This window comes from Zea mays, chromosome 10, assembly GCF_902167145.1.
Source record: "Zea mays cultivar B73 chromosome 10, Zm-B73-REFERENCE-NAM-5.0, whole genome shotgun sequence".
NCBI lineage: Eukaryota > Viridiplantae > Streptophyta > Magnoliopsida > Poales > Poaceae > Zea > Zea mays.
The window spans coordinates 4586933-4657428 of record NC_050105.1 but is presented as its reverse complement, the minus strand read 5'-3'; the positions used below and the strand labels follow the sequence as shown (position 1 = coordinate 4657428).

Here is a 70496-nt window from a genome sequence, read left to right as displayed (position 1 = left end):
GTCGTCGGAGTCTGCGCGTATCTCGCGGAGGATGCGCTCGACGTCCTCGACGGGTCTGGCGCTGCCCGTGGCCGTGGCCGTGGCCGAGTCCGCGCGGTTGTCGGGGCTGCCGGCGATGTAGACGAGGCGGCGGTTGACGCCGACGGTGCCGCGGAGGACGAGGAGCGTGACGAAGGCGCAGAGGAGGGTGATCTTGACGTTGCTGATGATCCGCCTCGTCAGCTTGCTGCTGCTGCTGCCCCGCGGGTGCAGCCGCCACCCGCCGGCCGCCGGCGTACGCATCTGATCGTTGAGTCGCCGGTGTGGAGAAGGGTTTTGGGGGCGTCACGCGTACGTGGAGCCGAGCAGGCAAGAACTACAACGGGGGAGCGGGAAGTTCGAGGGAGACTAGGATTATGAAATTGCTGGATTGTCAGGCGAGTATTGTATTGGACTGGAGCAGAGTATTGTATTTGCTCACCGGTTATCTCCTCGGCTCGTTGACTAATCAGACACTTTGCCTGCCGGGCTCGTTTCCCATTGTGTGTATACAAGGCTGCAAATTATTCGAGATATCTAAAACAAGTATGGAATGACACGGGAATTACATTTTCATTTTTAAACTATGAATTCTCATATTTGGTTCCACGGGCTCGGCCTACGCTGATGTGAATGTTGCGACCTTGCGGGCCAAGCATGGGCCTGGGCGGGACAAGTAAGTGGGTCCAAAACTGATGGTCCAAATCCAAACTTGGGTGGTCAAGGCCGAGGCCGCTTGTTTTAGCGATCAAAATCTTCTATTGTTGTGTAAGGAAAAAAAATGATGACATAGGTTATATGAACTAGTATAATGACAGTGAGTTACGATGATACACCAATTATATTGACTCTACTGGCAAGTCAGTATTATGGACTCTCTCTAAAAAATTAATTTAAAATTAAAGTGAATTCTTTCCATAAAAAATAAAAAGTTGACATATAACAAATTAATTTAAAATTTGTTTTTGGTGCTGACAGTTGAGAAATTTACACGGTACTACTGTCTGTGGAGCTGCAAGTGTAAGTAATAATTAACAATAATGTAAAATACGTGCATAAAATAAGTGCACTTGATGGTCGACAACAAACTTTTCTTCACACATATTTACTATGAAATAAAACCACTATTGTATAGGTGCAGGCGCCGCATGCACCCACGAGTCCTTTATTTACTATGACAACACACTTTTCGTGGTCGCATGTGCTTTTGTGGTCGTATCATGATCAAGGGAATAAACTCTTTGGGTTCCAAGTTACATAGTTGTTTTTATCCATGATGAGGGTGGCAGGATGGATGACTGATGCAATGTATCTCCATAAACAAGAGATGAATCCCTCGAACAAGAAGCTGGTGAAGACGAAGCAAGATGCTAGGACAGCAATGATACAAGTGTCGGAGGGACAGATCAGCTTGGAGAATGTTAACCGTGAGCTGGACCGCTTGCTTCCCGGGTCTGCTCCTTGGAAGGTGGAACAAGTTTCGGCTAGTTCTTACAGAACTACCTTTCCATCAGCCTCGAAACTGCAGCGTATGGTGGAGTGGGGGCCGGTTCGTGCTAAATCACAGAAGGCAGTGATGGAATTCATAGCTAGCACTAGCATGGCGGAAGGACGGGTCAAGGCAAGGCTGACGAATGTGTGGGTGCAGTTTGATGGACTGCCGGCTCAGCTTTGCACTTACCAACACATTTGGGGAGTGGATTCGACACTTGGGGTCACGGTTGAAGTGGACATGCCTTTTTTCCGCAAGCATGGGGTCTGTAGAATGTTGGTGGCTGTCATTGATCCAGAGGCAATTCCATTCGCAGGTGATGTGGAAATTAACAAGATAATTTACGAGGTGCACTATTGGGTGGAACAAGGCCCTCTGGATGATGAACCAACACCTATGGTCTCTGATCTTGGCGGTGACGACCAGGGTAACGGTGACAACAGCAAGGAAAATAATGCCAAGGAAGGGAATGAGCAATTCAAAATGTCGGGTGAGGAAGGGAGAGATGGAGAGGAGAAGAAAGGCAGTAATGATGTCGGGGAGCATAAACAAGTGATGGATGCTGCTCCGGTGGATGATGGTCAAGCCTTGCAATGTGATGAGGAGAATAGGCCGGCTGTTTTTGAAGAGAAGGCAGCGATGGCAACAAGCTCTGAATCATAGGAGACTAAGGCAGCCACGGTCCAGCAGCTAGCGGCGATTCCGGAGTGTGTCCAGTCCTTGGTTGCAGGGCGTAAGAGGAGGCCAAGCACGTTGGACGAGCACGCGTTGGCAAGGGCCGAACGCTTGAAGGTTGAACGCAATGGAGGTACGCAAAGCATGTTGGCTGATATTAATTTATATAGTATCTTTAACATTCCCGTTTCTGAGGCTGTTTTAAATCTTAGCAACATTGGTATTGGTTTAGGCAAAAATGATAGGGAGGTATCTGATTCGGTAGTTCTGTTAGACAAGGAACAGAATTCTAGATCAGCTGCTAAAAAGGTTGAGGGTGTAACGGATGTATCAGATAGTGAATCTTTGGACTCTAGTAGAGAGGATGATAGAGAGGATGATATTGATAAGTTCATTCTTCATAACCTATGTGGAGAAATAACGGATGAAGTGATGGATGTAGACCTTGTTAATAACCCATATTGGCAAGAGTCAGGTTGTCCATCATCCTCTGTTAAAACTGCATATGGTAGAGGAATGAAGATGGGAAAGAGTAGGAAAGTGAGGAAAAATAAAAGAAGGTCATAATGAAGGGAGTCTTTTGGAATTGTGATGGGTTTAAAGACCCGAAAAAACATCGCTTTGTGGCTGATCTAACTAAGGAATTCAACCTTAGTTTCATTGCGCTTTCGGAAACCGGCAAGAATGTTTTTTCGGATACGTTCCTTAAAAACCTTTGTGCTGGTAGAGAGTTCATCTGGCATTGCAAGGAACCAAGGGGACGGTCAGGAGGTATACTTATGGGTATTGATCTCAATGTGTATGATATAGGTTCGATAGATGAGGGAGACTTTTATGTCAAATTTCTTCTTCGCAACAAAGATGATGGGTTCAAATGGTCTCTTGTGTGCGTATATGGTCCGGCACAGGATAACCTTAAGGAGAATTTTTTAGCCGAACTGGTTAATATGGTGAGCCATGTTACCAACCCAATCCTCATTGGGGGAGACTTTAATATTCTCAGGAACTCATCAGAGAAGAATAACGACAATTTTAATTCGAGATGGCCTTTTCTATTCAATGCGGTAATAGATGGCTTGAATTTGAGAGAGCTCGAACTGTCCGGAAGACAGTTCACTTGGGCTAATTCAAGATCTATTCCCACATATGAAAAGCTAGATCGTATTCTTGTCTCCACAGAATGGGAATTAAAGTTTCCTAGGTCCACAGTAGTTGCTCACTCTAGAGATATCTCGGACCATACCCCTTTAATTTTAAATAGTGGCGATAACCTTGCTTCCTCCGTACAGCCTGAATTCAAGTTTGAACTTGGATGGCTGTTGCGGGAGGGATTCTGGGAGATGGTCACTCAAATTTGGTCAAAGGAGTATGGTGGAGATACTGCCATTGAGAGATGGCAGCGAAAAATAAGGAAGTTAAGACAATACTTGAGAGGATGGGCAAAAAACACGAGTGGATCAAATAAGAAGGAAAAGAAAGAAATTCTCCAAAAACTTGACACCCTTGATAAGAAAGCTGAAACATGTCTTCTTTCTACACAAGAAGTAGACATGCGCAGTTTTCTTCGTAATAGGCTCGCGGCCATGTTACGAGAAGAGGAGGTTAAGTGGTACCAGAGAGCAAAAACTAAAGGTTTGCTGGAAGGGGATGCGAACACTAAATATTTCCATCTGGTCGCGAATGGTAAACATAGGAAGACTAGGATTTATAAACTACAAGATGGAGTTCGGATAATTAGTGGAGATGATGAGCTTAAAAAGCATATCACATCTTACTATAAATCCCTCTTTGGTCCTGCAGATGAATCCAATGTCCACTTGGATGATAGACAGATAGAGGATATACCGCAAATCACTGAGGAGGAAAATACTAGTCTTACCGCAGACTTTACCATTGACGAAGTTAAGTATGCGATATTCCAGATGGAACATAACAAAGCGCCTGGTCCCGACGGCTTTTCAGCAGAATTTTATCAGGTATTCTGGGAAACGATCAAGGAGGATTTGATGGCTCTGTTCGAGGACTTCAATAGGGGCTCTCTACCGCTGCACAACCTCAATTTTGGGACGATCATTCTAATCCCAAAGTTGGCTGAGGCAATAAGGATAGAACAGTACAGACCTATATGCTTGTTGAACGTGAGCTTCAAAATCTTCACGAAGACTGCCATGAATAGTGTCGGGGACCATAATTAGGGGTACCCTCAAGACTCCTAATTCTCAGCTGGTAACCCCCATCAGCATAAAGCTGCTAAGGCCTGATGGGTGCAATTAAGTCAGGGATCGGTCCATTCGAGCGACTCGATCACGCCTCGCCCGAAGCCTAGCCTCGGACAAGGGCAGCCGACCCTGGAGGATTTCCGTCTCGCCCGAGGCCCCCCTCCGACGGCGAACATATTTCCGGCTCGCCCGAGGCCCTGCCTTCGCTAAGAAGCAACCCTGACTAAGTCGCCGCACCGACCGACCAAATCGCAGGAGCATTTAACGCAAAGGTGGCCTGGCACCTTTATCCTGACGCGCGCCCCCCGACAGAGCCGAAGTGACCGCCGTCACTTCGCTGCTCCACTGACCGGCCTGACAGAAGGACAGCGCCGCCTGCTCCACTCCGACTGCAGTGCCGCTTGGCAGAGTGAGACTGACAAGCAGTTAGGCCCTGCCAAAGGCACCATAGGAAGCGCCGCTCCGCCCGACCCGGGGCTCGGACTCGGGCTAAGTCTCGGAAGACGGCGAACTCCGCTCCGCCCGACCCAGGGCTCGGACTCGGGCTAAGTCCCGGAAGACGGCGAACTCCGCTCCGCCCGACCCAGGGCTCGGACTCGGGCTAAGTCCCGGAAGACGGCGAACTCCGCTCCGCCCGACCCAGGGCTCGGACTCGGGCTAAGTCCCGGAAGACGGCGAACTCCGCTCTGCCCAACCCAGGGCTCGGACTCGGGGCTAAGTCCCGGAAGACGGCGAACTCCGCTCCGCCCGACCCAGGGCTCAGACTCGGGCTAAGTCCCGGAAGACGGCGAACTCCGCTCCGCCCGACCTAGGGCTCGGACTCGGGCTAAGCCCCGGAAGACGGCGAACTCCGCTCCGCCCGACCCAGGGCTCGGACTCGGGCTCAGCCCCAGAAGACGACGAACTCCGCTTCGCCCGACCCCAGGGTTCGGACTCCGCCCTGGCCTCAGCCGACGACCTCTGCCTCGCCCGACCCAGGGGCTCGGACTCGGCCTCGGCCACGGAAGACAGACTCGACCTCGGCTTCGGAGGAGCCTCCACATCGCCCAACCTAGGGCGCAGGCCTGCCACGTCAACAGGAGGCGCCATCATCACCCTACCCCGAGCTGACTCGGGCCGCAGGGAACCAGACCGGCGTCCCATCTGGCTAGCTCCGCCAGATAGGCAATGATGGCGCCCCGCATGCTCTATGACGACGGCGGCTCTCAGCCCCCTTACGGAAGCAAGAGGACGTCAGCAAGGACCCAACCGCTCCGACAGCTGTCCCTCCGCCAGGCTCCATCGCTCCTCCGACGGCCACGACATCACACCAGCTGGGTGCCAAAATCTCTCCGGCTGCCACGACGACATGTACTTAGGGCGCTATCTCTCCCCCGCTAGACACGTAGCACTCTGCTACACCCCATTGTACACCTGGATCCTCTCCTTACGCCTATAAAAGGAAGGACCAGGGCCCTCTTAGAGAGGGTTGGCCGCGCGGGGACGAGGACGAGACAGGCGCTCGCTTGGAAGCCGCTCGCTCCCTCACCCGCGTGGACGCTTGTAACCCCCTACTGCAAGCGCACCCGACCTGGGCGCGGGACGAACACGAAGGCCGCGGGATTCCCACCTCTCTCACGCCGGTCTCCGACCGCCTCGCTTCTCCCCCCTTCGCGCTCGCCCTCGCGCTCGACCCATCAGGGCTGGGGCACGCAACGACACTCACTCGTCGGCCCAAGGGACCCCCCGGTCTCGAAACGCCGACAGTTGGCGCGCCAGGTAGGGGCCTGCTGCGTGTTGACGAACAGCTTCCCGTCAAGCTCCAGATGGGCAGTCTCCAGCGACCTCTCCAACCCGGGACGGTGCTTCGTTTCGGAAGTCTTGAGTTCATGTCCTTCGACGGTAGCTACGACATGATACTCCTTCCACCGCCGCGCGACAACGACAATGGCGGCCGACAGCCCGCCCGCCGGCGGCGGAATCGACGACGTCTTCCCCGTGTGGTGGAAGAACAACCTCCGAGCTCGTCCCGCTTTCTTCCCCGCCGACGGAGGGGAAGGCGGGGCAGCCAAGGCCAAGCAGGAGGCAGCGCCTCGTTGGCTGTCGAGCGAGCCGGCAGCACCGGCACCCCAACGAGGGCGCACCGGGTATCGACTTCGCGCCTGAGACGAAGACGAGCGCCGTCTCCCCGCGACACGCCAATCCCGAGCAAGCGGACGACGCCAGCGCGCTCGCGGAGAGCTTGCTGGACGTCACCCTCGTACCTGAGACGACGGTGCAGTCAGTCCCCGACGTAACTTCATCGCCGCTCGTCAACCAAAAGGTACCGACTGATTCCCATCCTACGTCATTTGGATTCAGCCTCAACCCGCCTAGCGACCTCGCTTTGGCGGACGCTCTCGTAGAGGCGAGTCCAAACCCTCTGGGGTTTCGCATGCGGTCACCTTGGGACCGGTTGACGGACGTCTCGACCTACGGGCCCTCTGGGCCCGAGGAAGACGACGAGCCCAGCATCTGTTGGGATTTATCTGGACTTGGCAACCCCAGTGCCATGCGGGACTTCAGGACCGCATGTGACTACTGCCTCACCGACTGTTCCGACGGTAGCCGCAGCCTCGACGACGAGGACTGCGGCCCAAGCCGCGAATGTTTCCACGTCGATCTAGGGGGTCCCTCCGAAGGCAATCATCTCGGCATGCTGGAGGATGGTGACCTCCCTAGGCCGGTGCCACGCGTTGACATTGAAAGGGAATTAGGCTTACACCTAGTTCCTAAATAATTTTGGTGGTTGAATTGCCCAACACAAATAATTGGACTAACTAGTTTGCTCTAGTGTACAAGTTATACAGATGCCAAAGGTTCACACTTAGCCAATAAAAGGACCAAGTATTGGGTTCAAACAAAGGAGCAAGGGCCAACCGAAGGCACCCTGGACTGGTGCACCGGACTGTCCGGTGCACCACCGGACATGTCTGGTGCACCAGGGAAGACCGACTTCAAACTCTTTACCTTCGAGAAATTCCAGAGGCAACTCCGCTATAATTCACCGGACTGTCCGGTGTACACCGGACATGTCCTGTGCTCCAAGGAAGAGCGGCCTCAGGAACTCGCCAGCCTCGGGAATTCATTTGGGCTGCTCTGCTATAATTCACCGGACTGTCCAGTGTACACCGGACTGTCCGGTGTAACAGCGGGGCAACGGTTATTTCGGCGCCAACGGCTACCTGCAACGCATTAAATGCGCGCGCTGCGCGCACAGAGGTCAGGCTCGCCCATACTGGCGCACCGGACAATCTACAGGGCATGTCCGGTGCGCCACCGGACATCCAGGCGGGCCCAGAAGTCAGAGCTCCAACGGTCGGAACCCAACGACTTTGGTGACGTGGCTGTCGCACCGGACTGTCCGGTGCACACCGGACTGTCCGGTGCACCATCGAACAGACAGCCTCCACCAAACGGCTAGTTTGGTGGTTGGGGCTATAAATACCCCCAACCACCCCACATTCAAGTCATCCAAGTTTTCCACTTCTCAACCACTTACAAGAGCTAGGCATTCAATTCTAGACACACTCAAGTGATCAAATCCTCTCAAATTCCACACAAGGCTTTAGTGATTAGCGAGAGAGATTTGTCGTGTTCTTTTGAGCTCTTACGCTTGGATTGCTTCTTTCTTTCTCATTTGTTCTTGTGATCATAAACTCATTTGTAACCAAGGCAAGAGACACCAATTGTGTGGTGGTCCTTGCGGGGAAGTTTTATTCCCGGGTTGATTTGAGAAGAGAAGCTCACTCGGTCCGAGGGACCGTTTGAGAGAGGGAAAGGGTTGAAAAAGACCCGGCCTTTTGTGGCCTCCTCAACGGGGAGTAGGTTTGAGAGAACCGAACCTCGGTAAAACAAATCCGCGTGTCTCACTTCATTATTCGCTTGTGATTTGTTTTTGCACCCTCTCTTGCGGACTCTATTATATTTCTAACTCTAACCCGGCTTGTAGTTGTGATTATTTTTGAGAATTTCAGTTTCGCCCTATTCACCCCCCCTCTAGGCGACTTTCAATTGGTATCAGAGCCCGGTGCTTCATTAGAGCCTAACCGCTCGAAGTGATGTCGGGAGATCACACCAAGAGGGAGATGGAGACCGGCGACAAGCCCACTACGAGCCAAGGGAGCACTTCATCGGAAGAGTCCCGCACCAAGAGGAAGGAGAAGAAGAAGGACTCCTCCAAACGGAAGGAGAAAAGATCTTCTTCCTCACACCACAAAGAGAAGAAGGAAAAATCTTCTTCCCACAAGTCGCATCGGAAAGGCGACAAGCATAAGAGGATGAGGAAGGTGGTCTACTACGAGACCGACACTTCATCAACATCAACCTCCGACTCCGATGCGTCGTTCGTAACTTCTAAGCGCCAAGAGCGCAAGAAGTTTAGTAAGATCCCCTTACACTATTCTCGTACATCTAGACATACTCCATTACTTTCCGTTCCATTAGGCAAACCGCCAACTTTTGATGGCGAAGATTATGCTAGGTGGAGTGATTTAATGAAATTTCATCTAACCTCACTCCACAAAAGTATATGGAATGTTGTTGAGTTTGGAGCACAGGTACCATCCGTAGGGGATGAAGAATACGATACGGACGAAGTGGCCCAAATCGAGCACTTCAACTCTCAAGCAACAACAATACTCCTCGCCTCTCTAAGTAGAGAGGAGTATAACAAAGTACAAGGGTTGAAGAGCGCCAAGGAGGTTTGGGATGTGCTCAAAACCGCACACGAAGGAGATGAGCTCACAAAGATCACCAAGCGGGAAACAATCGACGGGGAGCTCGGTCGGTTCTGGCTTCGCAAAGGGGAAGAGCCACAAAACATGTACAACTGGCTCAAGACCTTGGTGAATCAAGTGCGCAACCTCGGGAGCAAGAAATGGGATGACCACGAAATGGTTAAGGTTATTCTAAGATCTCTTATTTTTCTTAACCCCACTCAAGTACAATTAATTCGTGGCAACCCAAGATATACACTAATGACCCCCGAGGAAGTAATCGGGAATTTTGTAAGCTTTGAGTGCATGATCGAAGGCTCGAGGAAGATCAACGAGCTTGATGATCCCTCCACATCCGAAGCTCAACCCGTCGCATTCAAGGCGACGGAGGAAAAGGAGGAGTCTACACCAAGTCGACAACCAATCGACGCCTCCAAGCTCGACAATAAGGAAATGGCGCTCGTCATCAAGAGCTTCCGCCAAATCCTCAAACAAAGGAGGGGGAAAGACTACAAGTCCCGCTCCAAGAAGGTTTGCTACAAGTGTGGTAAGCCCGGTCACTTTATAGCTAAATGTCCATTATCAAGTGATAGTGACAGGGGCGACGACAAGAAGGGGAGAAGAAAGGATAAGAAGAGGTACTACAAGAAGAAGGGAGGCGATGCCCATGTTTGTCGGGAGTGGGACTCCGACGAAAGCTCTAGCGACTCCTCCTCCGACGAGGACGCCGCCAACATCGCCGTCACCAAGGGACTTCTCTTCCCCAACGTCGGCCACAAGTGCCTCATGGCAAAGGACGACAAAAAGAAGAAGGTTAAATCTAAATCTTCCACTAGATATGAATCCTCTAGTGATGAAAATATTAGTGATGAGGAAGATAACTTGCGATCTCTTTTTGCCAACCTCAACATGCAACAAAAGGAGAAACTTAATGAATTGATTAGTGCCATTCATGAAAAGGATGATCTCTTGGACACCCAAGAGGACTTCCTTATTAAAGAAAATAAGAAGCATGTTAAGGTTAAAAATGCTTATGCTCTACAAGTTGAAAAATGTGAAAAATTGTCTAGTGAGCTAAGCACCTGCCGTGAGACTATTGACAACCTTAGAAATGAAAATGCTAGATTAATTGCTAAGGTTGATTCTCATGTTTGTGATGCTTCAATTCCCAATCTTAGAAATGATAATAATGATTTGCTTGCTAAGATTAAGGAATTGAATGATTCTCTTGCCAGCCTTAGAGTAGAAAATGAAAATTTGATTGCTAAGGCTAAAGATCTTGATGTTTGCAATGTTACTATTTCCAATCTTAGAGATAACAATGATATTTTGCGTGCTAAGATTGTTGAACTTAATTCTTGCAAACCCTCTACATCCACCGTTGAGCACATTTCTATTTGTGATAGATGTAGAGATGTTGATATCAATGCTATTCATGATCACATGGTCTTAATTAAACAACAAAATGATCATATAGCAATATTAGATGCTAAAATTGCCGAGCATAACCTAGAAAATGAAGAGTTTAAATTTGCTAGAAGTATGCTCTATAATGGGAGACGCCCTGGCATCAAGGATGACATTGGCTTCCAAAGGGGAGACAATGTCAAACTTAATGCCCCTCCTAAAAACTTGTCTAACTTTGTTAAGGGCAAGGCTCCCATGCCTCAGGATAACGAGGGTTACATTTTGTACCCTGCCGGTTATCCCGAGAGCAAAATTAGGAGAACTCATTCTAGGAAGTCTCACTCTGGCCCTAATCATGCTTTTATGTATAAGGGTGAGACATCTAGCTCTAGGCAACCAACCCGTGCTAAGTTGCCTAGAAAGAAAACTCCTAGTGCATCAAATGATCATGCTATTTCATTCAAAACTTTTGATGCATCATATGTGCTTACTAACAAATCCGGCAAGGTAGTTGCCAAGTTTGTTGGGGGCAAACACAAGGGCTCCAAGACTTGTGTTTGGGTACCCAAAGTTCTTGTTTCTAATGCCAAAGGACCCAAAACCGTTTGGGTACCTAAAGTCAAGAACTAAAATTGTTTTGTAGGTTTATGCATCCGGGGGCTCAAGTTGGATACTCGACAGCGGGTGCACAAACCACATGACAGGGGAGAAGAAGATGTTCTCCTCATATGAGAAAAACCAAGATCCCCAACGAGCTATCACATTTGGGGATGGAAATCAAGGTTTGGTCAAAGGATTGGGTAAAATTGATATATCACCTGACCATACTATTTCAAATATTTTTCTTGTAGATTCTTTAGATTACAATTTGCTTTCCGTATCCCAATTATGTCAAATGGGCTACAATTGTCTATTTACTGATGTAGGTGTCACTGTCTTTAGGAGAAGTGATGATTCAATAGCATTTAAGGGAGTGTTAGAGGGTCAGCTATACTTGGTAGATTTTGATAGAGCTGAACTCGACACTTGCTTAATTGCTAAGACTAACTTGGGTTGGCTCAGGCACCGCCGACTAGCCCATGTTGGAATGAAGAATCTTCATAAGCTTCTAAAGGGAGAACACATTTTAGGACTAACAAATGTTCATTTTGAGAAAGACAGGATTTGTAGCGCATGCCAAGCTGGGAAGCAAGTTGGCACTCATCATCCACACAAGAACATCATAACTAGTGACAGGCCACTGGAGCTCCTACATATGGACCTATTCGGCCCGATCGCTTACATAAGCATCGGCGGGAGTAAGTACTATCTAGTTATTGTGGATGATTATTCTCGCTTCACTTGGGTGTTCTTTTTGCAGGAAAAATCTCATACCCAAGAAACCTTAAAGGGATTCTTGAGACGGGCTCAAAATGAGTTCGGCTTAAGGATCAAGAAAATTAGAAGCGACAACGGGACGGAGTTCAAGAACTCACAAATAGAAGGCTTCCTTGAGGAGGAGGGCATCAAGCATGAGTTCTCTTCTCCCTACACTCCACAACAAAATGGTGTAGTGGAGAGGAAGAATCGAACTCTATTGGACATGGCAAGAACCATGCTTGATGAGTACAAGACACCGGATCGGTTTTGGGCTGAGGCAGTCAACATCGCCTGCTACGCCATCAACCGGTTATATCTACACCGAATCCTCAAGAAGACATCCTATGAACTCCTAACCGGTAAAAAGCCCAATATTTCATATTTTAGAGTTTTTGGTAGCAAATGTTTTATTCTTGTCAAAAGAGGTAGAAAATCTAAATTTGCTCCTAAAATTGTAGAAGGCTTTTTACTAGGATATGACTCAAACACAAGGGCATATAGGGTCTTTAACAAGTCCTCAGGACTTGTTGAAGTTTCTTGTGACATTGTGTTTGATGAGACTAACGGCTCTCAAGTAGAGCAAGTTGATCTTGATGAGATAGGTGAAGAACAGGCTCCGTGCATCGCGCTAAGGAACATGTCCATTGGGGATGTGTGTCCTAAGGAATCTGAAGAGCCTCCACATGCACAAGATCAACCATCCTCCTCCACGCAAGCATCTCCACCAACCCAAAATGAGGACGAGGCTCAAGTTGATGAATGAGAAGATCAAAGAGATGAGCCCTCTCAAGATGTCGGCAACGATCAAGGGGGAGATGCAAATAATGAAGACAAGGAGGATGAAGAACCAAAGCCGCCACACCCAAGAGTTCACCAAGCAATCCAACGAGATCACCCCGTCGACACCATCCTCGGCGACATTCATAAGGGGTTAACCACTCGATCTCGTGTTGCACATTTTTGTGAGCATTACTCTTTTGTTTCCTCTATTGAGCCACATAGGGTAGAAGAAGCACTCCAAGATGCGGATTGGGTGATGGCGATGCAAGAGGAGCTCAACAACTTCACGAGGAACGAGGTATGGCATTTAGTTCCACGTCCTAATTAAAATGTTGTAGGAACCAAGTGGGTCTTCCGCAACAAACAAGATGAGCATGGTGTGGTGACAAGGAACAAGGCTCGACTTGTGGCCAAAGGATACTCCCAAGTCGAAGGTTTGGATTTCGGTGAAACCTATGCACCCGTAGCTAGGCTTGAGTCAATTCGTATATTATTGGCCTATGCTACTTACCATGGCTTTAAGCTTTATCAAATGGACGTGAAAAGTGCCTTCCTCAATGGACCAATCAAGGAAGAGGTCTATGTTGAGCAACCTCCCGGCTTTGAAGATAGTGAGTACCCTAACCATGTTTATAGGCTCTCTAAGGCACTTTATGGGCTCAAGCAAGCCCCAAGAGCGTGGTATGAATGCCTTAGAGATTTCCTTATTGCAAATGGCTTCAAAGTCGGCAAGGCCGATCCTACTTTATTCACTAAAACTCTTGACAATGATTTGTTTGTATGCCAAATTTATGTTGATGATATCATATTTGGGTCTACTAACGAATCTACATGTGAAGAATTTAGTAGGATCATGACAAAGAAATTCGAGATGTCGATGATGGGGGAGTTGAAGTATTTTCTAGGATTCCAAGTCAAGCAACTCCAAGAGGGCACCTTCATTAGCCAAACAAAGTATACTCAAGACATTCTAAGCAAGTTTGGAATGAAGGATGCCAAGCCCATCAAGACACCCATGGGAACCAATGGGCATCTCGACCTCGACACGGGAGGTAAATCCGTCGATCAAAAGGTATATCGGTCGATGATTGGTTCATTGCTTTATCTATGTGCATCTCGACCGGACATTATGCTTTCCGTATGCATGTGTGCAAGATTCCAAGCCGACCCTAAGGAATCACACCTTACGGCCATAAAACGAATCTTGAGATATTTGGCTTATACTCCTAAGTTTGGGCTTTGGTACCCTCGGGGATCCACATTTGATTTAATTGGTTATTTGGATGCCGATTGGGCGGGGTGTAAGATCAATAGGAAGAGCACATCGGGGACTTGCCAGTTCTTTGGAAGATCCTTGGTGTCTTGGGCTTCAAAGAAGCAAAATTCGGTCGCTCTTTCTACCGCCGAAGCCGAGTATATTGCCGCAGGCCATTGTTGCGTGAAATTGCTTTGGATGAGGCAAACCCTGCGGGACTACGGTTACAAACTAACCAAAGTTCCTCTTCTATGTGATAATGAGAGTGCAATCCGCATGGCAGATAATCCTGTTGAGCATAGCCGCACTAAACACATAGCCATTCGGTATCATTTTCTTCGGGATCACCAACAAAAGGGGGATATCGAGATTTCATACATTAACACTAAAGATCAATTAGCCGATATCTTTACCAAGCCACTTGATGAACCTTCTTTTACCAAACTTAGGCATGAGCTCAATATTCTTGATTCTAGAAACTTCTTTTGCTAATTTGCACACATAGCTCATAAGTATACCTTTGATCATATCTCTTTTATATATGCTATGACTAATGTGTTTTCAAGTGTATTTCAAACCAAGTCATAGGTATATTGAAAGGAAATTGAAGTCTTCGGCGAAGACAAAGGCTTCCACTCCACTCTACTACTCATCCTTCGCCGTCGCTTCGCTTCACTCTCCATTTTTGGTATACTCTTCACTTATATGTTTTATTTGCCAAAGGGGAGAAAGTAGTTAGAAAAAGGGCCTATATTTCATTCCAAGTATCCGTTTTTGGCGATTCGTGCCAAAGGGGGAGAAAGTATTGGCCCAAAGCAAAAGGACCGCACCACCACCCTAATTTTAAAAGTTAATGATTTTCAATTGGTACCACCACCCTAATTTTAAAAGTTAATGATTTTCAATTGGTAAATTTCAAATTGGTATCTCTTTGTGTTCTAAAGGGGGAGCAAGTAGTATTTTCAAAACTTGATATCTTAAAACCCTCTTGAACACTAAGAGGAGAATTCACATGAGGGGGAGTTTTGTTTAGTCAAAGGAAAAGCATTTGAAACAAAGAAAATTTCAAATCTTGAAAATGCTTTTCAAAAAATTCTTATTCATTTACCTTTGACTATCTTGCGAGATGACTTTGAAAAGAATTTACAAAAGAACTTGCAAAAACAAAACTTGTGGTGCATGCGTGGTCCAATATGTTAATAATGAAGAAACAATCCATGCATATCTAGTAAGTAACATTTATTGACTCAATTCCAAGCAACCTTTGCACTTACATTATGCAAACTAGTTCAATTATGCACTTTTATATTTGCTTTGGTTTGTGTTGGCATCAATCACCAAAAAGGGGGAGATTGAAAGGGAATTAGGCTTACACCTAGTTCCTAAATAATTTTGGTGGTTGAATTGCCCAACACAAATAATTGGACTAACTAGTTTGCTCTAGTGTACAAGTTATACAGGTGCCAAAGGTTCACACTTAGCCAATAAAAGGACCAAGTATTGGGTTCAAACAAAGGAGCAAGGGCCAACCGAAGGCACCCTGGACTTATGCACCGGACTGTCCGGTGCACCACCGGACATGTCCGGTGCACCAGGGAAGACCGACTTCAAACTCTTTACCTTCGGGAAATTCTAGAGGCAACTCCGCTATAATTCACCGGACTGTCCGGTGTACACCGGACATGTCCGGTGCTCCAAGGAAGAGCGGCCTCAGGAACTCGCCAGCCTCGGGAATTTATTTGGGCTGCTCTGCTATAATTCACCGGACTGTCCGGTGTACACCGGACTGTCCGGTGTAACAGCGGGGCAACGACTATTTCGGCGCCAACGGCTACCTGCGACACATTAAATGCGCGCGCTGCGCGCACAGAGGTCAGGCTCGCCCATACTAGCGCACCGGACAATCTACAGGGCATGTCCGGTGCGCCACCGGACATCCAGGCGGGCCCAGAAGTCAAAGCTCCAACGGTCGGAACCCAACGGCTTTGGTGACGTGGCTGTCGCACCGGACTGTCCGGTGCACCATCGAACAGACAGCCTCCACCAAACGGCTAGTTTGGTGGTTGGGGCTATAAATACCCCCAACCACCCCACATTCAAGTCATCCAAGTTTTCCACTTCTCAACCACTTACAAGAGCTAGGCATTCAATTCTAGACACACTCAAGTGATCAAATCCTCTCCAATTCCACACAAGGCTTTAGTGATTAGCGAGAGAGATTTGTCGTGTTCTTTTGAGCTCTTACGCTTGGATTGCTTCTTTCTTTCTCATTTGTTCTTGTGATCATAAACTCATTTGTAACCAAGGCAAGAGACACCAATTGTGTGGTGGTCCTTGCGGGGAAGTTTTATTCCCGGGTTGATTTGAGAAGAGAAGCTCACTCGGTCCGAGGGACCGTTTGAGAGAGGGAAAGGGTTGAAAAAGACTCGGCCTTTTGTGGCCTCCTCAACGGGGAGTAGGTTTGAGAGAACCGAACCTCGGTAAAACAAATCCGCGTGTTTCACTTCATTATTCGCTTGCGATTTATTTTTGCACCCTCTCTCGCGGACTCTATTATATTTCTAACTCTAACCCGACTTGTAGTTGTGATTATTTTTGAGAATTTCAGTTTCGCCCTATTCACCCCCCCTCTAGGCGACTTTCAGACATCCCACGGGAGCTAGCTGTGGTCCCCGTTCCGGCGGGGGGTCACGACCCACAGCTCGAGCAAGTCCGCGGGGCGCAGGCCAGGTTCGACGAGGGAGCAGGAGCGCTTGAGCCGATCCGCCGGGACGTCGGGCAGGCATGGGCGGGCCAACCCCCGGTCGGAGAAATACGCCATCTGCCCCAGGGTTTCCAGCACCGCGTCGCCGACGACGTCAGGGTCAGGCCACCACCCGCATCTAGTGGGGTCGGCCAGAACCTGGCCGCAGCAGCGATGCTTCTCCGCGCGATGCCGGAGCCATCCACCACCGAGGGTCGGCGAATCCGGGGGGAGCTCAAGAATCTCCTGGAAGGCGCCGCGGTCCGACGGGCCAAGAGCTCTGCCTCCCGAAGGCAGGGATACCCCTCGGAACCTCATGCCGCGACTTCCCGATTCATGCGGGAAGCCTCGGTCTACACCGGGCGCACGCGCAACACCGCGCCTGCGGCCCCGGGCCGCCTCGGCAACGAGCACCATCACCGCGACCGTCGGGCCCACCTCGACGAGAGGGTGCGCCGAGGCTACCACCCCAGGCGTGGGGGACGCTACGACAGCGGGGAGGATCGGAGTCCCTCGCCCGAGCCACCCAGTCCGCAGGCCTTCAGCTGGGCCATCCGACGGGCACCGTTCCCGACCCGGTTCCGACCCCCGACTACTATCACAAAGTACTCGGGGGAGACGAGGCCGGAACTGTGGCTTGCGGACTACCGTCTGGCCTGCCAACTGGGTGGAACGGACGACGACAACCTCATCATCCGCAACCTCCCCCTGTTCCTCTCCAACACCGCTCGCGCCTGGTTGGGGCACCTGCCTCCGGGGCAGATCTCCAACTGGGACGACCTAGTCCAGGCTTTTGCCGGCAATTTCCAGGGCACGTACGTGCGCCCCGGGAATTTCTGGGACCTCCGAAGCTGCCGGCAGCAGCCGGGAGAGTCCCTCCGGGACTACACCCGGCGATTCTCGAAGCAGCGCACTGAGCTGCCCAACATCACCGACTCGGATGTCATCGGCGCGTTCCTCGCCGGCACCACCTACCGCGACCTGGTGAGCAAGTTGGGTCGCAAGACCCCCACCAGGGCGAGCGAGCTGATGGACATCGCCACCAAGTTCGCCTCCGGCCAGGAGGCAGTCGAGGCTATCTTCCGAAAGGACAAGCAGCCCCAGGGCCGCCCACCGGAAGATGCTCCCGAGGCGTCTACTCAGCGCGACGCCAAGAAGAAAGGCAAGAAGAAGTCGCAAGCGAAACGCGACGCCGCCGACGCGGACCTTGTCGCCGCCGCCGAGTACAAGAACCCTCGGAAGCCCCCCGGAGGTGCCAACCTCTTCGACAAGATGCTCAAGGAGCCGTGCCCTTATCACCAGGGGCCCGTCAAGCACACCCTTGAGGAGTGCGTCATGCTTCGGCGCCATTTCCACAGGGCCGGGCCACCCGCGGAGGGTGGCAGGGCCCGCGACGACGACAAGAAGGAAGATCACCAAGCAGGAGAGTTCCCCGAGGTCCGCGACTGCTTCATGATCTACGGTGGGCATGCGGCGAATGCCTCGGCTCGGCACCGCAAGCAAGAGCGCCGGGAGGTCTGCTCGGTGAAGGTGGCGACGCCAGTCTACCTAGACTGGTCCGACAAGCCCATCACCTTCGACCAAGCCGACCACCCCGACCACGTGCCGAGCCTGGGGAAATACCCGCTCGTCGTCGACCCCGTCATCGGCGATGTCAGGCTCACCAAGGTCCTTATGGATGGAGGCAGCAGCCTCAACATCATCTACGCCGAGACCCTCGGGCTCCTGCGCGTCGATCTGTCCTCCGTCCGAGCAGGCGCTGCGCCCTTCCACGGGATCATTCCCGGGAAGCGCGTCCAGCCCCTCGGACGACTCGACCTTCCCGTCTGCTTTGGAACGCCCTCCAACTTCCGAAGGGAGACCCTAACGTTCGAGGTGGTTGGGTTCCGAGGAACCTACCACGCGGTACTGGGAAGGCCATGCTACGCGAAGTTCATGGCCGTCCCCAACTACACCTACCTGAAGCTCAAGATGCCGGGCCCCAACGGGGTCATCACCGTCGGCCCCACGTACAAACACGCGTTCGAATGCGACGTGGAGTGCGTGGAATACGCCGAGGCCCTCGCCGAGTCCGAGGCCCTCATCGCCGACTTGGAAAACCTCTCTAAGGAGGTGCCGGACGTGAAACGTCATGCCGGCAACTTCGAGCCAGTGGAGACGGTTAAGGCCGTCCCCCTCGACTCCAGCGGCGACGCCTCCAAGCAGGTCCGGATCGGCTCCGGGCTCGATCCCAAATAGGAAGCAGTGCTCGTCGACTTTCTCCGCGCAAACGCCGACGTTTTCGCGTGGAGTCCCTCAGGCATGCCCGGCATACCGAGGGATGTCGCCGAGCACTCGCTGGATATTCGGGCCGGAGTCCGACCCGTCAAGCAGCCTCTGCGCCGATTCGATGAGGAGAAGCGCAAAGCGATAGGCGAGGAGATCCACATGTCACACCCGGATTTCGGGGCACCAAGACCCGGGCGCGAACATAAACACCAGGTGTGCTGGGACCAAGTCTCACACATATGATGCATAGTGGCACAGGATCGAATGTCACATCTTTACTATATAACAGGAGTTCTATACAAAATAAATAATTACATTATAAGGAGACAACGGTCCAGCAACCCAAAGTTGACTGGGAGATGACGGCCTAGACCTCTCACGAACACATCGCAGCATCCTCCATATGCCTCATCCTGTGGTACCTGTTCTTGACCTGTGGGGGGGTGTGAGACAGCAAGAGTGAGCTCACATACGTTCATCGCTCAACAAGTTGTGGGGAATAATGTGCATGATCTCGCCAAAGGTGGGAGCTCACGTGAAGTGTAAGGCTTACCAAAGAGGATGGTTAGAGCTGAGCATTGCTTTTAAAGTTGGTCAAAATTTTATTAGCAATTACTAAGTATAAGTAGATACCAACCCAATTAAATAGTAGAACAAAAGTAACAACCTCACCTGCGATGCAATGCATATGACAAATTGAGTTTAAGTTCCATAATTTAATCATCAGAGAGTCCTGAGCTGCTCATGACCGTGAGCTCGGCTAGTATACCAGTTTTACACTCTGCAGAGGTGGTACCCTTTACCCACAAGTCATGTTACCCATCTGCCAAGGGATCGCGACTTCCCATACACCTCTACCGAGGAGGCGAGGCAGGGTAACACTACGAGGCCTTTACAAAGTTCCACTAGCTTCAGAAAACCCGCTACAGTTTATAGGAAGCTCCAATGTAGGAATCCCTTGCAGGACCGCCATCGCAGCAAAATCCTCCCGAGGGCCTCCCTACACTGACCACTCCCCTACTGCCCTTGCCCCTTTCGGGTAAGGTAGTCCTCCACTAGCTTTCCTAATTAGTCAGCCAAGGACGTCCCATTAAACCCTTGTGGTGGCACGTGGTTCTCAAGTTAAGCTCTATGTTCCAATTAACATTTAATGATCTTGTCATGAATAGAATAACAACATAATTGGAACATAGATGTAATGAAATATTAAACCAAAACCATATAAAGCAGTAGCAGAACTACCCAAGTGATTCAGGGGTAAACAAGGTATTCAGGATGAACAAATTAGGGTGACCTATTGGGTCCCATCAAAATTAACCTATGTAGATCATTATGATTAATCAGAACATGAGTAGGTAAAAGAAGTGATCAAGGGCACAACTTGCCTGGGACTTGAGATTCCAGGTACCAGGATGATCTTCAGGTGACTCGTGACCTCACTGCTAGTCGTAGCAATACAGACAAACATTGTATAGACAAAATTAACATCACACCAAACATGAGAACAAACTGCGTAATAATAATCTATGCGATGTTACGAGATCGTAGAAACAAGAACCACTAAATTCGGAGTTGCGGTTACCAAGTTATGAATTTAGGAAATTATTTAGTGCTTAGAATAGATTAATCCAAATGAATAATTTTAATTCAAGTTTCATGGCTAAACGGTGTTACTAGTTGGTAGACAATATTAATACAAAATTATTGCAACTGGAATGACTCAATTTGGAGCTAAAATGAATTATATATGAATTTCTCAAGTTTCTAGAATTGTTTTTGTACTAAAAACTAATTTCTATAATTATTTCTCTATTTTTAATCCCTTCTGGACTGGGCCTCGAATTCCAGAAAACTCAGGGGCTAGCGCGTAAGTTTTCCCGAGACTCAGAACACAGTGAACGTGGACGGCGGGTTTATTATGTGAAAACAGAGGGTCTATTTAACAATTTGCGCACGACTGAAGGGGTATCGGCACACTCTGACCGTTGGATCGGTGATCAACGGCGCAGATCGAATTGAGCCTTCATTAACGTGGTATGGACTAGCAGCCCTTGGATCAGGATCGACGGCTAACGTTTAACGAAAGGGCCCGTCTGATGTACACCGTCCGATCAGGGCGCGATGGTCAGGATCGGACGAGCAAAGCGCTATAGTACGAACGGATCCTGACCACTAGATCCGCGATCAACGGCAGTCGCCCACCACGCACCCCATGCCATTGCCGGGCGGCGGTGCCGCCCATGCCAACGACGGCGAGTTCGTCGGAGAGTGGCCAATAGGCGCCCCGAGGGCCTATTTTCTACCCCGGCTGGTGCTACGCGAAGAGGATAACTAGGCGAGCCATATGGGGTCGCGACATACCAGAATCCGAAGCCAGAGCTCCCTAGTCGTGGTGTAATGCGGACTGCGGCGCTCACCCTATTCCGGTGAGAAATTCCCCGTGCTCTGACCGGCCGTTCACCAAATTGGTGGTCGGGTTAGCTTCCCCGAGTCCAGTCGAAGCACCGCAGCGACCGGTGAGGATGAACCCGAGGTTCTCGGTGCGGCGCGACTACAGCTCCCCCAAGCGGCGTTCCAAAGCTCCCTTTCACTCTTGCGTTGGTCAGCGATGGTTCTGTATGATGCGGCCCAGGGTGAGTTGCCAGCAGAGGGCGCGGCGACCCCGTTTTATAAGAAGGCCCGAGACCGCGCCGAGGGGAAAAAGTCGTTGTGGCGCGCGGATCTCGGCGGGGACCTCCGTGACGGTCGCACATTTGTTGCGGAGACGAAACTGACAGGAGTGAAGAGGCCAACGGGTGAGGTCCCACACGACAGACACGACCCACCAAGTCCGCGGAACTCGGCCCTGGCAAGGCGGGCGGGCAGTTGATGGCGTTCGGCCATGCGGAGTGGAGCGCGAGGTTCGCGGGAGGTGATGCAGGCGCGGAGAAGATTTCGGCGGTAGGTAGGAGATGGCGCTGACGGTCTGGGCCCGACTGCCAGGGTTTCAAGCGTGAGCGCTGGGAGACCGCCGTCACGGGCCCACCAGCCAGTACGCCCCGTGATCCTAGTGTCCACTGCCTACCCTGCCCGCGGGACCCACCAGTCGGCGAGAAAACACCCAGGCGCGCGCAAGTGACTGAGTGCACGAGTTGGGCCAAGAGAGGAGATAAGTGGAGATGGGCCGAAATGTGCTTGCGCGAGCCCAGAACTGATTTTCTCCTTTTCTTTTTCTTTTCTTGTTATTTTGTTTTTATTTGATATCCAATTTCAAAATTGAGTTCGAATCTGGAGTTGAGATTTTAAATTTAGGTTTTTAATGCACAAACAAAAACACCAGTATAAAATTTGCCAATTTATTTATCTAAGTATTGGTTCACAAATGCAATGCACAAATAATTTTGAATGTGTGATCAAAGTTAAAAAGTTTAATTTAGAAGAACAAAAATATTCATTATATATTTCTTTTGTGAAAAGTAAGGTCCAATATAAAGAATTACCTTGGTGGGATATTTTTCTTTACAAGTATTTTATATATAGTTTATTCAAAAAGTACCTCTAGTCTTACGATGATTTTTTTCTCTCCCATCTTTTCTTAGATAACATTTTTATTTAGTTCCTGAGATGATTTTTTTTCTAGATCCCAAAAATAGAGTTTTAGGGTGTTACAATCCACAAGCTGGCCGGCGGTCAAGGCGAGGTCTACGACAACGCTTGGAACATCCGACAGCTACGTCGCTTCTACCCTTAAGATGTTTTCAAGCTGTTTGTATACCTCGCTCCCACACGAGTCTCAGTCGTCAAGGAAGGGTCAGCCTCGCCTCGGCAGAGCCCGACCCTCCCTCGGGGGCTAAAAAGGGGGGAACCCCTCTGCGTCAAGATTGGGTGCACCTCTCCGCATCCAAAATCTTCGGTCAAAAAGGCTTTTGCGTTCTCCCGGCTATGTCAGAAGCAGGGCCCTAAGGAGCGAACGTGGGTGCATGTAAGTGGCAAGGCCGACTGAGCCGAGGAATTCCTATGCCTCCGGGTTAGGGACACCTCACTCATCACCCGCCACGAAAAATGACCCCTACTCGGGAAGCCACCCTGTTATTGACAGGCAAAGCCGGACACACAAAATAGAAGGAAGAGGAGTACAACTTCATGCAATGGAAACAAAGTGTTCAGGCCTCGGCGGCCGCATAAAGACACACGCGCATCCAACAGAAACTGTTCCAACGGAGTTAGGCGTCGCCTTGGGAAGGAGCCGCGCCTTCAGCTCCGTCCCCGCCTTCGGTAAAGTCCATCTCGGCTTCCGGCGACGGCGCAGGGGGGAGGATCTCTGCCTCAAAGGTGGTCGCCAGCACTGCGCTCGGACCCGCGGCGACCGCGTCGAGCCGCTGGACTTCAGCCAGGGCAGCTTCGTCTTTGTCAGGAAGACAATACCCCTCACTAACCCGCTCCAGGTCCACAACGTAGTGGGAAGCGAGCACGGCGAAGGCCCGCCTGACGCCGTGGTGTAGCGCCTCACGGAGTCTGTCGCGCACGTGATCACCCAAGGCTTGAAGGCGACTTTGAGGGGAGCTTTCTGCAGGGACGTCGCCGGAGCCAAGGATCCGATAAACGTCCGAGACGGCTTCGGACATGGCCGCGTGGTCGGCCTCCCTCTGCTCGGCCGCCCCGGCAAGCGCCTCGGCAAGCGCCTTGGCGGACTCATCAAGGGCGGACTCGAGCTCTGCGAACAGCCAGAAGAAAGATCTCAAACACAAGCAGAGGAAACAAACAGGAACGAGAACCAAGGATGGCCAAGGCGTACCTCCGGCTCGGGCACGCTGCTCCGAGGCCGCGACCTGGGCTACGGCTAAGTCGGCTGTGAGGGTTTCGGCCCGGCTTTCGGCCTCGACAGCCCGGCCCCGAGATTGGTCCCGCTCCTCGACGACCCGGTCGAACTCCGACCGCTGCTGTTGTGATAGTCGCCTAGAGGGGGGGTGAATAGGGCGAAACTGAAATTTACAAATATAAACACAACTACAAGCCGGGTTAGCGTTAGAAATATAAACGAGTCCGCGAGAGAGGGCGCAAAACAAATCGCAAGCGAATAATGAAGTGAGACACGCGGATTTGTTTTACCGAGGTTCGGTTCTCGCAAACCTACTCCCCGTTGAGGAGGCCACAAAGGCCGGGTCTCTTTCACCCTTCCCTCTCTCAAACGGTCCTTCCGACCGAGTGAGCTTCTCTTCTCAAATCAAAAGTCGGGAACAAAACTTCCCCGCAAGGGCCACCACACAATTGGTGCCTCTTGCCTTGATTACAATGGAGTTTTGATGTCAAGAACAAGTGAGAAAGAAAAGAAGCAATCCAAGCGCAAGAGCTCAAAAGAACACGGCAAATCTCTCTCGCTAATCACTAAAGCCTTGTGTGGAATTGGAGAGGATTTGATCTCTTTGTATGTGTCTAGAATTGAATGCCTAGCTCTTGTAAGTGGTTGAGAAGTGGAAAACTTGGATGCCATGAATGGTGGGGTGGTTGGGGTATTTATAGCCCCAACCACCAAACTTGACCGTTGGTGGAACTGTCTGTTCGATGGCGCACTGGACAGTCCGGTGCACACCGAACATGTCCGGTGCCCCAGCCACGTCACCAGTTCCGTTGGATTCCGACCGTTGGAGCTTCTGACTTGTGGGCCTGCCTGGATGTCCGGTGCACACCAGACATGTACTGTTTACTGTCCGGTGTGCCAGTATGGGCACGCCTGACTTCTCCATATTAGATTATTTATGGGAGTGAGGTCTAATCTATTTCACTAGTATTAACTTATCCATTAAGTAATTCACTTTAGATTGGACCATATTAGATTAGATGGGATCTAAGTTAGATTGGTATGACTAGTTTAGATGCATAAGATCTAGTTAATTTTGGATTAGATCATGGTTGTTACTTCATGATGAGATAAGCGAAGTGGCCTAAGACGAATTTATTGAGATAAGGGAGAATCTTTTAAGATAAGATGGATCTATAACTACACTTTTAATGGGGGATAATCTAGGTTGTTTGGTTATCTTATGAATTCTATTTATGCCTATATGTATATGCAGATGTAATTGTGGACATTACTCCACAACTCATCACACTCAATCAAAGATCCAAATCAGACAAGTATCGTAAGAACAAGCATTCAGGCACATAGATACCTATAAAAATAGTTTTTTTGTTTTTGTTCCTAAGAGTAGGTCTTCTATTCCTAAAGGTCACTTTAGACACTGGATTTCAAAGTATGAAATCCACATTTGTATTTGTCTTTAGAGAGAAAAGGTAAGATTAATCAGAGTAAAGCGGAAATAGATGAGAAAAGATTAAGAAAAGATTAGAAAAAGAATCAGAGTAGCAAAGGTAAGTAGACAATGGTTGTCCAGTTCTATCTAGGTTTCGTCCTACAGTCAACATTCCTCTGATACCACTTCTGTCACACCCGGGTTTTAGGGGTCCAAAACCCGGGCGCGAAATAATCACCAGGTGTGCTGGGACCAAGTCTCACACATATGATGAATCATGGCACAGGATCGAATGTCACATCTTTACTATATAACAGGAGTTCTATACAAAATAAATAAATAATTACATTATAAGGAGACAACGGTCCAGCAACCCAAAGTTGACTGGGAGACGACGGCCTAGACCTCTCACGAAAACGCCGTAGCATCCTCCATACGCCTCATCCTGCGGTACCTGTTCTTGACCTGTGGGGGGGTGTGAGACAGCAAGAGTGAGCTCACATACGTTCATCGCTCAACAAGTTGTGGGGAATAATGTGAATGAACTCGCCAAAGATGGGAGCTCATGTGAAGTGTAAGGCTTACCAACGGAGATGGTTGAAGCTGAGCATTGCTTTTAAAGTTGGTCAAAATTTTATTAGCAATTACTAAGTATAAGTAAATACCAACCCAATTAAATAGTAGAACAGAAGTAACAACATCACCTGCGATGCAATGCATATGACAAATTGAATTTAAGTTCCATAAATTAATCATGTGAGTGTCCGAGCTGCTCATGACCGTGAGCACGGCTAGTATACCAGTTTTACACTCTGAAGAGGTTGCGCATCTTTACCCACAAGTCATGTTACCCATCTGCCAAGGGATCACGACTTCCCATACACCTCTACCGAGGAGGCGAGGCAGGGTAACACTACAAGGCCTTTACAAAGTTCCACTAGCTTCAGAAAACCCGCTACAGTTTATAGGAAGCTCCAATGCAGGAATCCCTTGCAGGACCGCCATCGCAGCAAAATCCTCCCGAGGGCCTCCCTACACTGACCACTCCCCTACTGCCCTTGCCCCTTTCGGGTAAGGTAGTCTTCCACTAGCTTTCCTAATTAATCGGCCAAGGGCGTCCCATTAAACCCTTGTGGTAGCACTGTTTTCCCGGGTGGTTCTCCATGTTCCAATTAACATAATGATCTTATCATGAACAGTAATAATAAAAAGACAATAAAAGTGTGATCATGAATAATGTATCTTCATACCCAAAACCACATAAAGCACTAGCAAGTACTACCCAAAAAGTTCAGTGGTAAACAAGGTATAAAGATAATCAAACTAGGGTAACCTATTGGGTCCCATCAAAATTAACCTATGCAGATCATTATGATTAATTAGAACATGAGTGGGTAAAAGAAGTGATCAAGGGCACAACTTGCCTGGGACTTGAGATTTCAGGTACCAACTTGCTCTTCAGGTGACTCGTGACCTCACGCTAGTCGTAGCAATATAGACAAACATGGTATAGGCAGAATTAACATCACACCAAACATTAGAACAAAATATATATTAATAATCTATACGTTGCTATGAGATCGTGGGAATAAGAAACACTAAATTCGGAGCTACGATTGTTTAGATATGAATTTCTGAAGTTATTTAATGCCTGACATAGACTAATTCAAGTGAACAATTTTAATTCAATTTTCATGGCTAAATAGTGTTACTAGATGGTAGACAATATTAATACAAAATTATTGCAACTGGAATTACTCAATTTGGAGCTAAAATGAATTTTCTATGAATTATACAACTTTCTGGAATTATTTTTGTATTTAAAATCATTTTCTATAATTAATTTTCTAATTTCATTGATCTCTGGACTGGGCGTCAAAAACAGAGAAATGCAGGGGCTAACTCGAAATATTTCCCAGACTCAGGCTTCCCACAGTGTGGACTGCGGGTTAATTCATCCAATCCCCAGGGGCTCTTTAGCAATACTACCCCAGCTGTCTACACACACGCGATCCCAAGCCCTTAGATCATCATCGGACGACCCAAAACACATCCGAACCGGTATGCGCCACCGGCCACATAATTTCGGATCAACGGATAGGATTGAATCGACGAAAGGTTAAGTTGGCTTCTAATCTCGGTCGTTGGCTGAGGGTTCAACGGCATCTGCACCCAGCCCGTTAAAACGCGACGGCCTAAGGCGGCGCTGCCTACCCACACGGCGGGGAATCCCGCCGGCGACCGCACCATGCCCCCCCAGGTGATAATTTCTTCCCTAGAAACGCGCTACACAAAGCGGTCGGTGAAGCGAAGGTTTGGGGAGGGTTCTTACCGTAGCTGACTACACAGACACACATGTTCTCGAAGAGGCGCGGATCCGTGGCATTGAACGACGATGGTGAGGGATACCGAGCGCATCAGCCACAAATCCCCGCCGTGCGAAGCCATGAACATCACCCACGCGTTGCGAAGAAACCGCACAGGGGTCGGCGTGGAGGTGAAGACGGGCACCGAGGCGGAAGATGGCGCCGCGGACATCCCGGCGCCGGTGAGGAACAGGAGCGCGGAATGCGTGCCTAGGTGCCCCGCCACCGCCGTGACCCCGATCTGCGTAGCAACCGTGGCAAACACCGCGCCGCGGGTGTAGTGCACGACGGCCGACACGAGGAAGGACTTGCGGTATGCGTCGTTGCCGGCCATGGAGAGAGCTCGCCATGGGGAATAGGGAGAGATGGACGTGCGATTCGTCACGAAGATCTCGATTTTGGCTACGCAACGAACGGGGTTCCGCGGAGGGTTTTATGCTCGGGGACGAGGAGTCCGAGCCGGGTTGTTTCAACCGTCTAGCTATTCCGGCGGGCACGACATTGACTGCGACAACAGGGGAAGAGGGCGGATCTGACCGCGAGGCCCCACCTAAATCTACAGAGGCCCTGGCTGGTATTTGATGGATTGCTGTTGGTGTCGTCCGGCCCCGACCGGTGGGTCCCACGGGCAGAGAAGGAGCAAGGCAAGGCTGAGGAGCGCGCACGCCAGGGAAGATGGGCCGCACGGGGAGAACGCAGTGTGGCAGACACGGAGGAATTCTGGGCCGAGGAGAAAATCAGCCCAAGCGTAGGTTTTCTCTTTTTTTTTATTTTCCCTTTGAACTCAAATTTGAATTCTTATTTGAGTTTAGCACTTCAAATATAAATGAAACAAACAATTAATCCCAACATTATATGCAATATATATTTATGAATATATTTTTTTACTACTTATTCCTTGTTTTATTTAGGTAAATGTTTTAGTTATGCAGCACACAAATAATCTTAAAGTTAGGAGTTTAATCCAAATAAACATTGTTTAAAGATTTCATTTTTAAAAAAAACAATGTTTAATATAAAGAATCACTTTAACTTGGATTTTGGAAGCATTTCTAACTTTATAGTTTATTCAAACAGTAAGTCAAGTCATATGATTATGGTTTATCAATTCTCGCATTTTATATATTTTTTTCTTCTCTCTAAATCCCCGAAGACGGTGTTACAAATTCTACCCCCCTTAAAAATAATCTCGTCCTCGAGATTAGTAAGATAAGGGATGCAACATGTTTGGTTTGTAGTCTATGTTTCAGTTATTATTTGGTTTTAGTATCAAAAGATTTTTTTTCAGACTATATCTAAGTATCAGGTGATTAGGAAGGCATGGGTATATACGTATGGCCACCTAATTATGTAGGATACAAGATGGTAGGTTGGGGCAAGAATAGTTTGGGATAAGAAGATTCATGGTAAGGAAAGCTCTTCATCGCAAATGATGGGTCTTGTCTTATTTGGAGATCTGGTCTGCCTCCCTTCTTGCCTTGTCGACGTTGATGTCTTTCTTCCTAGGGCTTGGTGTCTCTTTTAGTGACATATGGTTAATATATATGTGGGTAGGATGGATTATATGGCATAAGTAGGTCAGAATCTCTGTTTTGTTGTTAGATTAAAAACAGGGGTTATGCAACCATCTGATGTGTAAGGTAGTTGCATATGGTCAAATAGTTGTATATGGTCAAGTTAGTCTAGGACACCAATTTAGGTTAAAACATATTTATGGGAGTGAGGTCTAATCTATTTCACTAGTATTAACTTATCCATTAAGTAATTCACTTTAGATTGGACCATATTAGATTAGATGGGATCTAAGTTAGATTGGTATGACTAGTTTAGATGCATAAGATCTAGTTAATATTGGATTAGATCATGGTTGTTACTTCATGATGAGATAAGCGAAGTGGCCTAAGACGAATTTATTGAGATAAGGGAGAATCTTTTAAGATAAGATGGATCTATAACTACACTTTTAATGGGGGATAATCTAGGTTGTTTGGTTATCTTATGAATTCTATTTATGCCTATATGTATATGCAGATGTAATTGTGGACATTACTCCACAACTCATCACACTCAATCAAAGATCCAAATCAGACAAGTATCGTAAGAACAAGCATTCAGGCACATAGATACCTATAAAAATAGTTTTTTTGTTTTTGTTCCTAAGAGTAGGTCTTCTATTCCTAAAGATCACTTTAGACACTGGATTTCAAAGTATGAAATCCACATTTGTATTTGTCTTTAGAGAGAAAAGGTAAGATTAATCAGAGTAAAGCGGAAATAGATGAGAAAAGATTAAGAAAAGATTAGAAAAAGAATCAGAGTAGCAAAGGTAAGTAGACAATGGTTGTCCAGTTCTATCTAGGTTTCGTCCTACAGTCAACATTCCTCTGATACCACTTCTGTCACACCCGGGTTTTAGGGGTCCAAAACCCGGGCGCGAAATAATCACCAGGTGTGCTGGGACCAAGTCTCACACATATGATGAATCATGGCACAGGATCGAATGTCACATCTTTACTATATAACAGGAGTTCTATACAAAATAAATAAATAATTACATTATAAGGAGACAACGGTCCAGCAACCCAAAGTTGACTGGGAGACGACGGCCTAGACCTGTCACGAAAACGCTGTAGCATCCTCCATACGCCTCATCCTGCGGTACCTGTTCTTGACCTGTGGGGGGGTGTGAGACAGCAAGAGTGAGCTCACATACGTTCATCGCTCAACAAGTTGTGGGGAATAATGTGAATGAACTCGCCAAAGATGGGAGCTCATGTGAAGTGTAAGGCTTACCAACGGAGATGGTTGAAGCTGAGCATTGCTTTTAAAGTTGGTCAAAATTTTATTAGCAATTACTAAGTATAAGTAAATACCAACCCAATTAAATAGTAGAACAGAAGTAACAACATCACCTGCGATGCAATGCATATGACAAATTGAATTTAAGTTCCATAAATTAATCATGTGAGTGTCCGAGCTGCTCATGACCGTGAGCACAGCTAGTATACTAGTTTTACACTCTGCAGAGGTTGCGCATCTTTACCCACAAGTCATGTTACCCATCTGCCAAGGGATCGCGACTTCCCATACACCTCTACCGAGGAGGCGAGGCAGGGTAACACTACGAAGCCTTTACAAAGTTCCACTAGCTTCAGAAAACCCGCTACAGTTTATAAGAAGCTCCAATGCAGGAATCCCTTGCAGGACCGCCATCGCAGCAAAATCCTCCCGAGGGCCTCCCTACACTGACCACTCCCCTACTGCCCTTGCCCCTTTCGGGTAAGGTAGTCTTCCACTAGCTTTCCTAATTAATCGGCCAAGGGCGTCCCATTAAACCCTTGTGGTAGCACTGTTTTCTCGGGTGGTTCTCCATGTTCCAATTAACATAATGATCTTATCATGAACAGTAATAATAAAAAGACAATAAAAGTGTGATCATGAATAATGTATCTTCATACCCAAAACCACATAAAGCACTAGCAAGTACTACCCAAAAAGTTCAGTGGTAAACAAGGTATAAAGATAATCAAACTAGGGTAACCTATTGGGTCCCATCAAAATTAACATATGCAGATCATTATGATTAATTAGAACATGAGTGGGTAAAAGAAGTGATCAAGGGCACAACTTGCCTGGGACTTGAGATTTCAGGTACCAACTTGCTCTTCAGGTGACTCGTGACCTCACGCTAGTCGTAGCAATATAGACAAACATGGTATAGGCAGAATTAACATCACACCAAACATTAGAACAAAATATATATTAATAATCTATACGTTGCTATGAGATCGTGGGAATAAGAAACACTAAATTCGGAGCTACGATTGTTTAGATATGAATTTCTGAAGTTATTTAATGCCTGACATAGACTAATTCAAGTGAACAATTTTAATTCAATTTTCATGGCTAAATAGTGTTACTAGATGGTAGACAATATTAATACAAAATTATTGCAACTGGAATTACTCAATTTGGAGCTAAAATGAATTTTCTATGAATTATACAACTTTCTGGAATTATTTTTGTATTTAAAATCATTTTCTATAATTAATTTTCTAATTTCATTGATCTCTGGACTGGGCGTCAAAAACAGAGAAATGCAGGGGCTAACTCGAAATATTTCCCAGACTCAGGCTTCCCACAGTGTGGACTGCGGGTTAATTCATCTAATCCCCAGGGGCTCTTTAGCAATACTACCCCAGCTGTCTACACACACGCGATCCCAAGCCCTTAGATCATCATCGGACGACCCAAAACACATCCGAACCGGTATGCGCCACCGGCCACATAATTTCGGATCAACGGATAGGATTGAATCGACGAAAGGTTAAGTTGGCTTCTAATCTCGTTCGTTGGCTGAGGGTTCAACGGCATCTGCACCCAGCCCGTTAAAACGCGACGGCCTAAGGCGGCGCTGCCTACCCACACGGCGGGGAATCCCGCCGGCGACCGCACCATGCCCCCCCAGGTGATAATTTCTTCCCTAGAAACGCGCTACACAAAGCGGTCGGTGAAGCGAAGGTTCGGGGAGGGTTCTTACCGTAGCTGACTACACAGACACACATGTTCTCGAAGAGGCGCGGATCCGTGGCATTGAACGACGATGGTGAGGGATACCGAGCGCATCGGCCACAAATCCCCGCCGTGCGAAGCCATGAACATCACCCACGCGTTGCGAAGAAACCGCACAGGGGTCGGCGTGGAGGTGAATACGGGCACCGAGGCGGAAGATGGCGCCGCGGACATCCCGACACCGGTGAGGAACAGGAGCGCGGAATGCGTGCCTAGGTGCCCCGCCACCGCCGTGACCCCGATCTGCGCAGCAACCGTGGCAAACACCGCGCCGCGGGTGTAGTGCACGACGGCCGACACGAGGAAGGACTTGCGGTATGCGTCGTTGCCGGCCATGGAGAGAGCTCGCCATGGGGAATAGGGAGAGATGGACGTGCGATTCGTCACGAAGATCTCGATTTTGGCTACGCAACGAACGGGGTTCCGCGGAGGGTTTTATGCTCGGGGACGAGGAGTCCGAGCCGGGTTGTTTCAACCGTCTAGCTATTCCGGCGGGCACGGCATTGACTGCGACAACAGGGGAAGAGGGCGGATCTGACCGCGAGGCCCCACCTAAATCTACAGAGGCCCTGGCTGGTATTTGATGGATTGCTGTTGGTGTCGTCCGGCCCCGACCGGTGGGTCCCACGGGCAGAGAAGGAGCAAGGCAAGGCTGAGGAGCGCGCACGCCAGGGAAGATGGGCCGCACGGGGAGAACGCAGTGTGGCAGACACGGAGGAATTCTGGGCCGAGGAGAAAATCGGCCCAAGCGTAGGTTTTCTCTTTTTTTTATTTTCCCTTTGAACTCAAATTTGAATTCTTATTTGAGTTTAGCACTTCAAATATAAATGAAACAAACAATTAATCCCAACATTATATGCAATATATATTTATGAATATATTTTTTTACTACTTATTCCTTGTTTTATTTAGGTAAATGTTTTAGTTATGCAGCACACAAATAATCTTAAAGTTAGGAGTTTAATCCAAATAAACATTGTTTAAAGATTTCATTTTAAAAAAACAATGTTTAATATAAAGAATCACTTTAACTTGGATTTTGGAAGCATTTCTAACTTTATAGTTTATTCAAACAGTAAGTCAAGTCATATGATTATGGTTTATCAATTCTCGCATTTTATATATTTTTTTCTTCTCTCGAAATCCCCGAAGACGGTGTTACAGTAAAGATATCGGCTAATTGATCTTTAGTGTTAATGTAAGAAATCTCGATATCCCCCTTTTGCTGGTGATCCCTAAGAAAATGATACCGGATGGCTATGTGTTTAGTGCGGCTATGCTCGACAGGATTGTCGGCCATTTTGATTGCACTCTCATTATCACATAGCAAAGGGACTTTGGTTAATTTGTAACCGTAGTCCCGCAGGGTTTGCCTCATCCAAAGTAGTTGCGCGCAACAATGACCTGCGACAATGTACTCGGCTTCGGCGGTGGAAAGAGCGACCGAATTTTGCTTCTTTGAAACCCAAGACACCAAGGATCTCCCCAAGAACTGGCAAGTCCCCGATGTGCTCTTCCTGTTAATTTTACACCCCGCCCAATCGGCATCCGAATAACCAATCAAATCAAATGTGGATCCCCGAGGGTACCAAAGCCCAAACTTAGGAGTATAAGCCAAATATCTCAAGATTCGTTTTACGACCGTAAGGTGTGATTCCTTAGGGTCGGCTTGGAATCTTGCACACATGCAAACGGAAAGCATAATGTCCGGTCGAGATGCACATAAATAAAGTAAAGAACCTATCATCGATCGGTATACCTTTTGATCCACGGACTTACCTCCCGTGTCGAGGTCGAGATGCCCATTAGTTCCCATGGGTGTCTTGATGGGCTTGGCATCCTTCATCCCAAACTTGTTTAGAATGTCTTGAGTGTACTTCGTTTGGCTAATGAAGGTGCCTTCTTGGAGTTGCTTCACTTGAAATCCTAGGAAATACTTCAACTCCCCCATCATAGACATCTCGAACTTTTGTGTCATGATCCTACTAAACTCTTCACATGTAGATTTGTTAGTAGACCCAAATATAATATCATCAACATAAATTTGTCATACAAACAAATCATTCTCAAGTGTTTTGGTAAAGAGCGTAGGATCGGCCTTTCCGACTTTGAAGCTATTAGCAATAAGGAAATCTCTAAGGCATTCATACCATGCTCTTGGGGCTTGCTTGAGCCCATAAAGCGCCTTAGAGAGCTTATAGACATGGTTAGGGTACTCACTGTCTTCAAAGCCGGGAGGTTGCTCAACATAGACCTCTTCCTTGATTGGTCCATTGAGGAAGGCACTTTTCACGTCCATTTGATAAAGCTTAAAGCCATGGTAAGTAGCATAGGCCAATAATATGCGAATTGACTCAAGCCTAGCTACGGGTGCATAGGTTTCACCGAAATCCAAACCTTCGACTTGGGAGTATCCCTTGGCCACAAGTCGAGCTTTGTTCCTTGTCACCACACCATGCTCGTCTTGCTTGTTGCGGAAGACCCATTTGGTTCCTACAACATTTTGGTTAGGACGTGGAACTAAATGCCATACCTCATTCCTAGTGAAGTTGTTGAGCTCCTCTTGCATCGCCACCACCCAATCCGAATCTTGAAGTGCTTCTTCTACCCTGTGTGGCTCAATAGAGGAAACAAAAGAGTAATGCTCACAAAAATGTGCAACACGAGATCTAGTGGTTACCCCCTTATGAATGTTGCCGAGGATGGTGTCGACGGGGTGATCTCGTTGAATTGCTTGGTGGACTCTTGGGTGTGGCGGCCTTGGTTCTTGCTCATCCTCCTTTTCTTGATCATTTGTATCTCCCCCTTGATCGTTGTCGTCATTTTGAGGTGGCTCATCTTCTTGATCTTCTTGTTCAACATCTTGAGCCTCATCCTCAATTTGAGTTGGTGGAGATGCTTGCATGGAGGAGGATGGTTGATCTTGTGCATTTGGAGGCTCTTCGGATTTCTTAGGACACACATCTCCAATGGACATGTTCCTTAGCGCGATGCACGGAGCCTCTTCATTACCTATCTCATCAAGATCAACTTGCTCTACTTGAGAGCCGTTAGTCTCATCAAACACAACGTCACAAGAAACTTCAACTTGTCTGGAGGACTTGTTAAAGATTCTATATGCCCTTGTGTTTGAATCATATCCTAGTAAAAAGCCTTCTACAGTCTTAGGAGCAAATTTAGATTTTCTACCTCTTTTAACAAGAATAAAGCATTTGCTACCAAAGACTCTAAAATATGAAATGTTGGGCTTTTTACCGGTTAGGAGTTCATAGGATGTCTTCTTGAGGATTCGGTGTAGATACAACCGGTTGATGGCGTAGCAAGCGGTGTTGACCGCCTCGGCCCAAAACCGATCCGAAGTCTTGTACTCATCAAGCATGGTTCTTGCCATGTCCAATAGAGTTCTATTCTTCCTCTCTACTACACCATTTTGTTGTGGCGTGTAGGGAGAGAAGAACTCATGCTTGATGCCCTCCTCCTCAAGGAAGCCTTCAATTTGAGAGTTCTTGAACTCCGTCCCGTTGTCGCTTCTAATTTTCTTGATCCTTAAGCCGAACTCATTTTGAGCCCGTCTCAAGAATCCTTTTAAGGTCTCTTGGGTTTGAGATTTTTCCTGTAAAAAGAATACCCAAGTGAAGCGAGAATAATCATCCACAATAACTAGACAGTACTTACTCCCGCCGATGCTTATGTAAGCGATCGGGCCGAATAAATCCATGTGTAGGAGCTCCAGTGGCCTGTCACTAGTCATGATGTTCTTGTGTGGATGATGAGTACCAACTTGCTTCCCGGCTTGGCATGCGCTACAAATCTTGTCTTTCTCAAAATGAACATTTGTTAGTCCTAAAATGTGTTCTCCCTTTAGAAGCTTATGAAGATTCTTCATCCCAACATGGGCTAGTCGGCGGTGCCAGAGCCAACCCATGTTAGTCTTAGCAATTAAGCAAGTGTCGAGTTCAGCTCTATCAAAATCTACCAAGTATAGCTGACCCTCTAACACTCCCTTAAATGCTATTGAATCATCACTTCTTCTAAAGACAGTGACACCTACATCAGTGAATAGACAGTTGTAGCCCATTTGACATAATTGAGATACGGAAAGCAAATTGTAATCTAGAGAATCTACAAGAAAAACATTAGAAATAGTATGGTCAGGTGATATAGCAATTTTACCCAATCCTTTGACCAAACCTTGATTTCCATCCCCGAATGTGATAGCTCGTTGGGGATCTTGGTTTTTCTCATATGAGGAGAACATCTTTTTCTCCCCTGTCATGTGGTTTGTGCACCCGCTGTCGAGTATCCAACTTGAGCCCCCGGATGCATAAACCTACAAAACAAGTTTAGTTCTTGACTTTAGGTACCCAAATGGTTTTGGGTCCTTTAGCATTAGACACAAGAACTTTGGGTACCCAAACACAAGTCTTTGACCCCTTGTGCTTGCCCCCAACATATTTGGCAACTACCTTGCCGGATTTGTTAGTCAAAACATAAGATGCATCAAAAGTTTTAAAAGAAATATTATGATCATTTGATGCAATAGGAGTTTTCTTTCTAGGCAACTTGGCACGTGTTGGTTGCCTAGAGCTAGATGTCTCACCCTTATATATAAAAGCATGGTTAGGGCCAGAGTGAGACTTCCTAGAATGAGTTCTCCTAATTTTGCTCTCGGGATAACCGGCAGGGTACAAAATGTAACCCTCGTTATCCTGAGGCATGGGAGCCTTGCCCTTAACAAAGTTAGACAAGTTCTTAGGAGGGGCATTAAGTTTGACATTGTCTCCCCTTTGGAAGCCAATGCCATCCTTGATGCCAGGGCGTCTCCCACTATAGAGCATACTTCTAGCAAATTTAAATTTTTCATTTTCTAAGTTATGCTCGGCAATTTTAGCATCTAACAATGCTATATGATCATTTTGTTGTTTAATTAAGACCATGTGATCATTAATAGCATTAACATCAATATCTCTACATCTAGTACAAATAGAAACATGCTCAACATTAGATGTAGAGGGTTTGCAAGATTTTAATTCAACAACCTTAACATGTAATATATCATTTTCCCTTCTAAGGTTGGAAATAGTAACATTGCAAACATCTAGTTCTTTAGCCTTAGTAATTAAATTTTTATTTTCTACTCTAAGGCTAGCAAGAGAAATGTTCAATTCTTCAATCCTAGCAAGCAAATCACCATTATTATCTCTAGGATCGGAAATTGAAACATTACAAACATGTGAATCAACCTTAGCATTTAAACTAGCATTTTCATTCCTAAGGTTGTCAATCATCTCACGGCAAGTGCTTAGCTCACTAGATAGTTTTTGACATTTTTCTACTTCTAGAGCATAAGCATTTTTAACCTTAACATGTTTCTTGTTTTCTTTAATTAGAAAATCCTCTTGGGAATCCAAAAGGTCATCTTTTTCATGAATAGCACTAATCAATTCATTTAATTTTTCTTTTTGCTCCATGTTAAGATTGGCAAAGAGGATACACAAATTATCCTCCTCATCACTAGCATTATCATCACTGGAAGACTCATATTTAGTGGAGGAGTTAGATTTAACCTTCTTCCGTTTGCCGTCCTTTGCCATGAGGCACTTGTGGCCGACGTTGGGGAAGAGAAGTCCTTTGGTGACGGCGATGTTGGCGGCGTCCTCATCGTCGGAGGAGTCGCTAGAGCTTTCGTCGGAGTCCCACTTCCGACAAACATGGGCATCGCCGCCCTTCTTCTTGTAGTACCTCTTCTTCTCCTTTCTTCTTCCCTTCTTGTCGTCGCCCCTGTCACTGTCACTAGATAATGGACATTTAGCAATAAAGTGACCGGGCTTACCACATTTGTAGCAAACCTTCTTGGAGCGGGACTTGTAGTCTTTCCCCTCCTTTGTTTGAGGATTTGGCGGAAGCTCTTGATGACGAGCGCCATTTCCTCATTGTCAAGCTTGGAGGCGTCTATTGGTTGTCGACTTGGTGTAGACTCCTCCTTCTTTTCCTCCGTTGCCTTGAATGCGACGGGTTGAGCTTCGGATGTGGAGGGATCATCAAGCTCGTTGATCTTCCTCGAGCCTTCGATCATGCACTCAAAACTTACAAAATTCCCGATAACTTCCTCGGGGGTCATTTTAGTATACCTAGGATTACCACGAATTAATTGAACTTGAGTGGGGTTAAGGAAAATGAGAGATCTTAGAATAACCTTAACCATTTCGTGGTCGTCCCACTTCTTGCTCCCGAGGTTGCGCACTTGGTTCACCAAGGTCTTGAGCCGGTTGTACATGTGTTGTGGCTCTTCCCCTTTGCGAAGCCGGAACCGACCGAGCTCCCCCTCGATCGTTTCCCGCTTGGTGATCTTTGTGAGCTCATCTCCCTCGTGCGCGGTTTTGAGCACATCCCAAACCTCCTTGGCGCTCTTCAACCCTTGAACTTTGTTATACTCCTCTCTACTTAAAGAGGCGAGGAGAATTGTTGTTGCTTGAGAGTTGAAGTGCTCGATTTGGGCCACCTCGTCCTCATCATAATCCTCATCCCCTACGGATGGTACCTGTGCTCCAAACTCAACAACATTCCATATACTTTTGTGGAGTGAGGTTAGATAAAATTTCATTAAATCACTCCACCTAGCATAATCTTCACCGTCAAAGGTTGGCGGTTTGCCTAATGGAACGGAAAGCAATGGAGTATGTCTAGATGTACGAGGATAGTGTAAGGGGATCTTACTAAACTTCTTACGCTCTTGGCGTTTAGAAGTTACGGAGGGCGCATCAGAGCCGGAGGTCGATGTTGATGAAGTGTCGGTCTCGTAGTAGACCACTTTCCTCATCCTCTTGTGCTTGTCCCCACTCCGATGCGGTTTGTGAGAGGAAGATCTCTCCTTCTTCTCTTTGTGGTGAGAAGAAGATTTCTTCTCCTTCCCTTTGTTGGAGGAGCTCTTCTTCTTCTCCTTCCTCTTGGTGCGGGACTCTTCCGATGAAGTGCTCCCGTGGCTTGTAGTGGGCTTTTCGCCGGTCTCCATCTCCTTCTTGGCGTGATCTCCCGACATCACTTCGAGCGGTTAGGCTCTAATGAAGCACCGTGGCTCTGATACCAATTGAAAGTCGCCTAGAGGGGGGTGAATAGGGCGAAACTGAAATTCTCAAAATAATCACAACTACAAGCTGTGTTAGCGTTAGAAATATAATCGAGTCCGGGAGAGAGGGTGCAAAACAAATCGCAAGCAAATGAAGAGTGTGACACGCGGATTTGTTTTACCGAGGTTCGGTTCTCGCAAACCTACTCCCCGTTGAGGAGGCCACAAAGGCCGGGTCTCTTTCAACCCTTCCCTCTCTCAAACGGTCCCTCGGACCGAGTGAGCTTCTCTTCTCAAATCAAAGCCGGGAACAAAACTTCCCCGCAAGGGCCACCACACAATTGGTGCCTCTTGCCTTGATTACAATGGAGTTTTGATCACAAGAACAAGTGAGAAAGAAAAGAAGCAATCCAAGCGCAAGAGCTCAAAAGAACACGACAAATCTCTCTCGCTAATCACTAAAGCCTTGTGTGGAATTGGAGAGGATTTGATCTCTTTGTATGTGTCTAGAATTGAATGCCTAGCTCTTGTAAGTGGTTGAGAAGTGGAAAACTTGGATGCAATGAATGGTGGGGTGGTTGGGGTATTTATAGCCCCAACTACCAAACTTGACCGTTGGTGGAGCTGTCTGTTCGATGGTGCACCGGACAGTCCGGTGCACGTCCGGTGCCCCAGCCACGTCACCAGTTCCGTTGGATTCCGACCGTTGGAGCTTCTGACTTGTGGGCCTGCCTGGATGTCCGGTGCACGCTGGACATGTACTGTTCAATGTCTGGTGCGCCAGTATGGGCGTGCCTGACTTCTGCGCGCTTCTGGCGCGCATTGAATGCGCCTGCAGGTGACCGTTGGCGCGAAGTATCCGTTGCTCTGCTGGTTCACCAGACAGTCTGGTGTACACCGGACATGTCCGGTGAATTATAGCGGAGCAGGCGTTCTGATTTCCCGAGGCTGGCGAGTTCCTGAGGCAGCTCTTCCGAGGAGCACCGGACACTGTCCGGTGTACACCGGACAGTCCGGTGAATTATAGCACGAGTGCCTCTAGAAATTCCCGAAGGTGGTGAGTTCAAGTTGGAGTCCTCTGGTGCACCGGACATTGTCCGGTGTACACCGGACAGTCCGGTGCCCCAGACCAGAGGTGCCTTCGGTTGTCCCTTTTCTCCTTTGTTGGATCCAACATTTGATCTTTATATTGGCTAAGTGTGAACCTTTTTCACCTGTATAACTTATATACTAGAGCAAACTAGTTAGTCCAATTATTTGTGTTGGGCAATTCAACCACCAAAATTATTTAGGAACTAGGTGTAAGCCTAATTCCCTTTCAGTGGGCCCTACACCCACTACTGGTCAGAGGTTCGAAGGCTGGCCCCCCGAAGGGTTCCACTGCCGCCTCAGGCTACTCGGGCTCCGCGCCCATTACTGATAAGGGGTTCGAAGGCTGGCCCCCGAAGGGTTCACAGCCGCCTCAGACGCCGAGCGAGGGATGACCATGGGTACGTTCGATACATAACCAAGGCTCGGGCTGCGCTCCCGAGGTACCCTAGGACATTTCCGAGACCAGCGGGAGCGATCTTGTAACGGAATCCCATCAGAGGGAGGCATCGAGCCCTCGGACCCCGTCGCCAGGGGACCGGGTCCGGCAGATCACCCGCAGGTACTTTTGGGCGTGCCTCTGGGCCCCTAGCCGACCCCTAACGAACGGGGCACGGACGTCCACTCGGATTACCCGCCTGCAGCTCACCGGAGACACCATGTTCGGCGCCCATCGAGGGCAACATGGCGCTTTCCCCCCCTCCTCCTTGCGGAAAGGCGACGCAGGGGCATATGTAAAAAAGCCGAGTCTATCCCTGATCGCCCTCTCGCCCTGTGCAGAGGCTCGGGGGCTGCTCACGCAAACCCGGCTCCGGCCGAACCGTTGACAGCGTCAACATACCAGCCCGAGAACTTGGGACCCGACCGTACACCCGGGCTACGGCCAGCTCGCATGAGGGAACAACCAGACCGGCCGAAGCATTGCGCGAGGCATTAAGACCTCGAAGGAGTGAAACTACTCCTCCGAGGCCTCGGGGGCTACACCCGGCGGGTGCGCTCGCGCGCACCCACCGGAACAAAATGCAACCGAGAAAGGCTGGTCCCCTTGCAAAAAAGTGCGACGAAAGCCTCCAAGCGAGTGCTAACACTCCCTTCGAGGCTCGGGGGCTACTGTCGGGGACCATAATTAGGGGTACCCTCAAGACTCCTAATTCTCAGCTGGTAACCCCCATCAGCATAAAGCTGCTAAGGCCTGATGGGCGCGATTAAGTCAGGGATCGGTCCATTCGAGTGACTCGATCACGCCTCGCCCGAAGCCTAGCCTCGGACAAGGGCAGCCGACCCCGGAGGATTTCCGTCTCGCCCGAGGCCCCCCTCCGACGGCGAACATATTTCCGGCTCGCCTGAGGCCCTGCCTTCGCTAAGAAGCAACCCTGACTAAGTCGCCGCACCGACCGACCAAATCGCAGGAGCATTTAATGCAAAGGTGGCCTGACACCTTTATCCTGACGCGTGCCCCCCGGCAGAGCCGAAGTGACCGCCGTCACTTCGCCGCTCCACTGATCGGCCTGACAGAAGGACAGCGCCGCCTGCTCCACTCCGACTGCAGTGCCGCTTGGCAGAGTGAGACTGACAAGCAGTCAGGCCCTGCCAAAGGCACCATAGGAAGCTCCGCTCCGCCCGACCCGGGGCTCGGACTCGGGCTAAGTCTCGGAAGACGGCGAACTCCGCTATGCCGACCCAGGAAGACGGCGAACTCCGCTCCGCCCGATCTAGGGCTCGGACTCGGGCTAAGTCCCGGAAGACGGCGAACTCCGCTCCGCCCGACCCAGGGCTCGGACTCGGGCTAAGTCCCGGAAGACGGCGAACTCCGCTCCGCCCGACCCAGGGCTCGGACTCGGGCTAAGCCCCGAAAGACAGCGAACTCCGCTCCGCCCGACCCAGGGCTCGGACTCGGGCTCAGCCCCAGAAGACGACGAACTCCGCTTCGCCCGACCCCAGGGTTCGGACTCCGCCCTGGCCTCAACCGACAACCTCCGCCTCGCCCGACCCAGGGGCTCGGACTCGGCCTCGGCCACGGAAGACAGACTCGACCTCGGCTTCGGAGGAGCCTCCACATCGCCCAACCTAGGGCGCAGGCCAGCCACGTCAACAGGAGGCACCATCATCACCCTACCCCGAGCTGACTCGGGCCGCAGGGAACCAGACCGGCGTCCCATCTGGCTAGCTCCGCCAGATAGGCAGTGATGGCGCCCCGCATGCTCTGTGACGACGGCGGCTCTCAGCCCCCTTACGGAAGCAAGAGGACGTCAGCAAGGACCCAACCGCTCCGACAGCTGTCCCTCCGCCAGGCTCCATCGCTCCTCCGACGGCCACGACATCACACCAGTTGGGTGCCAAAATCTCTCCGGCTGCCACGACGACATGTACTTAGGGCGCTAGCTCTCCCCCGCTAGACACGTAGCACTCTGCTACACCCCATTGTACACCTGGATCCTCTCCTTACGCATATAAAAGGAAGGACCAGGGCCCTCTTAGAGAGGGTTGGCCGCGCGGGGACGAGGACGAGACATGCGCTCGCTTGGAAGCCGCTCGCTCCCTCACCCGCGTGGACGCATGTAACCCCCTACTGCAAGCGCACCCGACCTGGGCGCGGGACGAACACGAAGGCCGCGGGATTCCCACCTCTCTCACGTCGGTCTCCGGCCGCCTCGCTTCTCCCCCCTTCGCGCTCGCCCTCGCGCTCGACCCATCTGGGCTGGGGCACACGACGACACTCACTCGTCGGCCTAAGGGACCCCCCGGTCTCGAAACGCTGACAAATAGACTGTTAAATATAGCTCATAAAGTCATTAGTCCAACCCAAACAGCGTTTCTTCCAGGACGCAATATCATGGAAGGGATAGTGGTACTCCACGAGACCATTCATGAGTTGCATAGGAAAAAACTGAGTGGTGTTGTGTTTAAAATTGACTTTGAAAAAGCTTATGATAAGATTAGATGGTCGTTTGTGAGACAATCTTTACAGATGAAAGGATTTTCAGAAAAGTGGTGTGATTGGATTAATAGTTTTACTCAAAAAGGCCATGTTAACATTAAACTGAATGGACAGCTAGGCAATAACTTCCAAACTAAGAAGGGGCTACGGCAAGGTGACCCTCTCTCGCCGGTTCTATTTAATATAGTAGTGGATATGCTTGCTATTTTAATCAATAGGGCAAAGAGAGAGGGTCAGATTAGTGGTGTCGTGTCTCATCTGGTGGATGATGGCCTCTTTGTCCTTCAGTATGCAGATGATACTATTCTTTTTATGGATCATGATTATGAGAAAGCCTGTAATCTCAAGCTCATCTTATGTGCTTTTGAGCAATTGTCAAGCCTTAAAATTAACTTCCATAAAAGTGAAATCTTCTACTTTGGTGCGGCTAAAGAAAGTGAACATTTATACTCCCAGCTTTTCGGATGTAAGACAGGGACTTACCCGTTCAGATACCTAGGCATACCTATGCACGTTAGGAAGCTTAGTAATGCTGATTGGGCCACCCTGCTCGAACGTATAGAAAAGAAATTGGGTAGCTGGAAGGGCAAACATTTGTCTTATGGAGGACGGTTGGTCCTTATTAATTCGGTCCTTACGAGTCTTCCATTGTATATGTTGTCCTTCTTTGAAATACCTAGGGAGGTTTTAAAAAAATTGGATTATCTGAGGTATAGATTTTTTTGGCAATCTGATCAACAAAAGAAAAAATACAGATTGGCTAAGTGGAATATTCTATGCCAACCCAAGGATTTTGGAGGTTTGGGGATTAAGAACATCGATATTCAGAATAAGTGTTTACTAAGTAAATGGTTGTTTAGGTTGTTAAATGAGGATGGGATGTGGCAACAGATTTTGAGAAAGAAATACTTAGGTAACAAAACCTTTGGGCAGGTAGTTAGGAAACCAGGAGATTCACATTTTTGGTATGGATTGATGAAAGTCAAAGACCTTTTTCTAGCTTATGGTATGTTCAAAGTTAACAACGGGCATGCAACCAGATTTTGGGAAGATAAGTGGTTGGGGAACTTTACACTTCAACACAAATACCCAAGTTTGTATAACATTGTCCGGTATAAACATACTACAGTCACGCTCGGGTCTGCCCCGTTGAATGTCTCCTTTCGCAGGGGTCTTCAGGGGGAGAACTTGGGGAGTTGGTATGCGCTAGTAAATCGGGTAGCGGGGCTTTCTTTAAACCCTTCGAAAGATACTTTCAGATGGAGCTTGCATCAAAACGGGAAGTTTTCCTCCCAGTCTATGTATGCTGCATTGATAGGGAGGGAAATACCTCGGCAGGAAACTCTCATCTGGAAACTTAGGATCCCATTGAAAATTAAGATCTTCTGTTGGTTCTTAACATGAGGGGTGATTTTGACAAAGGATAACTTAATCAAAAGGAAATAAAATGGGTCAAAAAAGTGTGTGTTCTATTCCCATGATGAAACCATCCACATCTTTTTTTCGACTGCCACTATGCTAGATTTCTTTGGCGATCGATCTACTTTACCTTTGGTATTAGAGAACCAACTAGCTTGCAGGATATGGGGTCTTCTTGGTTGCAGGGGTTCAATAAAGACACAAAGGCAAAGATATATGTTGGAGCCATTGCTATCTGTTGGGCACTGTGGCTTAGTCGAAATGATGTGGTTTTTGACAAGAATCCTATTCAAACTTACTTGCAGGTACTCTTTCGAGGAACCTACTGGTGTCGTTTCTGGGGACTACTCCAAAAGCGTGAGGAGGACACCATAAGGATTAAAGATGCTTGCAGGGTGCTGGAAGCCACCACGATGCAAATCTTCGCAATGCACGGTTGGAGCTTTAGAAACAGGCTAACTAATAGCTAGTTTTCCAGGTCCCAACTGCGCTTGGGTTTGTTTGCCGCTTGTGGCTTTTTTCGTTTTTATGTCAGTAATTGTGGTTGTTGGACGGCTGTCATCTTTGATGTAGGCCGGGAACCCTTTTTCCCATTATCTAAAAAAATAAACAAGAGATGAAAGCTTTGCTTGCTCTCAGCAGTGTTCACTTGTTCTCAACAGTTTACTGATGCAAATGTACTGAACATGCCCCGTGTAATATACAGGCTTCCATAGCAATGGCCTATTTCGGTTCAGGCATTTGCTCATATAATCGCACTAAATATGGATCTGTTTGCATTGTTATTGGACCAGCTGTTAAATTTTCCTTCCTTTTTTCCGAATATTCAATTAACACTATTCCAAGGCTCTGCTCCTTGTGTTGCACTCGGTCACTCGCCATTGCTTCATGCGACTGACAAAACTTGCTGTGCATTCATTTCATTGTACAAGTGCAATAGTCTCCAGCATAGATGCTTTGATCCAAGACGAGTTGCCATGATGGATGACCGATGCACTGTACTATCTCCATAAACAAGGGATGGAAAGACCCGATGACATAAAGCTTGCCTGTTCTGAACAGTTTACTGATGCAACAATATACTGAACATAACCCTGGTAATAATAATAATACAGGCTCCCATAGCAATGGCCTGTTTCGGTCCAGCAAGCATAGATGCTTTTGTACAAGATGAGTGCCATGGCATGAGTGACAGACCCCTGAATGCGAGGTCTCATAGCAATGTTATCCTGTTGCATCATATATGCATGCAGTACTGCATATGCATGTCTATGCGTATGTCCACTGAACAATTCGTATGTTGGCAAGTGGAAACACTTGCTTCTTGTCTAGACTCTCTATCTACACGATGCAGGAACACTAACAAAACTGCTTAGCCATAACCATAGGATAATTAATTACAATCAAAAATTAAAAGCATCAGGGGATGTAGCTCAGATGGTAGAGCGCTCGCTTAGCATGCGAGAGGCACGGGGATCGATACCCCGCATCTCCAATTTTTTTTGTGGTTTCTGTTTTTTGGTTTATTTTCTGGTTTTACAAGTATGATTTTTTTTCGTTTGCTTCATCTGTTTTTTGGCCATATATTTTGTTAATGTTTTTGTTTGTTTCCGTTTTTAAAAGTGTGATTTCCATTTCTCTCTCTCTTTTTTGGTTCATGTACTCACGCAGTACCACCAAAAAAAAAAATAGAAGACAAAGGATGACAACGGATGAAATTCTGGAGGACGTATAGGGTTTATGATGGCTCTCGGTGTCAAGCGCGACGTCATAGACCTCGTATTGCTTACACATGTATCCACGCTGAGATCACAACGCTAAAACTAGGAATAAAAAGTAAAGTGTCCAAAAGTCTAAGTACACATTTAAAAAAACTAAGAGAAAGATCGTCTGTGCTAACACTCGCTTGCTGTATAGAGTCGGCGTGCTCCATCGACCAACTAGAGCACACGCTACACAGAAAAGATAAACACCGTCTCTGTATTTGTTGGCAACCCCAAATATGCAGAATAATGGCGGAAACGCTAACAAAGGTGCTTAGCGATGTGGCTCCGGTTAAGTAAAGAAAACTAGAAATTCATTCCGTCGAGGGATGTAAAGAAAAAGCTCTACAAACAGGACACATATTTTTTATTTTTTATCTAAAATAAAGTTTATCTATATAATATATAGAAATCATAGCTATGCACGTGTATCTAGTTAAAAATATATATACGTACGTATGGGCTCGCTCCTCTGATTCGTACTGCTTTTCCTTTTCTTTTTGTCGTTCATTCCTATGGTCCTAATCGAACCCGAACAGATTCCAGATGTTTTTTTTTTCAGTTTTGCTTCTCTTTGGTTTTTTATTTACTCCTCTGGTCCTTATCGTATACGTATAAGTTTTTTTTTCAGGTTGACTCCCCCAGGTGCTAATCCTATCCGAACCTTTTTCCCCCCAAAGCGCTTACCTTTCAACTCGACGTCGCTATCTTTGGGCGCCGTGGAATAAGCGTCCTGCGTCCAGCATACGCATACGTCCTGTGCGGTCTGAAGTAAGATACGCATATGTATCTCCATCCGTATCTGAATCCTATAGGAGGAGTATATGTTCTACTATCTTGTACCAGTGCGGAGTATTATACCGCCGTCCGTTGCAGACTTGGAGGCAGCCAAGGCCCAGCCCAAGAGAGGTCCAAAGACCCAGCGCCGAGTGCGCAACGGCACATTCTGTTGTCTCTCTCTCCTCTCCAACACGGGGTCCACAGTACACAGGCACACAGCCGCCCGCCCGCCCGGCGCCCGCACAGGCACAGCAACTGAGGGAGCCCCGACAGCCCGCACTCGGCACTCGGCACCAGTCCACCGCGCCACAGGCTCCACCCTCCCCTCTCGGCCCGGCTCGATGGGGTCCGGCGTGTCGTCGAGCATGGCGCTGGCGCTGGCGGGCTTCTGCTTCAGCGTCCTCTTCATCGTCTTCGTCTGCACGCGCCTCGCCTGCGCGCTCGTCCGCCGGCGCCGGCGCCAGGCCCGCGCCCGCCTCGCGGCCGCCCCGCCGCTCCCGCACTACGCCCACGGCTACGCCGACCCCGACCCTTTCCCGTCGTTCCGCGCCGCCCGCCACCACCACCACGCCCCGGGCCTCGATCCCGCCGCCTTCCCCACCCGCGCCTACGCCGCCGCACAAGCCTCCGACTCCGACGACGGCTCCCAGTAAGTCCTCCTCCTTAACCATCCCCCCCCCTTCCCTGGGTTGCTTTTTGCTTCCATTCCGCTGTGCCGATCGCGATTCGCCCACCTCCCTCCCCGCGCTCTGGGTCGGCGGGCGATTCCAATCTGTGCCCGCACGCCACCGCTCAGCTGTAGATCTGTCCCGTGCAACGCAAGCTTCGAATCCAACCCACCCTCCCCACCCCCGCTCCACCCCCACCGATCTCCTGCTTTCGCGTGCGGTTCGGTGGAGTTGCCCGTTGCTGTGGGTACAGTACAACAACTGGAGCCTGCTACCGCTTGCCGGCGCGGGTGGTGGGCTAGCTCTCGCCATCGCCACTAGGTACCCACCCCACCGATTTCAGACTTGCAGTCGCAGGCTGTGCCGCCGTCACGCGATCGCGCACGTTTCTGCCGGCAGGATTCGTTGGTGGTTTTGCGGATCCCGATGCCGACTCAACTAGCGTAGCTGCGAAGGCCGGCCGGCCCTCGGAGGAGGTTTGCAGGGAAGGAGGGGCCGGGTCCACCGCCGGGGATCTATTGCGGGGGGTGCACGGAACCAGATTGGAAATGGGGTGCTCTGCTTCATCCCGGGGTCGCTCGCGCTGTTCACTGGGAATAATTGGGCTCTTCCGGATATCGCTGTCATGCTCGTTTGGTGCTCTCTCAGAGAGTACAGGTATAGAGGGTAATCACTGATGCAGAGGTCTCTCTATTCTGGGCGCGAGGCTAAGGTTCTTAATGTAGTTGTTTTCAATCACAAGTTGGTTGGACACTGTAGACAGTAGTGCTATAGGCTAATACAAGTTCTACGGTGGTTCTCGTCATATGCAAGTTTCCTTGGACACCTCAAAGCCAATTTCACGCACCGTTAGCTAGTACCAACATATTGCCTGAATCTCTACTGGTACAATGTGTTAGGTATTTATATCCCCAACCCTGTGCTTAATGTTAGTGAGAAATCATGTAGCCATTTCCTAAGCCTGTGCTTTGCTATTGGTGTTCCTGAGAAATCATGAAGCCATTTGACATGCCTGTTCTTCTTGCTCAGTGTTACTGACAAATCATGAAGCCCTGTGCCAACCCTGTGCTCGGTTACTGTTACCAGATGGGACAGAGCCAGGAAAAAAATTTTAGGAGGGACTGAACTAAACCACTACAATATAGGAGCCCCTTTCTACAAAGTATGTGTACACTAAAAATCTTAGGGGAGGAGGCTCTAGTGGAGCTCCATGTGCACGACAACGGTGGTAGGAGGGGCTCGAGCCCCGCCCGCCCCAGCGCTGCCTCGTCCCTAACTGTTACTGAGAAATCATGAAGCCATTTGCTAGAGATGGCCAAACGGGCCACCCGACCCGGCCTGGTAAAGCTCGGCCCGTTTTGGGCCCGGCCCGCTAGGCACGGTTAGAAAACCGGGTCGGTCCGTCTGAGCCCATCGTTTTTCTGTCCGAGCCCGACCCACTGCGGGCCTAAACGGGCTGGGTCGGGCCGTTAAGCACGGAACAACCGGGCTAAACGGTCCGGTAAGCACGGTTTAGTGCAAAAAAGCGGGCTTGACGGACTTAGAGATAACGGGCCGTGTCGGACTAGCCCGCCGTTCTTAGTTTTCTGTCCGAGCCCGACCCGCTTATTCGTGTCGGGCTGGACCGGGCTCGTGTCGGGCAAAAAAAAAACGTCCTTCGGGCCGGGCTTTCGTGCTTCGTGCTTTTTGTGCATCTATATTTACCATGCATGTTCTTGCTTAGTATTTATTATTACTGGGAAACCATAAAGCACGGCCCCGTTAGGAGCTAGTATTTTGGTACCGTAAAGGTTGCCATTAAGGATTTTATTGCGTTTTCAGTACCATATTACTTGTCGTCCTCGAATTTTTGGTGGCTTGTCCTTGAGGATTTGGGTGCCTACATAAAAGAAAATGGTGCGACCGTTTAGTACCAGTGCCTTGCCTGTTATGCTCTGCTGGTGCTGGATATTGACAACCGAATCATTTCGGTGCCTACATAGAGAAAATGGTTCGATTGTTCAGTACACTGTCTTGCCTGTTATGCTCTGCTAGTGCTGGGTATCGACGATTGAATGAATCATCACGTCGATGTGGGATGTGTAGCTGGTCTCCCTGGAGACGATAGGGACGAATGCTGAGGCGTTGTTATCGAGTAGCCTAGCCTCATCTGTGCTTGACGAACGGGGAACAGGGGGACTGGGTTACCACAAGTCCTCTGTCTGAATGCGAAGCGGTCACTATGTATGTGTCCTCTTGATCGAGCTCGAAACGTTCAGACGAAACATGAGCCTGAAAAGATCCTGTCATGGCGAGTAGATGTTTGATGTTTCATCCCCATAGCTCGCACGAATTTGACTTGTCTTATTTGTACCTTTGGCTCCTTACCTTTAGCTACACTGAAAATTCACATGGACAACAGACCATGGGATGGTGAACTGTTTCGCTGGCCCTGGAACTTAACTGAACCACCTCTCTGTTGGTAAACTGGCAGGTGCGTCATCTGTCTGGCGGAATACGAAGAGGGAGACGAGCTCCGCGTGCTGCCTCCCTGCAGCCACACCTTCCACACGGGCTGTATCAGCCTGTGGCTGGCGCAGAACTCGACGTGCCCGGTCTGTAGAGTCTCGCTGCTCGTGCCTGATACTAGTACTACCCCTGAAAGCGAACACTCTGCACCCCATCCTCCTCCTCCTCCTCATCATCATCATCATCTGTCCAGCATAGTGATAATAAGCCCACCAAGCTCCCCCGAACCGTCGAGATCGGACCCGTGCCGATGCCTGTTCGCCAGCGGTGGTGGGCACTCGTCAAGGGCGGCAGAGGCTCCTCCTCCTCCTCCTCCTCCCAGACACGAGCCCGACCAGGTCGTATCTGGTCCACCACCGGCAGCAGATGGGGCTAGCGGCTACAGCTCGCCGTTGCCTGAAGTTATTCACCCCGCTCCTGCTCCTGAAACCAACGGGCAGACAGTACGGAAGCAGGCGGGCAGCAGATCTACTACCCCGCTAGGCCCCTGCAAATAGCGGCCGCTCACTCTGTGTGGGTGGGTGGGGTGAACAGGTGGTGCGTGGTAAAAGCGAAGTAGAGAGAAACAAGCGACTTGAAGAGGCCTGGGTTCGTTCGTGTACATACGATCGAGAAATCGTTTCAGGTCATTCATTCATCCATTCATTCATCCATGGGCACATACTGTGGTATTACGGAGTATTACGGTGTACGTGTAGTGTGCCGCAGGAGAGACGACGCGACGGCAGCAGTGCGTTTTCCATATGCGACGGGACGGGAGCATTCGAGGAGATGATGGCAATGGCATGGTTTTGTGTACTGTACGGTAACATTTGTCGCTGGGAATTAATAATAAAAAACCCGTGGCTGGCTGATGCAGCAGCAGCTGTCTTATTATCCAGCCACGCATGTGAAAATTTCTTCTCGGGCAGCAGCAGCGTGATCAGTCGCCACCTTGTCAGCTTGTATCCCTCTGCTGTAGGCTGTAGTACCATGTGGTCTGAATCCAATGCGACGACGACGACGACGCCGCCCAGTCGGTCTCTGATGAACCTGAGATTACCTACCTGATCTTGCTACTGCCAGGGCGCGCGATCAACATTCCATTTGACACTGGTAACTGTTGGCGGTGGTGCACAGTGCTGACTGACGGACCTGCCTGTCATCCAGGGTCAGGGTACATGGAGATGAGGATCTTGGATGGATGGGGGAGAGGGGCCTGCATCTGCATCAGAGCCAGAGGGAGGCGGGCGAGGAGGGGGGAACAAGCAAAGCATGCGGTGCTGGGCTGCCCTGCCCACGCAGCGTCGTACGCTCGTGTCGGTCGCCGGCCCAGTCGAATGGAATGAATGATGACTCTCTCACCCGTCCCAGATCTAGCCGCGTCAGCGCGCACGGAACCGCTCCCTTTTTTTTTCCCCCACACCTCCCTCCCTTGCTCTCCCGTGCGTGCACTGACACACACAAGTTGGTTGGTGAGCGGAATTAAGCCAGCTCGTGACGCAATCCAATCCGAACACGCTCTTTTGCCTGGGAAGGATAAGCGCGTCGTGTTTAGTTTACAGTGGTCTCGTTTGGAAGTTCTTCACTCTCTATAGACTCGATAGCTGATTCTCTACTAATGTAATTTCAAGTGATTCTCTAGTAAAGTGATTCTCTAGTAAAAGTAAATTTAATTGATAAAAACCGTTTGATAAATAAGATGTGAAGTGCTTGAACAGTTAGTGGGGAGTAGGTTGAGACTTGAGAGCGGTGGAAAGCTGATTTTTTTGGCTCTCACTTTCTAGTATAAAATAGAAACTAGATTAACTCTACTTTCATCATAGAGTAATTTAGATTTTTACCGGTTTGACTCTGGAGGAGTAATTCTGGGAGCGGAGCTGTGAGCTCTGCAAAACGGCTCCTGTGTGCCCAAATGATCCAGTCCACAGACTCAGGCTCAGGCTCTAGGACGAGTGATGAGCTCTGCAGCCAGTGACCCCTGTCGGCGGCGGTAGCTTAAATTGGCCACCATGTCGCCACGATCCATCGGACTCCTCTGCAAATAAAGCCATCGGGGGAGTGAGTAAGTGAGTGGGTGTGAGGAGAGCTTTGAGGGGAGGGGAGCTAGCTAGCTACTGGAGGAGGGCTTCCTCCGGCGCCGGACATGGGGGAGGTGAAGCACCTGTGCCTGGCCAAGTTCAAGGACGGCGTCGTGGTGGACGACGTGCTCAAGGGCATGACCGACCTCGCCGCCGGGATGGACACGGTCAAGTCTTTCGAGTGGTACACACTACACACCCACCCGTTTCTTCTCCACTCTTGACCTTCCATCATCCTTCCTTCCTTCATTGCTTCCCTTCTGTGAAAGCAAAATCCGCCGAACAAACGCGTGCGTGCGTGCAGGGGCCAGGACGTGCTGAACCAGGAGATGCTGACGCAGGGCTTCACGCACGTCTTCTCGCTCACCTTCGCCTCCGCCGCCGACCTCGCCGCCTACATGGCCCACGACAGCCACACCGCCTTCGCCGCCACCTTCATGGCCGCCATCGACAAGGTGCTCGTCGTCGACTTCCCCGTCGTCGTCGCCAAGCCTCCGCCGCCGGCATGACCCGCTGGCCGCTCTCGCATCCGCCGGCCACTGTACGCCTCCCCTTCTCAGGTCGCGCAGCAGATCCACGTGTGCCTGCGGCGGCGGTGCTGGTAGTAGTACTAGTACTGTCTATTGCCTGTTATTTATGTTCTATCTATCTATCTATCTATCTATCTACGTCACGTACGTACCTACTATTATTGTTTGGTTATCTTCGGAATAAATTTTCGGTCACTTTTATGGTAGCGTATATCTAGCGGCTAGCTGCTTGCAATACACCCTTTCCGATGTTTATGATGGATTGTCAGATTCCTAATCGACTTTTAGTTTTCTTGTTACTGGCTCCTGGTTAAACAACAGCAGATTTCTCAGAGCATTGAGGATTCAGAACATAAACCCTGATATATCTCGGGGTTGAAATGAGCCGAGCTCATATAACAGGACAAGCTCGGTTTGGATTGGTCGCTCCTTTAATGAGTTTGAAAAGTTGACTCGCTTACGACTCGTTAGCCGGCTTCTCGAGCCAACGATATTTGAAATTATAATATAAAATTTTAAAAATATTTTAAATACCATATTTTGAAATTAGTAAAATAAATATATTACTAATATAATATAGTTATAGATTTATTATAGGTAGAAACTTCAAAAAACTATAAAATAATTGTGGTACTAACATTATATGTTAATTATGATTTTATATAACAAATTATTGTTGAGTCGATTCACAAGCGAGTTGTGAGTCGAGTCGAGTTAACTCGCTCTTTTCAACTCGGGCTTGTTCTGAGTATCGAGCGAGCCAAGCGAAGCTGCTACGAGCTTGATCTTTTTTTCTCGACCTATTCTCTAGTTAGATGATGGTGGGCATCTGCCCGCCCTGCTGCGAGGTTAAAAATATTGCGATTTGCGACGGAGACAGGTGGGTGGAGTGGTTTTGTAGCTCTCCTAAATAAAATAAATTATTTTACTCTTTTAAAAACCTGTTTTAGGTTTTCTAGAAATAATTTTCACTGACGATTTTATTACGCCGATTACCTTAGAGCATCTCCAAGAGACTAGCTGAATAGTTCATTAAGTTAAATTTTGATTAATCAGCAGCAAAATAATTCTCCAACAGACTAGCTATCTGACTCGTCAACCTATCCGACTCTTCAAATTGGCTCCCTTGCTAGTTAAATTTGGCTAGCCACCTAACTAGCCAAACTAAATAGATAGTCTATTGGAGTGAAATGTTATATATAAAGTGTAATCTGTATGAAGAGATAAATAGAGAGTTAAATAGAGTGCCAAAAATAAAAAATCTCTTGGAGATGCTCTTAGTTATCCGTCTGAAAAAATAATGATTTCTACTAATCCCTAATAGTGACAGTTATGAAAAACGATAGTGTAAATAGTTTTACAGTCGCCACTATAGAGTTTCTGTATAGCAGTCTACTAGTGTGTAGAACTGAAACGAGTGCAGAATCACTTGTTTTTTTTTGGTCATACGGACCATTTTCACGTACGGTAGAAAATAACAGCACGGCGGGACGCCACACGCCTGCCAGTGCGCGGACGAGGAGTCCATTCCTTGCTCGCGGTGACGTTGGCTGAAATTTGTGGTGCTGGGCCGCGTGCTGCGTGCTTCACTACTTTCCATCCCATGCCATCCACAACGACGTATAGAAAAAAAATTTCAAGAAATAAAAGGCAAAATAAAATTTAAAAGTAATTCTCGTTATGGGCCTAGAATATGCAGTTAAAATGGTCTAGAACAAAATTGAAGAAAGTAATTCTCGTTATGGAACCGTTGCCTGGAATGATTCATGGAACGATTCAAGACAGATTGTTTGCAAATTTACATAACACTCTGTTTGGATGTTGGAATTGGAGGATATGGAATTAAATTGGGTTTGATTCCAAATCAGCTATGAGATTGAAATGAGATACAATTACAATTCTAATGTTTCGATCAAATAGATGTTTGGATTCTTGGATAGAACATCATCTAAATCAAATCTATTTTGCATTTATATAGAACTCTCAGAATTGCGCCACCGTAAGAAGCTATTTTTCATCCAATAGATCAATATGCAACGGAAGTTTAGTCTGTCATCGATTCTTTCGGTGCTTTACTTTTAGGCTAGTTCGAGAGCCACAAAATTGGAGAAAATTAGAGAGACTAAAATAATCTCCTCATTCAATTTTCAATAAGGATGAGATTTTGGCTTCTCCAATTCTCCAGATTTTTGGACTCCCGAACTGAGGATCTGAGGTACCTGGATGGCTGGATTCATTTTCGTCTCCAGACTCTGCAATTCATCAAGGAGAGGAGGCCTGGGCCTATGATCAATCTCACGTTGTGCGACTAGCAAATGACTCATCCAACTCCACTCCAGTGCGCTTGACCTTCAACTTCAACCAACACTCTCATGGTTGGGTTCATGCTTTGAACGAATTGTTAGAGCTGGCCATGGACTTGAGGTCCCTGTACGGCCCCGGAACCAGCTCCTGCTCCATCCCCGCTCGTTTCCTCTTCCTCCTCTCCCACGTCCTGTAGCCCCAGTACGCTCCGGCCGCAGCCAGGCCTGCCAGGACCAGCGACAGCGCCACCGTCGCGGCGGTAACGCCCGGCGACATGCCTCGCCGCGCCGAGTTCGCTGTCGCCGCCTTCCTGATCTTGAAGTAGCCCAGCATCCGGTCGTCGGCCTGGTACACCAGCGTCTCCACAGGGAAGTCGATGAGGTAGCAGTAGCCGCTCGCGCCGTTGTACAGCGCGCCCCGGCAGGTGCAGTTGCCCGCACACGCCAGCTCGCACCCGTCCGCCGTCGTGTTCGTCCGGAACGGCAGCTCCTCCTTGTACGCCACGGACACCCGCGTCCGCCGCACCACGTCGAAACCCAGCTGCCGCGCCCCGTTGCTGCTGGCGGTGCTGCAGAGGTCGGCGGTGTCCTCGCCGTGGCACGGCGGGGCGGTGCTCGTGCCGTTACTGTCGAGGCACTGGCACTGGGCGTTCCCGGGGACGCACACGCCGTACGCGCCGCACGACGTCGGCAGCTCGCACCGCTCCGCGATGGCCTTGTAATCCGACGTCCACGCACTTGAGTCGCCGGTGGTCCAGTAGTACGCGCGGAGGTTGCCGTCGTCGTCCAGCGTCATCCGCCGGAAGACGCCGGTGAGGTTCAGGGCGAACGTGTCGAACGACAGCACGTCCACCCTCTGGCCGCCGCCGCCGTCGAGGTAGAGGCCGAAGAACCCGAGGGCGTCGAGGCGGCCGTAGACAGGCGGCGCCGTGGCGTTCTCCAGGTGCGCCTCGAGCGCCGTGTGCTTCCAGTACACGGGCGCCGTCGCGGCCTGGGCCTGGCCGGCGTCGAACTGCATGTGCATCGCCATGTACGTCCTGCCGAGCTGCAGCGTGAAGCGGCGGTTCGCGGAGACGAGCGGCGACGACGAGGCGGTGAAGTTCTGGTCCACGACGAGCGTGTCGGCCGGGTGGTCGAAGCTCTGCCACGCCGGCTGGGGATTCTCGTACCGCTGCACTACGAGGTTGGAGGAGTTGAGCAGCGCGACGGTGTCGCCGACGGTGTTGAGCGTCCGCCACAGCACGGCGCCGTCGGGGCCCGCGAGGACCAGGGTGCCGTCGTCGAAGGCGAGCGTGGCCGGGCGCGACCAGTCCCCGAGGCGCGCCGGCGTGGCGCGCCAGACGGGGAAGGAGGACGGCAGGTGGACCACGGCGAGGTCCAGCGACGCCGGGCCGACGCGGAGGAAGCCCAGCGCGAAGACGGCGCTGGTCGCGTACAGCACCGGCTCGAACGTCGCCGCGGAGCCGGCCGCGTGCGTCGCGGCGAAGCCGTTCAGCAGCTGCGTCGGAAGCTCTTCTTCTGCCTTGGCCCCGTCGATCGCGAGCACCGCCGACGATGCCACGCAGAGCAGAACGACGGCGATGGCAATGGCGAGAGCGGCGATCGCCGGATCACCCTTGCCTTGCCTCATCGTGGAGGAAGAGAGTGAGGAAGGTCAAATCTTTGAGAGAGAGTGAGCATGCTACTAGATAGGAAATATGTCATATATGGCATTGGGATTCGCCGACTGCCATAGGCATTTTGGGGAAGGTCAACGGTGTGGTTGCACTGCTGCAGCCAATGCCTCTGTCCATTTTGGTGAGGCCAGCCTCAAGTTGTCCATGGCCAATATAAAAACGATGCAAATGCGTAATCCCAAAATCGTGGGCGAGATGAATGTGCATGAATGAGCCCAGACCTTCGAATCGTCTACACGCAGTGGCGGAGCCAGAATTTATCTAAATATAGGGCCGAATATGATACTAAAAATTTATACGACTAGCCAAAAATATAAATTATATATATAGATAATGACACATATAAACTTAACTAATAAACCAACAAGCATGATAATTACAATTTAACGTAAAACCGACTTAACTAATAAACAACTGAATCAGTGGCTGGCTATGCCGTGGAAGCCCCAACAGGCAAGCAACAAGCCAACAAGCATGGATGTTGCATCGGCGTGCCACTGCTCACCGCTCGCGCAGCACCGTCGCTCGTGGTCGCTGATCCGCCATCGCGACCGCTCGCCTCGATCCACCGCTCGTAAGCACATCTGGTCTACCGTTGCTCACGCAGCGCCGCAGCTCGCACACCTGCTGCCGCCGCCGCCTTCTGATGCCTGTGAGCCGCCACGCCAAAATCCTAGCTGGCTAGGATATGTTACTACTTAGTCGCACCTGCTCGCATCACAGTAGCATATTAGCATGTTTAATCGCGCACAGTTGATGGGATTTCACGCGTTGAGGTCTTTCTCATTCTTTATGCCGATACAGAAACTTGGACCTATAGTGATTAGTTTGGCTAAGAGTAGGGCCTAGGCCCTAGTGGCCATAGGCCTAGCTCCGCCACTGTCTACACGCTGTAAGTTGCAACAGCAGGCAACAGAGTGCGTGGATGGTATGAACTGGCATCAAGGTCAACGGTTAGTTTTCCGCCCCAAAAGTCAACTACTGGGTTTTCAGAGTAAAAAACCCTTTTAAAATAATAAAGTCAACGACCTGTTCTATTTACTACCTGGTTCCCCTCTCGCTTTTCTGAATTACGAAGTGATGTACTGATGTTGCTTTGCTACCTCTCTGGATCTGGATGGATCGCGCTGCTGATGGTCCTGAGTTCCTATGACTGACTGTGTGTAGAATTGGCAATCGCTAAGGATTCAGGTGTCAGCATCCTTGTGTTGGTTGGTCTGCTCGTGTTGGCAACCGGTGAAAGCTTCGTGTTGTACGGGCGTTTACTTGGATTAATGTACGTTGGGACGCAAATGGCGGTGCCCATGGTTTGTTCAACATCTCATCGTCTGCGCGTTGACCTTGAACTGATCAAATGGGACCGAGGGAATGAGTGTATAACTCTACTCACTCCTGTTGACACCTTTTTGGAGGCGCCAATCACTCAAGAAGAACCGGCGGCGGTGCCCTCTGGTCAGGCGCGGACGGTCCGCGGCACAGGGCCGGACGGTCTGCGACCTGGCGTGAGGCGGCGGTGCTCTCTGGTGAGGCGCGGACGGTCCGCGGCACAGGGCCGGACGGTCCGCGACCTGGTGCAGGAGCCCGGGTTCCCTGCCTGACGACCGGACGGTCCGCGCCCTGGGGCCGGACGGTCCGCGCGTGCGCAGGGGCGGCGGAAGATCACCGACGACGCCTGGATCTCGCTCCCGGGAGGGACCCCGTCGGGGAGGAGAGATCCTAGGTGGTGTCTAGGCTCGGGCAGGCCGACCTAGACTCCTCTAATCGACGTAGAGTCGAGGAGAGGCGGAGAATTTGGGGATTGGAATACTAAACTAGGGCTAAACTAGAACTAGACTAGAACTACTCCTAATGCATAAGGTAAAAACGAGTAATAGACTTGATTTGTTCGATTGTTGGGGGTTCAATCGGCCGTAGCCCTTCATCTATATAAAGGGGGAGGTCTGGATCCGCTTCCAACTGATTTCCGAGTTAATCCCGCGGTTTTAGGTAACAAATCCCGCGAGAAACTAGGAACCCTAACTGACTCTGCGCACGCGCGGACCGTCCGCGCCACCACCGCGGACGGTCCGGACCGCGGACCGTCCGGCCTCCGGGCCGGACCGTCCGCACGGTCATTTTGGGTTCGAACATATGCCCCCCTGCCTTTTGGTGAAGGTTGACGAACCAAAAGCATATGAACTAAACCTGATGTAAGTCACCGGCTTTTCGATATGGAGATTATTCAATAAAGCACCAATATAAAGGCCGTTTCGGATTGTATCTTTCTCGGCCATGACCATTTGATCAATGGATCAAAAGGAATAGAATGGAGGTGCCCCCCAGTCTGGATAGACGAAGGGATTATACATGTACCATGGATTCATCATCGCGCCATTCCATGTTTGAACAGGATAATATACCGATGATGAGTAAATAGGTGGAAAGTACCCTGGTCTCATAGAATGAATAGGCGATGCTTGTTGTGTCGCCTTTTGGGCCGTTTTGTTTAACCGTTTTGTTTTAGCAGGTGGCCAGGGTTTCTTTGTTGACCGATCACGTGGAACAGTCTTTTTGCTAGCATTTTTGGAGAGCAACTGATCAAAAGTAGGATCGGCTTTGATTAGCCGATTATATGTGCTTTGACCTTGCGTCTTTTTTTCTTGCTTTATGTAGAGGTTGACGCCTTTGGTCATAGGGGGACTGTCCGGCTGAGTTAGCCGGACCGTTTGTCTGAGCACCGGATCGTCCGCACGTAGGTGTCGGACCATCTACGATGTTCGGGCTAGGCTGATGTGTTTGGTTCATTAACTGTGCCTGCCCCCCAGTGTCTTCGGACTTTTTAGCCTTCTCGTCCGAAGCCTTTCGAGCAATCTCCTTTTGTGATATATCTGACATGCGGGGATCGCCAATGACGATACCCTTGCCTTTGCCTTTATCGGCCATTTCGGGCCGAACCAAGACCTTTTTGCATGTGAGTTCTATTGTATTAACAGGAAAGGGTTGTGTGTCTACTTGCATCTCCTGAAAAGCCAATCGACCCTCATTTATGGCCGATTGTATCTGTCGACGAAAAACATTACAATCATTGGTGGCATGAGAAAAGGAATTATGCCACTTACAATAAGCACGCCTCTTTAATTCATCAGGAGGAGGAATAGTATGAGTTAATTTAATGTTGCCGTTTTTCAGTAACTCGTCAAATATTTTATCGCATTTGGCAACATTAAACGTAAACTTAACTTCTTCTTGTCGATTCTTTCGAATCGACTGTAAAGCAGAACATGGTGAAGGTTTAGCCTGCCCTGGCCAAACCAGTTCGGCGGTGTATACATCCATGGATTCATCGTCCGAGTTATCGTATCCCACTAGATGCATCTTATGGCTAGCCGATTTTGATGTTTCCTTACTTCGGCTTTCACATGTCATAGCCCGCTGGTGCAAGTGCACTAGCGAAAAGAATTGAGTGCCATCTAATTTTTCTTTTAAGTAGGGTCGCAACCCATTGAAAGCTAGCCCTGTTAGTTGTTTTTCCGCGACATGAATCTGAAAGCATCGGTTTCTAGTGTCCCGGAATCTCCGGATATAGTCATTAACCGATTCTTCAGGCCCCTGTTGGACTGAAGCTAAGTCAGCCAATTCTAACTCATGTTCTCCTGAGAAGAAGTGCTCATGAAATTTCTGCTCTAATTCTTCCCAAGAGTTAATAGAATTTGGTGGCAAAGCAGCGTACCATGCAAATGCAGTATCAGTAAGGGACAACGAGAATAAACGAACGCGGTAGGCTTCCCCATCAGCCAATTCTCCCAAGTGTGCTATGAATTGGCTTATATGTTCGTGTGTGCTCTTCCCACTTTCACCAGAAAACTTAGAGAAGTCTGGTATTCTAGTTCCCTGTGGGTATGGCACGGTGTCGAATCGGTGGCTATAAGGCTTCCGATACGATTGCCCTGTACCTGACACACTAACACCGAGTTTGTCCCTGAACATCCCGGCTACCTCGTCTCTGACCCTCTCTGCCATGTCTGGCGACCATCCATTGAGTTTGTGGGTGGAGATTTCAGGTTGCCTGACATTACTCTGTCGGCTTTCCTCCCAGGTATGTTTGAGGTGTGTGTTAGGTGTCCTATTAATGTCACTAGCTCCTGCCCTATACCCCTCAGGCTCTCTTGTGGCCGAATAGTATTCAGCCCTATGTCCATGAGGTGGTATGGCATGATTATAATGTGTTGCTGGTGGGGCACCATAATGTTGCTGCGATGAATGTGGGAACTGTGCGTATTGCGCGGCTCTCGGCTCTGCGTATGCATATCCGGACGGTCCGGCGTAAGAGGCCGAATGGTCCGCGACCTGGCCAAATGGTCTGAAGGTATATCCAGATTGTCCAGCCGTATATGGTGCTACGTGGGTAGTCTCGTACCCAGACCGTCTGTCGTAAAGAACTGGACGGTCCGCGATCGGGCCGAATGGTCCAGGGCTGTACCCGGATGGATCGGCCATATATGGCGTGACTTGGGCAGTCTGCGCATGGACCCGTGTAGAGTCGGATGGTCCAGCGTAATACGTCGGCCGGTTCATGCCATATCCGGACGGTCCGGCGTAAGATGGCGGACGGTCCGCAACATATCCGGATGGTCCGGCGTGATGCACCGGACGGTCCGTGATGGGGCCGAAGTGTTCAGGGTTGTATCCTGATGGTCCGGCCATGTACGGTGCGACCTGAGTGTTTTGTGTGCGGGCCTGCATCTGGTCGGACGGTCCGGCGAAATACGCCGGACGGTCCGCGGTATAACCGGACTGTCTGAGATGATGTTCGGACGGTCCGGCCGCGTCCAGTACTTGCCGCGTGCCTAGTGGTTGTGGCTGTGGTGGTGGCGCGAAAGCGTGCATCGACATACCATATGATGGCTGGGTCAAGGGTGACCCATTTATAGCCGATGTGTTTGACGCGGGTGGCACTGTATTAGACTCTCGCGATGGAAAGTTAGGAGCAGCTGATTTCTCGTATGCACGTAAATGCATTTTAATAGATTCATCTACATATTGCTTTAACTGATCTTCTCGTTGATCCATGAAAGTCGTAAGAGATAGATCTGGAGTACTTACAGCGGGACCCTGAAGTGGAGGTAGGAGAGATTCCATATCGATCTCCCCTTGACGGACGATCTTCTGGTGGCGATCTACCGTGAAGTGTGACAAGTACTTGTCCGCCGCCTCCTTGCGCCGTTCGGAGAGTTTATGCAGCAGTTCCGCCTCTTCCTTGTCACGTTGTTCGTTCCATTGCCGCATCACCTCCTTCTCATCGCGCATTACGAGGTCTTCAAAGGGCATTTGGTCATCAGCCGGGAGCGCCTCCATGGCCGGCTTGATGATGTTGGTGGTGGAGATCTTGGTGTGATCCTTAGAACCGGCCATCTATGGGCCGATTTTTAGCAGGTCTAGACACCTAATCCCCAGTGGAGTCGCCAAAAGTATGTTGACACCTTTTTGGAGGCGCCAATCACTCAAGAAGAACCGGCGGCGGTGCCCTCTGGTCAGGCGCGGACGGTCCGCGGCACAGGGCCGGACGGTCCGCGACCTGGTGCAGGAGCCCGGGTTCCCTGCCTGACGACCGGACGGTCCGCGCCCTGGGGCCGGACGGTCCGCGCGTGCGCAGGGGCGGCGGAAGATCACCGACGACGCCTGGATCTCGCTCCCGGGAGGGACCCCGTCGGGGAGGAGAGATCCTAGGTGGTGTCTAGGCTCGGGCAGGCCGACCTAGACTCCTCTAATCGACGTAGAGTCGAGGAGAGGCGGAGAATTTGGGGATTGGAATACTAAACTAGGGCTAAACTAGAACTAGACTAGAACTACTCCTAATGCATAAGGTAAAAACGAGTAATAGACTTGATTTGTTCGATTGTTGGGGGTTCAATCGGCCGTAGCCCTTCATCTATATAAAGGGGGAGGTCTGGATCCGCTTCCAACTGATTTCCGAGTTAATCCCGCGGTTTTAGGTAACAAATCCCGCGAGAAACTAGGAACCCTAACTGACTCTGCGCACGCGCGGACCGTCCGCGCCACCACCGCGGACCGTCCGGACCGCGGACCGTCCGGCCTCCGGGCCGGACCGTCCGCACGGTCATTTTGGGTTCGAACAACTCCATTTTAGGTTATACTAGTACAATGCTCGTTTGTTGTGACGGAACCCAGTAAATCAGTGTGGTGAACCATCCTAATGAGAAATACTCATAAAAAATAAATTTATTATTAAAGTGAACATATGATTCATGTAAGAACAAATATTATAGTTTATCTTAGCTAAAAGGCCGAGAAATGTATGAGTTAAAAATAAGTCTGACCCCTTTTAAATAGCTTAGTCAATCACTCGTCCTCTTTTAGATAGCGAGGTGGTAATATGTGATAGCATTGCGCTATGTATGACCTCCTGTCGGGTTAGGCTTAGCTGGTTTCTCATGGCTTATCTATGTGATAACATTCCACTCGTAAGTGAGAAGGGAGAGATAATCAGAGAAACATACCTATGTGCTTCACGTGTTACAACACACGACGCTAGGAGATAGCAATGGGTCCCGTCGGGTTTTAGCTCCTTGTTCTCGTCCCCGTGACGAATTTTTCTCTTACGGGAATCCCACGAACTTTTGTGAAGGACATTTCTTCTCCATCCCTGTTACCCACGGGGATAAATCCCCGTCCCCGCGTACTTCATTTGTTATTAATGTATAACATTATCACTTATACACATTGTTAGATGTATAAAAATCATATTATGTATATTAAAGTGAACACATTGGTATAACAGATGATCTCTTGACAAGGTAATTATTTATTTTCATCATTAACTATTATATGAAAACATCGTCACATATAAGTTTAACGGATCCCATCCCTATCTCCGTTTACCTGTCCGGGTAGATTTTTTTTCGTTTACATCCTGTGGGTTTACATCCTGTGGGTGAAAAAACTTCCTCATTCCCCGTCCCCTAATATAGAAATTCTTCGTGGTGAATCGGGGCTCAAGTCACCATTGTCATCTCTATGCACATGTTTAAATCACGAGTTAGAAGGGAACGAAGTATAATGACTCTTTTGTAAAAAGGACGACGATGAAAACCATGAAAGCTGGCACACATTTTTATTTTTATTTTTCAAGTTTTGGAACTAAGCCAAATACAAATAATATTTGAATTTAACGTCAAAAACCTACCCTACATTAAATAAAAAACAATATACTTCGGCAAGAATGCAAAAAAAAACATATTTATCTCTTGGTGGTCACAACTTTGTTAGCCCTTGGTAATTAGGAATCCGTCCCTACAATATCTGAGTGGCAGCACCCAGTCAAAGCACATTGTACAATACATTCCATTGTATTTTATTAACAAATCATTCTGTAAACACAGCACACATCCATGAGCGCAAACATCACACATTCACACTTATTCCAACCATGCATGCCATACAATGGCCAGATGCATAGGAAAAGCCACACAAATCCAAACGGGTCCAACCATTGGAGAAACATACATAACAATGGACTTCGTAGATGAAGATGGGCATTAAGAGGCAATCAGAACCGATGGCAAATAACCACACAAGCACAAACACAAACCGTAGTTAGATAGTTACCACACCATGGGATTGAAGGAGAGGGTCCTCTGGTGTCAAGCATATTACTTCCAGCAGAAAGAGAACCTTGCGGCACCATTGCTGTCCTCTCGTTTGCCTTCTTCTGCTGGGACTTGAATTTCTGGTTTAATATGTCGACGAGTAGGATTGTTCCTATGTTTTTCAATTGCTTCTTTCACTGCGCCAGGGAACGTATCGCCACTGAACTCGACCTCCTTCAGTCTGGGAAGCTCGTGGATGCCCGAGAGAGAGGTGGGCGAGGACCAGATGATCTTCTCCAGCTTAGGAGCAGATCCCCCGGTGAAGACGATATCCGTGACGGTAGGGCAGTCAACAGCAAGGAGGTTTAGCTTCGGGAACCCATCTTTTTTGAAGGTAATCTTGTTCTGGCTTATGCCACAGGACTTGAGCACTAAGGAGCGCATATTTCTGCAGTTGGCCATGGTTTCTAGATCACCTTGCTCAAGCAACGCGCCACGAAGAGTCAGCTTGTGAGCGTCGAATGATGGAACCAGCCTGCTACTGCTCTTGTCCAATTCGACCTCATCTAGTTTGACGAGATTCCATGATCTACAAATAGAACCTATGTTCGTGGAAGTCAGCACGATCTTCTCAAGTTCAGAAACTGCTCCATACTCAAATGTGATCTCCGTCAAGTTGGAGCCCTCAACAGAGAGGTGCTTTAGAGTTGTGAATTTCTCCACACTGAAGGTGAGGATGCTTGGGGTGCATTCAACGTGTTGGAGTTTGATGCACAGTAGCCTGGGCAGATCGGCGAGGAGCTTCAGATCGTCCTGGTTCAGGCAGGTGTTACTTAGGGTCACCTTGGCAAGTTTAGCTCCACCCCGGTGTTGACTGAACAATGGAAGAAGACGGCCCATCTGCGTCGTTCCACTGATGGATAGACTCTCAAGAAGCTTAGGAGGGTACTTCAGTAGGGACTGAATACCATCCGGTAGTTCTTTGGCAGGAGTGCCCTCACATACAGTTGTGGGAAGAGTGATCGATAGAGATTGGAGGGACTCCTGCAGGTCACTGATTGATCGCAGCAATTCCTTGAGGTGGTTTTCCTTGTCGCCAATAACCACACCAAGCTTCCTTAGCTGGCATAGCCTTCCAATGTCAGTCAAGTCATGACTAGCTAGTGCCCTTACATTGGAAAGCACCTCCATGTTTGTCATTTTCTCGATCTTGTGAGGGATCAGGACACTGGAGCTCGTAGCTGAACTAGTGGAGCCACCCAAAAGGCGCTTCAGCTTGTGTAGCAGAACATGTTTCGTTGCAGACGCAGGCACGCTGGTCTGCCGTAGATCCAGTACCTCCAGCTCATGCAGATTGTTGATTTCGCTGGGCAGCTTTTGTAGATTTGTTCTCCTTAGGCTCAGATACTTGAGCAGCAGCATCTTGCGGCAGACGACTACGAAGTAGTGCTCGTCCCTTCCACCAAAGCAACCACAGCCTTCCAGATCTAGTACCTTGAGCAGGGACACCTGAGACGATTTAGACAGATCTTGAAAGAAAGTACTGATTGTTTCAGAGCCGCGGAGTCGAAGGTCGTTGAAAATCGAGAAGTAGCGGGCCAGGTGATGCGACAGGCGTGTCTCCAAAATGTGCTGGTTCCTTGCAATCTTTGTAATGATCTGATGAACTGGAGCACCTGCCATGCAGCTCTTGACCTTTCCAGTGGCGCTGGTATCAACCGGATAAACAAGGCACCGGCTGATGAGAACATCAAAGCACCGGTTAGCCTCACGCACAGAGCTAGGCCAATCCTCCTTGGTTATCAGCCCTTCTACAACCCACCTCCCTACCAAGGTCGACCGCCTGATCTCGTGTCCAAGGGGAAAGATAGCTAGGTACAGCAGGCAGGACTTGTACTCTTTAGGCAGGTCATTGTAAGAGAACTTGAACATTTTCTTGGCAATACTGGCTGAGGATTTTCTGGAAGCCTCCTGCAGGGTGGTATGCAGCTTCGTTAGCTCTTCGTTGCTCCTGCTGGGTTTAGCGTACAGAGCACGAGTGAAGATTTTCATGCACAGTTCATCCGGCTCACACTCCTCCAAGATCTTATGAATCGTTCTGAGCTTATCGCCGTCTTCGTCCTTCTGGTACCTTGCAAGCTGGAGCACGGTACTGTAGTAGCGGCCGGCGAGGGAATACTCGATAGGCTCCCGCTGTGGGTAACAGTATTCCTTAGCCCACTGGGCGCTCCTCGTGGTAGTGACGATCATTGCATCGGTGCCACAGGCTAGCAGACTCAAGGCGTTTCTGGTCTCGGTCCATGTGGATCCGTCCATCTTCTCATTGACTATGAGGATGATCAGGGGGCAGACATAGTTCAAGTGTTCCTTGATCTTGGTCGCTAGCGCGTAGCTCTTCAGCCGCTCTTTCAGCTTCTGCTTGATCTTGGCCATCTTCTGATCAACTGTAGTCTCGAAAACAGCTTTTCCGTTCGGACCAAGTTCACTTGTTGTTACTGCATGATTCCCTACTGTAGTCAGCGCCGTCGCCTCTGTAGCCTCCTGCTTCACCGCCGGCCTGTCCCTCTGCTGCTCGCTGCTGCCGGCCTTTGGGAACACTTCTAGCAGGATCTGTTTATATTGATCTTCAGGGAGACAAATTGGGGCTATGTGCTGCTGCTGCCTCGCGACTTGTCTGTTTCCTTCCTGTTCTTCTTCTGTTCCCGTTTGCTGCTCTTTATTAAGCTCCTTGGCTTCTTCTTCACCGGTGGCTTCCATGTGCTTCTTGAGCTTCCTGGCTATTTTTGCGATGACCTTGTCGTCCCATTCTGGTAATTTATCCATGCCTTCGTCGTCCTTCCGTTGGTCTTGAGCCGACGATGCTGATTGTGATTGGAGGAGCAGATGAAGAAGTAAATCCAAGTCCAGCTGCTCCACGTCCTTCTTCTGCTGAAGCTCCAGCTGAAGCAGCTGCTGCAGGTGGGCGCCCTTGGAACGTCGATCGCGGATAGCACTCTTGATCTTGTCGAGCTTGTCGTCAATCTTCATTTCCTTTATTTTCTCCTTGATTTCACGAAGCATGAGCTTTTTTTCATGGTAGATGCCCAGTTTTCTGCAGTAAACTTGCCAGGAATCAAGACCATCATTGACATCCTCCCCTTGGCCTGATTTATCCTGCGGATGGGACTGAGACTCGAGTTTGAGCTGGCGCAGGATGTAGTATAGAGCCTCGTTGGGTCCTAGCGGCAACATATCCAGGTGTACTGCTGGGATGTCGATCAAGACAGCACGGTTGTAGCCAAGGTTATCGAGGAACCCACCCGCGGATGGAAAAATCAGAGCTTCTTGTGCAAGAGCGATGGCGTCCGCCATCATGTGTTGTGGTTCCCGTTCCGGTACAAGAACAGAGATGGAAAACGTCTCGCTGGCGTCTATCTGAAGTGATTCAACCCACTCCACCAGCTTGGCCTGAAAGTAGTCCACCAGAGTGCAAGCTTCAATGAAGGCGTTTCTATCGGCGGTGGCCATAGCCGCCACCGCGAGCTGAGGATCGCCGTCTTCTTCGTCGTCGTACCCATCTGGGGCAGGTGCAGCGGCCTGAACTGAATCCCATGACGACGACGACGGCAGCGGCGGTGGCGTCGCAGCAGCTGCCCCAGCCACAGGAGGCGACGACTTTCCGGGGATCTCTACGCCGTACCTCAGCCGCCGCTCGCCGACGTCACGCGCCCGGAGCTTGAGCAGGCCCAGCTGGACGGCCGCGCGGTGCTGCCCGACCAGCTTCTGCAGGAACCAGGGGACCCACCAGCACCACAGGTAGCGCCTGACGCCGCCCCTGGCGCGGTGGATGTCGGGGTTGCCCCGGTACAGGTAGAGGTCGAGGCAGTTGTTGCAGTCCTGCGCGAGCATGCGCACCCGGTTCATCCAGGTGCGCACCTGCTCGTCGTGCTCGCCGCCCGGGGGCGCCGTCCTGGCCAGGTGGAGCAGGAAGCTGTTCATGCTCTCCATCTCCTCCTTGATGAACTGCACGTCGCCCCGGACGCTGCCCAGCAACGACATCTCGTTGCGGATGACGCCTAGGAGCGAGCCAACGGCGCCGGCTGCGAGCTCGGCCATGGCTTAGCTAGCTAGCTAGCTTCTCTCCGCTCTGCCGGCCGGCCGGCTGGTCGTCGATAGGTTGTTTGGATCTTGGTTCGATTGGTTTCCTAGCTAGGGCTGAAGGCTGTCCACTGTCCTTAGCTTGCTAGGATGGCGGTGCATTCTGCCTTGCGTGCGTGCATGCTTTTCTGCAGCGTTGCATATTGTTTATTCTTCCACATGTGCTACGCAAACTGCCTGCAGGTCAAGGCAAGTATGGTATGGACGTACCTTGCTTGTGAGCAGCAGCTGGGCCAGCATGAAATACGAATCCTCTTTTTTCTCTACCTTTTCGTTTCGTAAGGAATGCAAACCGGACCTTTTTTTTTAAGAATCAGGAGGAGGAGGCCCCTACTGAGAATTTTATTAAAGAAGTGAAAAGAAAACGTTACAACTTAGTCTCTTTACAAAAGTTAAAATGCAGTAGATTAGGAAGCACTACTCCTATGCCTGCCACAGACTTAGCCAATTCGGGATAGAGGTGTCAAAGATCCCCGCGCTCTGTGCATGATCAACCGCAGCTCCTTACTGAATTCCTGTGTACAGCGATGAACCGAAGGATCTTTGTTTGAAAACAGCCACTCGTTTCGGCTTTTCCAGATGCTCCATGTCATGAGAATAATAACCTCCATAGAGAAGGGGACGTTAAGTTGATGATTAAGGTTCGCTGATGCCTCGTCAGGATTAGAAATTCTGGGTGGGGTTATGCCAATTGAGTTCCAGCAGGTTTTCGCGAAATTGCATCTGAGGAACAGATGATAGAGAGTCTCCTCTCTTTGTTAAAGGCAGTTCTCGCAAGAATAAGAGTCCAGCTTCATGTTTCTCCTTCTCAGCATATCTCTGGTATTTAGCCTATTTTTAAGCCACAACCAATAGAAGACTCTATGCTTAGGCTGACATTTGCTTTTCCATAAGATTTTGTAAATAGGGTGAACCTGCGTCTGGCCCATAAAAAATCTGTACGCTTTTTGAGAGGAGAATTTGTCAGATCCCCAAATGTACCGCCAAGGTCGTGGGCGTTACTGAGGGCAATTTGCTCCCAAGACTCCTGCAGCTCCAGGTATTGATCATACGCTTGTTCAGAGATAGGCAAATGAAAAAAACCATCAAACTGCTCCTGCTCTTTAGCCTCTCTAATAGTCAACTTTGTGTTTTTGACAAAGGAGAATAACTCTGGGAAATTTTGCCTTGGGATGCTCTGACTCCACTGATCTTCCCAGAACGAAATTGATCTGCCATTGCCAATTTAGATCTGATCTCTAACGCGATGCAGTCTCTTTCTCAGTCTTTGATTTTCGGCCCGGGCTGTTCATTTGATTTCTGGTCTTTTTTTTGGTGAAGGAATCATCTTTTGGTCTTTCGAAACTTGGAAGGAGAATTCAAGGCGTTTGATTCCTCTCCTTCGCTACCATTTTGGTACAGATGCTAGTCCTAGAAAGTGACCATTTCTTGATGAAATCGCTATCATGAACATAATTTAATCACAAGTAACAATATAGCACCTACCTCAATTTTACAACTAAACAATGTAAAATTATTTTTCGTTCTCTAGAATCTCTCGTGCTTAGGTATAATTTTTGAATAATGGTTATGAGCACTATATTACGAGACGAAGAGCATGTCAACTCAACCCACGTATCTGTTGGTGCTTTTTGGGGCGCCAATCACTGCGTGAGAACCGAACGCGGTGCTCGCTGCACAGGTGCGGACGGTCCGTAGTTAGGGGCCGGACGGTCCGCGACATGGAGTGGGGCTTAGGGTTTCCTGCCTACAGGCCGGACGGTCTGCGCGTGCGCAGGGACGACGGAAGTCGCCGGCGGCGCCTGGATCTCGCTCCCGGGAGAGACCCCGTCGGGCAGGAGAGATCCTAGGTG

At 49.3% G+C, this 70496-nt stretch overlaps 5 protein-coding genes and 1 non-coding gene across 6 annotated transcripts in view; 3 read left to right on the top strand and 3 right to left on the bottom strand.

Moving 5' to 3' along the window:
- The window catches only part of LOC103642270 (probable glycosyltransferase 3), a 1792-nt gene extending 1383 nt beyond the window's left edge, over positions 1 to 409 (bottom strand). The window contains exon 1 of the mRNA XM_008665582.2: positions 1 to 409. This exon is cut by the window's left edge and continues 1383 nt beyond it. Within this exon, the coding sequence (XP_008663804.1) occupies positions 1 to 282 (282 nt within the window). The 5' untranslated portion in view covers positions 283 to 409.
- Positions 410 to 46054: 45645 nt separating this feature from the next.
- TRNAA-AGC (transfer RNA alanine (anticodon AGC)) lies at positions 46055 to 46127 on the top strand. Its single transcript has one exon. It is a non-coding gene; the product is annotated as a tRNA-Ala (tRNA).
- Positions 46128 to 47497: 1370 nt separating this feature from the next.
- On the top strand, positions 47498 to 51212 carry LOC100274803 (putative RING zinc finger domain superfamily protein). The gene is made up of 2 exons (NM_001149079.1): positions 47498 to 47824; positions 50317 to 51212. The coding sequence occupies exons 1-2, from the start codon at positions 47517 to 47519 to the stop codon at positions 50846 to 50848; spliced, it is 840 nt and encodes a 279-aa protein (NP_001142551.1). The 5' UTR covers positions 47498 to 47516; the 3' UTR covers positions 50849 to 51212.
- Positions 51213 to 52261: 1049 nt separating this feature from the next.
- Positions 52262 to 53233, top strand: LOC100283245 (pop3 peptide). The gene is made up of 2 exons (NM_001156147.2): positions 52262 to 52595; positions 52716 to 53233. The coding sequence occupies exons 1-2, from the start codon at positions 52477 to 52479 to the stop codon at positions 52918 to 52920; spliced, it is 324 nt and encodes a 107-aa protein (NP_001149619.2). The 5' UTR covers positions 52262 to 52476; the 3' UTR covers positions 52921 to 53233.
- Positions 53234 to 54987: 1754 nt separating this feature from the next.
- On the bottom strand, positions 54988 to 56971 carry LOC100192016 (PAN domain-containing protein). The gene has a single exon (NM_001137440.1). The coding sequence runs from the start codon at positions 56872 to 56874 to the stop codon at positions 55324 to 55326; it is 1551 nt and encodes a 516-aa protein (NP_001130912.1). The 5' UTR covers positions 56875 to 56971; the 3' UTR covers positions 54988 to 55323.
- Positions 56972 to 64253: 7282 nt separating this feature from the next.
- LOC103640747 (uncharacterized) lies at positions 64254 to 68710 on the bottom strand. Its single transcript, XM_008664237.4, has one exon. It carries the CDS (start codon positions 68599 to 68601, stop codon positions 64570 to 64572), a length of 4032 nt encoding a protein of 1343 aa, XP_008662459.1. The 5' UTR covers positions 68602 to 68710; the 3' UTR covers positions 64254 to 64569.
- Between the last annotated feature and the right edge of the window lie 1786 nt (positions 68711 to 70496).

What these genes read in the sequence shown, in the direction of transcription:
- LOC100274803 (NM_001149079.1), top strand. Translation starts at nt 47,517, where the DNA reads ATGGGGTCCGGCGTGTCGTCGAGCATGGCGCTGGCGCTGGCGGGCTTC. An exon ending in GACTCCGACGACGGCTCCCA is followed by an intron (nt 47,825 to 50,316) that starts GTAAGTCCTCCT and finishes GTAAACTGGCAG; the next exon opens with GTGCGTCATCTGTCTGGCGG.
- LOC100283245 (NM_001156147.2), top strand. Translation starts at nt 52,477, where the DNA reads ATGGGGGAGGTGAAGCACCTGTGCCTGGCCAAGTTCAAGGACGGCGTC. An exon ending in ACGGTCAAGTCTTTCGAGTG is followed by an intron (nt 52,596 to 52,715) that starts GTACACACTACA and finishes GCGTGCGTGCAG; the next exon opens with GGGCCAGGACGTGCTGAACC.
- LOC100192016 (NM_001137440.1), bottom strand. Translation starts at nt 56,874, where the DNA reads ATGAGGCAAGGCAAGGGTGATCCGGCGATCGCCGCTCTCGCCATTGCC.
- LOC103640747 (XM_008664237.4), bottom strand. Translation starts at nt 68,601, where the DNA reads ATGGCCGAGCTCGCAGCCGGCGCCGTTGGCTCGCTCCTAGGCGTCATC.